Genomic DNA, 72,089 nt, shown 5'->3' on the forward strand with positions numbered 1-72,089 from the left:
GACTTTATCTGAAGTGTGTCATAGTCAATCCAGTGGTCAGTGATGCCAAAGAAACTTTGATTCTGATGGGTCCAAATGTCAGCCATAGTGCAAACAGTTGAAATATTTGCTAAGGATTCCATCAGATTCTCTTTCATATCACTGAGCTGTTTCTCCACTCATTCAATGAGAGTTTTCCTGCTCATGACCACCTTTCCTGGCTGCAGACCAGTTACAAGGTTGATGAAGCACTAAGCAGAAAAATAAATGGATGTGCCTGAAGTATATATATTGCAAATGGAAACTACGTTTAATCTTTCTTAACTGAAGCCTCTGTCAAAATGTGGCTCTGACTGGCTGAAGCTTAAAATAAAGGGACTGCCAGAAATACAAAAAAAAACAAGTTAAAGTTAACTATATAGAATTTTTGTTTTTGAAACCATGAACCTGGAGTTTTTTTTAATAGCTGAATAAAACACTTTTATATCTGAAACACCTAAAGAGTATATGGAACAGCATAAACAACTGAAATGCTGCAAGAGTAAGCTTTTATTTTAGCAAAAAAAAGGGAAGTCCTTTTCTATGTGGAACACTCCCCATTCAACCTTAAATGAACCCACTGGTCTGCATTTCCACACTGAACAGCTTTGGCTGTGCTACACAGCTTTTAATTTGGTCCATATAAAGCAATTACTGCCAATCGACAGTGAGGTCCCCCCCAGAGCAGTCCCTCCTGCGGCAACCCCCTACCCCTTCAAAGCAGCCCCATACCCAGCAGTTCCAATGTTCCATTACTTGGCTATTTCTCCCCAGCTACCATAAACACTGTTCAAACCTGCCAGTGTGCATAATGCTTTCTTACTTACTTGTATAATGATTACATATATTGAAATAAAAGAGCACAAACACTGACAACCATTTGCTAAACAAATACAGTCTGACAGTGAAAATAGACTTAGCATGACCATGTAAACATCTCTGCCCTTAAAACTCACATTCATTAAAATGGTACTAAAACTCACATTCAAATAAAATGCATCTGGCCAGTGGAGGACATCCACACAAAAAGCCACTCTAATATATATGCAGAGGATTCCACTCATTTGCACATCTCTAACATGGCACACCTCCAACAAATTACTCAGGAAGCTTTAACAGCCACTGAAACGTGGCTTTGTAACTCATAACTCAAGCTCAACCCAAAAAAAGACCAAAGTACTACCCCCCCCCCCAAATCCCTCTGTTATGAAAAAACAAATTTAAAGTCCTCTCTTTTGATAATGCAACAAGTGAAAGTGCCATGTCAGGGCTTTTGTAACACTTAGAAATGAAAAGCATTCCCCTGTGCATACCATGCAGGAATAGTAATTGTGGATGTCTGAGTTGTACACAGATATGTATGTCAAAACAAATAAAGGTGATCTCAAACACTGGTGTGTGTCATCTCACTTGTACCTGAAAAATAGAAATGTGTATGTCCTGCAGAATGCATTAACTGAGATGGACTGATTTAGCACTGCTTGTCTGCATACTTTAGAATGGGCATGTCAAATAACTGAAAAAAGCAACAGAATGTGTTTTACTTGTTTGTCTGCCAGCATTACTCTGTGTTAACCTTTCAGTTTCAGTTATATGTAGCTGTGAATATACTGTAAAATGTATAAATACACTGTGTACTCAGAAATCTAAATTGCAGTATGTATTTGTAAAACAGTCAAATGTGCAATCCAGCTAATATGCATGTTTCACAAACAGTGACACCAATGTCTGTTGTGTATGCATAATTTGTACTGAAAATGGGAAACAAATAATGCAACATGTCATAATAAAATTACTGTGTACAAAAATATGTACTAGATAGAAATGTCACAAGTGACACACAACACCACCACAATAGCTCAGTCTGATAAGAGCTAGGCTGATAGTTCAATTTTGCACACACACCACAGTTCGAATCCAAGAACCACCACTAACATGTCAGTCAGGTTCTACAGTTGTGAACTGCAATCGGAATAGAAAAAGTAATGTACTGCAACACATACATTTTCCAAACAGGACACACAGGTAAAGAAATCTGAATAGAAATACTAGTCTGATGTGTATAAATATAAAAGTTGTACAATTGCTGTGTTGATCAGCCCCAGTCCTGCAAATAGATGCAAGCTAGACATCCACACTCTGCAGTCTGGCCCAGACAAGCCTGTCAAGTGTCACGCTGTCATGGATAGTTTCCACAGTTGCCAAAAAACCTGCACACAGAGAATGTCACAGTAGATGTATGTCAAAGGCACAACACACACTCCAGGGCCTGCAACTAATATGTTCATAGGTTCATAGGTTCATAGGTTCATACTAGGCTATCTGCCCTAGGGCATTTATAAGCCTAGCCAAAATGTGTTTGGCTTTCGCCACCCATTTTAAATTTATTTTGCTATGCCCTTTTTCGAGGTTAGTATACTGTGCCTCTGTCTAATAGTGACACAGAAGTGATAACCGGGGTAAACCTATGATCTCCCATCCACTCATCAAGATTCCTCTTGAAGAGAGTCAGTGAGGGACTCTGCCTAACCTGGACTGGGATTTTATTCCAGAGTGAAGGGAGCCTCTGGGTTATGAATCTGTCCCTCCAGCATGTCCTATTTATTTCAGTGCTGAGGTTCAAGTCTCTCGAGCGCATAGCTCGATGGGATTTGGATTTTCTGAGGTGCAGCATGTCTATTAATTCCGGGTTGGACATGGCTTTATACGTCAGGCACAGATTGCCTCTGAACAGGGGGTATGCCACTCTGTAGAGCTGGAGTTTCTTTAACCAGGCAGCATATGGCATCTGTCTGAGCCCTTTGATCATCTTGGTGAGGTACTTTTGGGGTCTTTTCAGTTGCTGCAGGTGTCTGGTAAGGTACATCCCAAAATGGGCATTGTACTCAATTATGGGCCTGATGAGGGATGAGTAAAGAGGCATGATGACCTCCCCTGATCTAGATGTGAATCCCTTCATGATTAGGTGGGCTATATAAAATGTTTTTCTAACCACTTTGGCCACGTGGTTGTCAAATGAGAGATTGCTATCAACTTGGGTCCCCAGGTCACTAATTACTTCTTCTGTACTTAATGGATTACCACCTATGTGGTAATTTGTGGGCACTTTGTTTTTGCCAAAGGGGATGACTATACACTTTTTGGCATTTAGCTTGAGGCCATGGCTCTGGCACCAGTTGTCTGTTTCTATGAGGCACTTTTGGAGGATGCTTGTGTCAGCTGGAGAGTCGATTATGGCGCCCAGTTTGCAGTCATCTGTGAACTTGGTCAGCCACAGTCCTTCCGTATTGGCCTGTACCTCCGAGAAATATATACCGAACAAGAGAGGTCCCAGGACTGAGCCTTGTGGGACACCACTTGTAACTGGTTTGGAGTCTGACATGGCTCCAGCAATTCTAACCATGTGGGTTCTATCCTTGAGCCAGTTTGCAATCCATCTAGTGACATAGGGGTTTATATTTAAGCTGGTGAGCTTATCTATAATACCCAAGTGGGGTATTGTATCGAAGGCTTTTGCGAGGTCCAGGTAGGCTGTGTGGACCACCTTCCCCTTGTCAATGGACTTGGTGACTGTTTCAAAGAAATCAACCAGGTTTAAGAGGCAGGATCTGTCCTTAACAAAGCCAAACTGGGTAGGATCCATTCCAGGATCCGTTGAGGCACCACCTTTATGGAGAGGGACCACTATTGCTGTGCGCCACTCTTTGCGTACATATCCTGTAGTAAGGCTGAGATTGAACAGTAGTTTTATGTTTGGGTTTAGCTCTTCTTGGAGTTCATGTAGGATGCAGCCCGGGACACCGTCTGGTCCCATTGATGCTGTGTTTTTTGCTTTGGAGAAGGCGGCTCTTACCTGAGCATCTGAGATGTCAGGGGGGCAGCACTCTGCTGGGATAGATATTTGCCCTTTTGGTGGGGGGGGGAGTTTGCGCTGAACCTGTCAGCTAGGATGTTGGCAATGTCTGTGGGTTTGGTGTATTTTTTGTCATTTTGGACTAATTCTGAGCATATCTGGGAATTACCACCCAGGTTCCTAACATAACTAAAGAAAGCCTTCTGATTATCCTTAGTGTCCTGTGCAATTTTTCTCTCGAAGCTGGCCTTAGACAATTTTATGAGTACCCGTAGTTTTTTGCTAATACTGATCAGTGATGCCTTCCCTTTTTGGGATTTTGCTCTATCATTTAGTAGCTTCCTCCTTCTATTTTATAGTTTGTTTATGGCTGGGGTCCACCAGACAGGACGTCTGCCTTTGGAGGATTGGGTCTTGGTTTTATTCGGGATCGCATGATCCATGCATTCCTGAAGGTGTTCATAGAATGCGTTTATAAAGGATTCTACGGTCTGGGCCATATTTTCCACAGGCCCGGGGGCTTTGAAGGATTCCACCTTGGTTTTGAGGAGTGTGAAATTTGCTTTAGAGAAGTTTTTCACTGTGGTTTTCTGGGCAGGGGGTGGGGTCGGGATGTGAATATTCAGTGAGATTAGTTTATGGTCTAATCTTACCAGTGAGGGATACACTTCTGGTCTGGAGCATAGAGTACCCATGTTGGTGATGATCAGGTCCAGTATGTTTTCCCCTCTTGTGGGAGTGGTAACAAGTTGTTCCATAGCATTTGAGTTTATAAATTCTAGGAACCTTTGGGCTAGGGTGTTGGAGCTAGAGTAATGCTCCCAGTCTATGTTTGGGTAGTTGAAGTCGCCCAATATAATGGTGTTTGGAGAGACCTTCATATTTTCCAGTGTTCTCAGGAAGGCTGAGTGGGGTTCCTGGGTTTGGGAGGGTGGTCAGTAGCAAGCTATAAACTGGAAGGCAGTTTTACCCACTGTTAGTTGCAGATGGATAGTCTCTGATGCTTCGTGCTTTGCCACCAACCTGGAGGTGTGGGTATCTTTGATGAATATCGATACTCCCCCTCCTTTTGTGGATCGGTCCAAGTTTTGCGGCCGAAAAGCATGGTATGAGGTATAACCTGGTAGTGCTGAGATGCTCTCAGGAGCCCTGAACCAGGTTTCTGTTACTGCACAGATATCGATGTTCTCCATGCTAAGGAGAGTTTCGAGTGTGTGCATCTTGTGGTTTAGACTTCTGGTGTTGAGTAGCATTACTCTTAGTTTCTTATCCCTTGTGATACCTATGGAGGTGGGTTTGTCTTTTGAGCCTTGCCTAAAAAAGGCACTATGGGGGTAGCAAGAGCCTTTGCCAATATCCAAAAGCCCAGGGGTGACAGGTGCAAGTCGTCCCTAGCGAAGCATCGTGGCTTGTTGAGTATATCATCCCAAGCTGAAAGGCATTGGATCCCCTTTGAATGACACCAGTACTTAAGCCAATTGTTGAAATTGATCATCTTGTCTTTATATTGTGGCATCATTCTTGCTGAGGGTAAGATGCTACTCAAGGTCAGGGTCATACTGACCTGGGCTACATGCTCAGAGAGCTCCTCTATGTCTCTTTTCATGTAGTCCAGGGAGGTACATCTCAGGTCATGTGTAGAAACAGCAATGTAATGTGCACACAGTTCATCTGCACAGGGCCCACAGGTAAAGAAATTGGGGGTCTACTTCACCCTGTCGAAGGCCGACAATATCGAAGCTGATATTGTTGGCATCAAAATGTCAAAAGCGAAAGTCTTTACCTGTGTAAAAGGAAATCTCTGTAAGGGGAGATTTGCATTTACTGCAATGTAGTGCGATCCCAGAGGTGGTATATTTAAGTAGCGGGGTGTGGGGGGTGCAGGGGGACTTACCCCCTGCATAGAGCAACTTGTGTTGTGTTTGGGTGGGTTTTTTTGTGTGTGTTCGATGTTTGGGGGTTTCGACATTTTCGTGTTGATTATTACGCTGTCGACAGTTTGAGTTTTCGACAGTGTAATATAAATGCAATAATTTGATATAGAAACAGGTATGATGTGTATAACTAAAATAAGGATATATTGCTCTGTTGATATCTACAGCTGTTTGTGTGCCTCGTGGCCCAGGTAGAGTGTGAGTGTGGTCAGAATGTAGAGTAGTGAATAGTAGTGTACTGACAAATATACTCGATAGCAGTTGTCAATTGAATCTGTTCCCTTCCCCCACCACTCAACTGATCCAACCATCACACTGAAACCAACATGGGTATGTTCCTAAACAAACCTCTGCTGTTGGGACCATTGTTCCATTTGGTTTATCATTGTTTAAACTGTGGGCATACTAATATTCCCTGTTGAATAATCATTGTTATTGCCTGCCTGACATACCACTAACTAGCATGCTTTTGCAACTCTGAATGGCATTCCATATATGCATGGGTTCTGTTTGCTATGGCACTGCTATAAAGCACTGTTTTGGGTAAATGGGAATATCCATGCATGCTATTTTGACTAATGTAATGTGTTGTGCATGACTAACCAATATTCATTGTTAATTCCCACACCATTGCGCATATGGGAAGGCAGATCCACGCAGATCCTCCTCTCCCACCCCACCTGGCTGAGGCACCAGTTCCCAGCACATCTGGGACCCAACCCAGACCTCCCTCATCTGCTGGTACTGCACCACCCTTGGGTGGAACCGCTGTAGGGGATGGGGCTCACCCCCCCTGCAAGTGGGCTCGGTAAGGATGTTGTCACCCAGGATGAGGTCTGTGGCATGCTGCATAGTGTCCTCCAGATGGAGCTGGATGACTGCCTGTGCCAGGTGGAGGGCAGGCTGGTGCAGCTAGAGGGGCAGGCAGCCCCTCCAATGCAGCCCCCAGCACAGCCACCTTCGGGGCTGTGAAGGAGTAATGGTGACTGCCATTGGGTGGGGACTTCAGTGCCACTACTACCATCTGGGGGGCTCATGAGCCTCTGATTCCCAACCACCCTTCCCATTAGGTGTTAACCCCCCATGTGTCATACACCACACCTGTCTGCTGTCTTGCTGTCTTGTCTGTCTGAAAATGCAACCTCTCCTACCAAACCTCCCTCACCACACTTACCTATAATCCTTCCTTAACATCCCATTCTGACCTTAAAAAAGGGCATCTGTCCCAAAAAAAAAATCACGTCCAATACATAGGTCTGCATTTCACCCAGAAACATGTACCCATCACACAATCTAACCCTACCGATCATCCATATTGTATGATCCCCACACACCTTCCTGTAGGGTGTGAGGCTCCAAATTCTAAATTGCCCACATTGAAAGCAGCTGTTACTGCCAAAGAAACACAGAGCTATGGTCCTTTCCTACACCCATCCTACACTTCCCTACCTGTTTTTCCTCTTGTTTTCCCCTGCTTGCCCCAACTTCACCACTTTCCTATCTCTCTTTTTTCTTTTCTTTATTTGAAATTAGCGTGAGTTTAAGTGGCCGTAAACAGCCGTAAGCAGGCATAAGTGAAGCTAAGCTCATGTGAGTGTCACTTAGCTACACACAAACCTGCACAAACCTGCTTACAACTGCTTTAAAGTGCCTTAATTACTCTGTCTCCAACAGCCCCTGTTCTGCCCAGCAACAAAATAATCAGCCCTTACAAGTCTCAAACCCAGGACCCTGCACATTACAGTTAAAGTGATTTACCACTAAGCCATTTGAAACATAAATAAAGTTGATGCTTTCTCAAACATATCATGCAGCACTGCCAATCAACAGTAGGAAAAATGTATTTATATATGTAGATGTATATATGTATGTATATATGTATATATATATATATATATATATATATATATATATATATATATATATATATATATATATACACCACACACACACACACACACACACACACACACACACACATATATATATATATATATATATATATATATACACACACACACACACACACATCTATATATATACAAATATATAAAAAAAAATATATATATATATATATATATATATATATATATATATATATATATATATATAAAATTTATATATATATATATATATATAAAATTTATATATATATATATATATATATATATATATATATATATATATGTGTGTGTGTGTGTGTGTGTGTGTGTGTGTGTGTGTGTGTATTGCATTGGATCCACACTCTGAACCTCTCACTGCATAACATCTGACCAAAGGCACTGTTAATGGGGGTGAAGGGGCCCAAAATAAGTATCTCTTGTAATAAGTGACATCATCCCCTCCTCCACAACTGAAAAGATCTGCCTTGCAACACAATAACCAACCCTTGCAAGTCTCAAACCCAGGACCCTGCACAACATAGCCACAACAATTTAACAGTAAGCCATCTCAGCTATAAGATGTTAGGATGATATCGCTAACATATCATGCAGAACAGTCTGTCTGCCATAGGGAATGTACAATGTGGAAGCAGTAAACATTCCAATGATACATATACGCACACACACATATATACACATACATATAGATAAATAGATAGATAGATGTATATGTATATACACATATAAATATATTACTACTTATAGAAATGTATAAGAATAGTATATATATATATATATATATATATATATATATATATATATATATATATAGAGAGAGAGAGAGAGAGAGAGAGAGGGTGCACAGCATATCAAACAGCCAGTATTCCTACAGTTGCCACATTTTAAAATGGCCAGTGTGTGATTCTTTCATACAAAAGACAATTATTTCATGAAACATATACCCACAGACAATGCAAAAAACATGACACCACACACAAGTTTGCATGCATAGAAATATTTATTTGTGTACTATTTCAGTTGTATATATCATTCCTTATAGCAGTTAGATGTTTGAAATACATAATAAATGAGTAATGCAACTCTCAAACAAAACATTTTATACAGTAATCTGAAAACATAACATATGTTGCTGTCCAGGCTAAGGCCTTCAAGTAGTACAACAGTAAACAAAACACTTGCCTTGAAGATAAGAACCAATCAACACTTATTCATTACAGATGTAGTTCAGCAGCCTCCAATTACACTCTGTACTCAATCCTAGGGGGAAAAGAATGAAGTTGTCACAATGAAAGTGTATCTGTTACATAACAATGCTTAACGTAAAACATCACTATCACACTGACAAACAGAACTGTCTGTAAGACATTAAGCTCCAGCCCATCACTGCGCCCATGGTAACATGTATGAAAATGTACAGCCGTATACCTTAATGTGTCATACTACTGATATCCCTCACATGTAACAGCCTAGGTTAAAAACAATTCATACCCCTCCCTCATAAAATGTCTTACAAGGGCATATAACAGTGTTTTACATACACTGACCTCTGGACTGTACAAGGTCACACATGTTTTGTTCAGCTGTAGCCCTCATATGTATGGACCCTACCCCATAAGTTGTGTAGGAGTTCACAACATCACTGGAATTATAGCAGAAATGCCAGCACTAAATAATGATAGGCCACTACTTAAACTCTTACTGCATGACATCTGGACAAATCCTGGTATATAGGTGAAGGACAGAGGCTGGAACACAGGGCCATTATTTGCAATATTGCTGTTATACACTGTGAAAGTTGCTGGTGTTACATGATTGCTTGCAACATACCCTTAGTCAGGAATATGAAGTCAGAAACCCAAATGGATTTTGCCATGTACTGATAGCACTTAGCAGAGAGAATGCCATTGATATATCAGAGACAAGACCTGTGTGGTGACAAGACAAAACATAACAGGCAATCTTCTGGCCATCATGTGGATAGGCTCACATTTGAGAGCTATGCAGACAGACTGCATTTCATGCAAAACTAGCATGTACACACAAACCTGTAAAACAAGCAGTATTCGGTGCATATAACAGCAATACTCACACTGTCCATACGTCTGGAATCTTATTCAAACATGTAGTTGGCCTGTGTCTGCAAGTCCTGTTGTAAGAGGTATTGATACCTGCTGTCTGTTACACAATTGCCCACACACAGGAAGGATGTCTTCCATACAGGAAAGGTAAAGGGACAACTCCCCCATGATGTAGTCATTTATTGTAGTGGGTTGCCATGACATTGGTAATTGGAAGTACTACACAGCTGGCTGCATGCAATTAGCAAGTGGTGAATACCAACTGGTGCAGAGGCCATCACCTGATCATGAGAATCACCTACAAAATCCATGCTGCAACCTATTCAAACCAGCTCAATCCCTGTAGTGGAGAGAGAGAGAGAGAGAGAGAGAATACTACAAACCAAACCAAACCAAAATAAAATAAAACAAGGGACATATACATAGAAGAGATCACAATACTAAAACAGGTATGTCAAACATGTATGCATGTAATGTAATGTAGTACGTGGTCTGTAATAATGGTATAGATGATGTGGAAAGATTTATATGTGCCATCAAGACTTGTTGCTGTAATAATGTCCTGCTGAACAACTGCTATGGACATAGCATCTGGCCATGTGGGCAGTGGGCCATACCTGTCAACTGTGCAGATCTGCACAGAATGACAAGATGTAAGCCATCATAGTGTGTGTTCTGTACCTCAAGACATGTATATTATTGTGGCAAATAGCTGAAGGTGGAGGTAATGAAGTCATGACAGACACATGAGTTTCAGACCCCACCACCTTCAGGACGTCATGTTAATGTGAAATGTATCATGCACAAACTTCATAGGTTTGTAATAGGCTTACCCACAATCTGTCCCTATATATACACCCCCCTAATATTAGGCTGTGTCCACATGTGACACACTTCTGTTTTGTAGCAAGGCAAAACAGTGCAGCTGTCAAGGAAGGAGTTTTAGAGAGTATGGACCTGATGTTTAAATGCACTCCATATATATAATATATATATATATATATATATATATATATATATATATATATATACACACACACACACACACACACACACACACACACACACACACACACACACACATGTGTATGGCTACATATATACAAACACACACACATGTATATATATATATATATATATATATATATATATATATATATATATACATTTTTGCTACTGTTAAATGACTGTGCTGCATGATATGTTTGAGAAAACATCACACATATCTATACACACATATACATACAGTTGTAAGCGGGTGCAAAATGGAAAGTTATGTCTGGTGTGAAATTTATGTTGGGAACACATTGCCCTTTGTTTGTGAAGGTGAGAGTGGGATGTTGGGGAAGGATAGCAGGTATATTTAGGGAGGTAGGTTGGGTTGGAAGACAGACAAGACAGCATACATTGATGGTATATGACACATGTGGTGGATAAACACCTTGGATGGGGAGGGGTGTTTGGAAAGTAGAAGCCCATGAGCCCCCAAATGGAAAGAATACGACCAAGGTCCCCACGCATGGGCAGTCACCACTGAATCTTCATGACCCTGAAGGTGGCTGAGCTGAGAGCTGAGCAGGATGAGCATGCGGACCCTGTAATTGTGTATTGAGGGCATCAAGGTGGTGTAGCATTTCCCCCAATTTTCTGTGGAGTTCCCTATGCACCAGACCCTGGACCTGACTTCAGGTGACAAGAACCTGTCTGTGTGTGCTCCTGGGGGGGGGGGACGAGCACCATCCCCTGAGGTGGTTCCACCTGAAGGTAGTGCAGGACCAGCAGATGATGAGGTCCCGGGGTGGGTCGCATATGTGCTGTGGCCTGGTAACATGGCCAGATGAGGTGGGAGAGGTGGTTCTGCTGGGAAAAGCCTTCCCAAACATGCTATTGTATCACAGTTTTAGAACATATGTGGGTAGTAATAGTCCTCACAATCCAGGATTAGTTATAACAGCATGCATAGATATCCCCAATAACACAAAACACCAGATTTGGAGCAGTCGCATAGCAAACAGAGCACGTGCATATATGGAACCATAGTGGCCCTTGCAATGGCATGCGGGTGACTTTGTTAGCAATAGGCCACCAATGACAGTGTTTCAACATGGAACATGACTAGAAACACATTTCAATATTTGTCGTACAATATGATATATATCCCAACAGTAGGTTTGGTGTAAACATACCTATTGAGTTGTGTGTTAAGATTATTATTACAGATATGTTGGGGGGGAGACAGAGATGTCAATTAACAGCTATTATATCCTTGCAGAATGAGGTCCTCAGATCTTTTTCTCCTCTTTACATCTTTCAGGTACTATGTCTAGAGAGTGCCTTCCATTGTATTCCCCCCAGGAAAATGCTGTTATCATTAACTACCTGGTGCAGCACCACCAAACCCTCTTTGGCCATAGAGCCCATGATCTGCAGGAGAGGACTGCCCTGTGGAATGAGCTCATCCACAGGGTAAACTATGTAAGCCTGTATAACCGCAGTTATGAGCAGGTTAGACATCACTGCACTCACCTTATCTGCCACGCCCATCAGCATGCTGCTGCAGTTAGGAGGGACCAGCTAGCCATAGGAGGGGTCATGCCATGCAGCCCCCCGATACATGCTGAGGGGCTCCTCACCAGCCTTGGGGCACCTTTCCACCAGCAAAGCCAAGAACCAGCTGATATTATTGTGGAGGTGGGTGCTACCCACACAATGGACGAGGAGCGTGCAGGTAAGGCCACAGGGCACATCAGTAGACCATTGTTGCTTATCCACCTGCATCTATACAGTTTTGTCATGTATATATCAGCTAAAATATATATAGTCTGTTGCTGCAGTTTAGTAATGAACAGATCTGCTTAATCTGTAGTATTGTGGGCCATTGATGTACTAAAATGCTGCTCCCACCCTGTACCAATGCCATAGATGTGGCTACTGAAATCACATCTCTCACATAACTATGTATGTCTCTCTGATATAACTCTGGGGCAGCAGCTTGTAGCTGGTGAGTATGGTGTTTTTTGTTCAGGTTTGCCAATACACTGACCATGTTATGGCCATGGTATTTGCCAGGCACACATTTAAAACATCTATCCATAATGCATGCTGAACATGTTCACTTATTGTTGCTGTTAACTGCACTGCATCACAGTGGTCACCATGGTGGCATATCTGAAGGGTATGTAAGAGGCCTGCAATATAACTAACAACCTGTCATTGCAAGATGTGTGCACAGAGATGAACATAATGGTGGGACAAATGGCCTACAGTAGGAACATGTCTGAAACATTACTCTTATACAGTGGCTACAAGAGTGTATATACCACTATTACAATAGCAACTGTTACAGATCTACACAACGACATATCACAATACCACATTCCACAACCCTTACAACCTGTAATGTGATCCTAACATGTGCAATGAATGTGTAATATGGAATCCTATGTTAGGACACCAGATATGGAGAATACATACCTTAACAAACACTGGAAGCATATGTGTGCACACAATCCAAATAACGTATTGTGGAAGCAGCTTTTTTAGGTACTGACAGCATTCACTCTTCATGAGTATGCACCTTCCATCAAGTACAGGTCCTCAATGTCAGACCAAGAAATGGTCTGCTGTCCAAGACGTATGTTCATGACATTTGCCCACTCACCTGCAACAGAGGCAGCCATGGCTTGCACACATCTTACAAACCATGGAATGGATCCCATATCTAGCAGGTAGCACTCATGAGGGGGAGATGTAGCCTTACCTCACCATTGTATATATCATGGCAAACAGTGCAGATAGTCATGTATGTGAAGAGGAAGTATGGGAAAACATTAATGTAGAAAATAAACAGATGGCCATCCAAGACAGATGACAACACATGTTGAAACCAGTCATGGAGGCTGCCCAGAAACATGCCACAACACTTAGGGAGTTGAAGGAATGTCTAGCAAGTACTGGATGGGCAGTACCTGTGTCAACAATTGCATGGACTCTGCATTCGTGTGGCCTATGGATGAGGGTAATCAGATGGGAAAGTTGTTCCACAGGAAACATCATCCAAGCCTCTCTACAGGTAGCATATGCATAACATCAAAAGTCCCCCAAAGGCATGTGTTGCAATGTGTAATGTTGTATCAAGACCAAGTCTGAAACCTACAGACAGTATTAATAAAGATACATGTGCTGCCCAAGCAACACCTCACTCCACCTCAGGCCTACCATCTCGATCTGTACCTTGCTGGTGCCGTGTACACCTGTATGCTTGCCGTTCATCAGCAGGAACTAGGCCAGTACACATGGTGTTCTGAATTTAGGACATTGCAAAATGACACTCATGTGTGGCCCATAGTTGTCAAGCATCTGCAAAAAGGCTGAGGATGGGGAAGGTGTCATCCTGAAACATAACAGTGAACTGAAGCAGACATCCAAAGCTCGCTAAGAATGGCTGTATCTGCGCACAGTCAAACTCATGAATTGTGGCAGACATAACCCTGACTCCACAGCAATACTGAAGGCACTGTATGATCTCCAAGGGCTGTGCACATGAGTTGACCTTGCAATCTGGCAGAGTTGGGGGAAATTTGTAGGGTGGAGTGACCAAATATTGTCAAGTGCAGATGGGCCATGCTAGTATATCCCTTCCAGGAATAGTGACTGCTGTAGTAGATTTAACAGTTGATGCAACAAACCATAATGTTAAGGGTGTGCACACATATGCACCCACATATTGTATGCATCTCAATTAGCATCTGCACAACTAACACATTTGTTTGATACTGCATTTGATTGCAGAGGTCATATGTCACATATCAGGTTTGTGTAATGTTAACATATGCAGTATTGTGGCCCCATGGCATATCAGGGAAGAAGGTGTCATGTCAATATGGGTGTGTACAGTAACCACAGTAAGCTTTGAAGGTTATCAGTCTAATTGCATTTTATTGCTCATACATGCACTGCTGATGATGAGATCTACAAATCAGACATCAGGCATTCACTATTGACATCTGTCCTCATATCATCCCAAGTATGTGTCAGATAAACACATAGGGGCTGTGAGCAACAGAGCAAACATAACTGACACACATATACACATTCAGCAATGGCATGTACACCAGTGAGGTAAGGTGCACAGTACATGCCAGGGTGCTGAACAGGTGCACAGCAATACTATGTAAATGGGTGCAGTGTGTTCCAGGGGAAGGGGCATCACCTACTAACCCAACTCATGCATTATAGAGATGTATAATGTTGGTAACAGGGGTTGACTATAGCTGCAGTGCATGCTGTTGTGTGCCATATGTCATGCATGTTGACAGTTGGGTAATGAGAGGTCTGTGTGTAATATCTTTGTGCCACCTCAACTTAAGTGTGTATGTGTGTGTGTGTGTGTGTGTGTGTGTGTGTGTGTGTGTGTGTGTGTGTGTGTGTTTGTGTGTGTGTATGTGTGTGTACAGTTAAACAATAATGTACAAGTCTTAAAGTGTGTTTCTTCTTTTCCTCTCACAGGTGGCGAGGTGGGTCAGAGTCCCTCCTGCAGACAAACTGATGTTAGTGTCCATACAGATGCTGACAATGATGATAGCTATGGTGAGGCACAGGAAGGGTTGTCAGGGGTTGAAGCTGTGCCATTGGTTGACATCTCACTATTATCCACCCCATCCCCACACACAGTCACAATGCCTATACATACCCCAACACCAGTGGCCATAGATGAGGGGATGTTGGTGGGTGGTGGTATGGGAAAGGACAGTGTGGTAACTATGGCAAGTGTGTCTGGACACAGCAGCCATAGCCGGATGACCGGTGGATGTACAGGGGTGCTCATAGGAGGGCTGCTCATCGTCATGTCCCTGGCAGAAGTGCCACAGCAGGTGTCACCAGATGCATGTTTCAGGCCATCATGGAGGCACAGGTATGTATGGAATGTTATACCAGACAGGGTCTGAGGCTCCAGAGGGCTACTCATTCAACTATTATGGACAACATCTGTGATCTTGCAGGTGCCCACCATTATTTTGCATTGGTTCTGGATAGACAGTTGTGTAAGATGGTGAGAATCCTTGACTGTGCAATGTCTGTGCTTGAGCATATGGTGGGAGTAGGGCAACAGCCACATGGACGAAGGTTACCAACATCAACAGGTGGAGGTCTACGTGGACGTGCAACAAGTCAGAGCTGCTCCCATAGTAGCAGTACCAGCACTGTGGGGGGGTGCTGCTCACACCACAACATAGCAGACCACGTGCACATGGCCCTGGCTGGTCCCAAGAGGGACCTGGATACAGCAGACATATGTCATCATCAGGGGAGAGTACCATATCTGGCCTTGTACCTGGTAGTGCCTGTGGAACCCTTGGCAGCCACAGTACTCGTCTCCATGGCCAGAGATGGTGAACTGCACACCCTGCCATATATGGTCTGCAGCTGTCCAACAAACCCCTGTATAGGACAGCCACATGGAAGAACTGTGTGCATGCACACACACACACACACACACACACACACACACACACACACACACACACACACACACACACACACACACACACACACACATATTACCAACACAGCTAGGGCAACCCCATACCTACACACACCACATCTGCACAGCTCAATTAATAAGGAAACCTCCTAACATACACACATGATATCAACCAAATGGCTTTGTCTAGGTCTCTGGCAAACCCACAACAAACCCTGTGCATATGATACCTGTGCCACATCCCTGTCATCCATAACATCGATGCAGGGACAGGCTAATATGGTTCTGATGCACATGGTGAATGTACTAAGGTGTACCAATGTAATGCTGTGTAACATGTTTTCAGCAGTAAAGTTTAATGCTTACATGTCAGGATGTGTAGCTGTCCAGCCATGATGCATTATAGCTGTTATTAACACTGACTGATTGTGGTTTCCATAATGTATTCAGTTTGTGTTGTAGGTGTCAGCAGGATGTTGGTCAGCTGTTGTTTCCTACAAGGGGTATGGCACTGTGGGGACATCTTGACTGTGCCATATCCTGGGTACAGCTGAACACGAGTAACAGGTCTGTATAACAGTTACTGCATGTGCCACATAGCCGATAGGTCCGAGGGGTGCATACAGGTGAGTGTATGGTGGTTGATGTCAGCAGCCCTTCTACAGTGGACAATGGTAAGTGTACTGGGTGTTACACACCACATGTTTGTGTATAATACACACACACAGAGGCTTTGGTGTCAGTGCAATACACAGAGAATACTATACACATGGATGTATGTACTTTTCCAGTGAACCCATTTTAGCCTATGTAATTCCACCAAGACAAAATAGGCACATCATCACATCAGTAAATAATCAGTCTGCTAGTTTACTGTCATTGACGATGGTACTGTCAGGGTATATGTCCCCTTCCCAAATGTAGTTCAATCCTCGACTTGGAAAACATAGATGTGCTGGTGTGGGTAGCACAGCCCTATGCTTTGGAGGGTGTGGGGTGGGGTTGAACCGCAGATAGTGTGATTGACAACTACTGAACCTGTTAACATAAACTGTACAGTATTACAGCCGACTAAGCAGGGGGATACACACAACAATAACTCCAATGATGGTGGCTGTGTCCACAAGCTCCACACCCAACTATATATACAAACCTCAGTATCACTGTACAGCTATACAGTGGGGAAGAAGGCATTTGCACATCTACTACTTGTTTTGATGGAATGAATTTCCACAAGATGATACCTTTGAAATATTAGCATTTGCCAGTCAGTTCTTAGACAGATGACCTCCTGGGAAGTAGATCCCTTCACATACACACACACTCTTACTTGGCAACACTGAGAGTAGAACTCCTACCTAGGTACTTATTGCTACTAATGTGTGTGGCCTTAATTGCACACACCACACAGCTTTTAGGATGAGGTATGTCCCAGGTTTCTTGTTAAGTGAAGAACATCACCAGGTCTTGTACAGTATGGTAATGGGGGATGTACTAGCTGTTTATGAACAATACATAGTGTGACATACTGTCATATACACATTGACAAACATAACAGTCATAGACACATCTGAGAAATCTGGGTTTATAAGTGCTAACTACCTTGTCAGTGAGTCCATTCTGTTACAGATAATTTGCACACAGCACATGCATCATTTGGCTGGATATTGTAATCAGTTACCTGTATGGTCGATGGTGACAGTGGTCCCCATACAGTGGACCTTGGGACATGGACTGGGGGTACCATGGTGTAAAGACAGTATTCCCAGCACCCACACCCCACATTGGATATTTTACTCACTGAAACCCATGATAATACTCTGACATACCCACAATCACACATTGACCAGGACTGCAATACAACCCCTTGTCTATCTCAAGAGAGCTACGACAGGGATATGCATTTATTGCACATGCCACTGTGATAGTAGGGTGCTGGTTTGTCATGGCTCTCCTACTGTCAGCAACATCAGTATCCCTTACATTGTGTGGCAAGGTGTATTGTATTTGGAGAATGTGGCCTCAGAATGCTGTATCCTACAAATATACACACTTGCACACATACACACACACACTTGTCAGGACTCAGAGGGTAACCCATGCCTATCTACCCATTTGTACAACAGTGTTGTGCTGGTACTGCAAGCTTCAGGTAGCCCATAGGGAGAAGAGTGTAACAAGATACATGTAATGTCCATTACAGCAGCAGCCATTTCTAACTATGGCAATGGGGGTGTAGTGGGTGAGAAGGCCCTCAGGGTATTATCAATTACAGGTTTACAAATACACACATACTGTTATTCTCAGTAATCCACACTGACACATTTGTCAGTACTGGTGTTCATAGGTGCAGGTGTTCCTAGGTGTGTACCAGGATATTGTCCATGGAGAGGTGAAAAGAGTAGGGGATGTAGGTACAGTGGTATCATGCCACCTACCATTTGTCAGCAGGCCATCTATCAACTGATGCCATGTGAATGATCCTCAGGGTAAGAGTTAAATGCAACATCCAATCATTTGATTGCCTCTTGCAGAGGGCCAGTGAGGTACTCCAAGTGACATGTATGCAACATATATTACATAACATGGTCAGTGTCTGTCTTGGAGACTTGTACCCAAGTATGTTCTGCTGACTGTTGTAGTGTAGTTGAGGTATTCATGGCATATGGTGCATATAGGGTGGGGTTTCCTAGCTGTGACATTCATAAGACAGCTGGGCAGATATGTCAGCGTCAGTCAAACATAGATTGCCTGTAAGCAGCCAAGATGGATGCCTGACATCTGTGCAGAGGACAGACAGACATCAGCTAGCCAACTGGTTATACATTAGGATGAATGCTTTGACAGATAGATGTCTGACACAGATAGGTATGACATTACTACATGACAGCAGCCCTCAATGACATGCTCTATACACACAGTAGTCTACAGTTAATATCCACATGTCAGATCAATATCCAGTAGCAAATACTTAATGACACACAGCTCACACACAAAAAACACGATAGTCAGGACTCAGAGTCCATCTCTGCATGCAAGGGTGTTTGGTTCCAGTACTACAATTTGCAATCTACTCTTACTCGGGAAAGCACTATTAACAGTTGTAATGTAATGATATACTACATGCCACTGTGACTGCATATAACCTGGGATACTACCCATGTATGACACACATTCAAATGGAAAAGATTGTTGTATAAGCCATGTATAGTCAGGTGTCCCAGACAGTAGACTCACACCCCTTGCTACTGTAATAACAGCACACAGAAACATGTCATGTACATGGAATTAAATACACATTAAAGATGTCATTACCTTGCTATTTTATCAGAATGGAATGAGATCACTGGTTAGCAGGTGTAAGCATTGCTTAAATGTAAAAAGGTTCATAGGTAGGTACTAGGCTATCAGCCCAGGGGCCTAAGTAATCCTAGCCAACAAAGTTCCATGGCTTATGCCAACCCAAGAAAGTTAATTTCCTGTGTCCCTGTCAAGCAGAGCCACAGAAGTGATCCCCGGAGTGTATTTCCTATTTCCCATCCACTCATCAAGATTTTTCTTGAAGAGTGTTAATGAGGAACTTTGCTTGACATAGATGGGTAGCTTGTTCCAGAGTATGGGAAGTCTCTGGGACAGAAATCTATCCCTCCAGCATGTCCTGTTTATTATGGTGACAAAGTGTAGGTCCCTAGAGCATGTAGCTCAGAGGGATTGGGATTTTTTTAGGTGTAGCATGTCCAACAGCTCTGGGTTTAACATAGCTTTATATGTTAGGCAGAGATCACCCCGGAGTAGGCAATGTGCTACAAAGTAAAGCTGGAGTTTTTTGAGACGGTCAGTGTAGGGCATCTGTTTGAGGCCAGTAATCCTCTTTGTGAGGTACTTCTGTGGTCTTTCCAGCTGCTGCAGATGTCTTGTGAGGTACATTCTAAAAGGGGCATTGTACTCTATAATGGGTCTAATGAGTGTCGAGTAGAGGGGAACAATGACCTCTTTTTTCCTGGATAAGAACCCTTTTGTGATGAGGTGTGCCATGTAGAAGGATTTCCTGACTACTGTGGTAATATGATTCTCAAAGGAGAGACTGCTATCAACCTGGGTCCCAAGGTCTGTTATCACACATTCGGCATTAAGAAGACTGCCGCTTATGTGGTAGTTCATGGGTACAGAGTTCTTACCAAAGGGGATAACAATGCACTTTTTGGCATTGAGCTTGAGGCCATGGTTCTGACACCAGGCATCTGTCTCAGTGAGACCCTTCTGTAGGATGTTCACATCATTTGGGGACTCTACTATAGCTCCTAGTTTGCAGTCATCTGCGAACTTTGTTAGCCAAATGCCTTCTGTGTTAGCCTGTACTTCAGAGAAGTACATACCAAACAGGAGAGGCCCCAGGACTGAACCCTGTGGTACTCCACTTGTGTCTGGTTTGAAGTCAGATTTGGAGTCTGCAACTTTTACAGTGTGGGTTCTGTCAGTGAGCCAGTTGGCAACCCATCTTGTGACATAGGGATTTATACCTAATTTAGTGAGTTTAGCTATAATTACAGAATGGGGGATGGTGTTGAAAGCCTTGGCGAAGGTCAAGATAGGCTGTGTGAACCACCTTACCCTTATCTATGACTTTGGTGGCTGCCTCAAAGAAGTCAACCAGGTTCAGGAGGCATGATCTGCCTTTCATAAACCCGAACTGGGTGGAGTCCAGAGTGTGGAGGTTGCCAATGTCTTTGTTTATGAATTCCATGATGATACATTCCATGGCCTTGCAGACCAGGCTCGTCAGGCTAATAGGGTGATAGTTCCCAGGATCAGTGGTGGCTCCCCCTTTGTGGAGTGGGACAACTGTTGCTGTGCACCATTCAGTGGGCACAAAGCCTGACGTGAGGCTATGATTGAACATGGTGCTTAGGTGGGGAGCCAGTTCGTTCTGAAGTTCATGTAAAACACAGCCTGGGATGTTGTCCAATCCCATGGATGCTGTGATTTTGGCTTTAGAGAGTGTTGCTTTTACCTGTGTAGCTGTAATGACAGAGACTCTTCCTGTATAGATATGGGCCCTTTAGGGGGTGAGGGGGGGGGGTAAAGTTAGCACTGAACCTATCTGCCAGGATGTTGGCAATATCAGTTGGTTCTGTAATTTTTGTGCCATTGTGCTGTAACTCAGAGCAGATCTGGGTGTTGCCATTGAGATTCTTGACATAGCTATAGAATGCTTTGTATTTGTCCTTAGAATCAGTGGTGATCTTGTTTTCATAGCTAGCTTTGGAGGATCTTATAAGGGATCTCAGCTTCTTACTGAGGTTAACCAGGAAGCTCCTCCACTCATTGGATTTTACTCTCTTTTGCAACAGTTTCTTCCTTCTTTTGTAGAGTTGGTTTATGGCAGAGGATCTCCAGATTGGCTTCCTTTTTTGGAGGATAGCTTCTTGGTTCTGTTTGGGATAGCATGATCCATGCACTCGTTAAGTGCTTATAGAGTGCATTGGTGTAGGATTCAGCAGTCGTAACTGTATTGTCCGTCTGCATGGGTGTCATGAAGTTCACCACTTCTATCTTAAGAAGCATGAAGTTGGCTTTGGAGAATTTTTTTACCATGGTTTCCTTAATGGGGGGTGGGGGCGGGATGTGAATATCTAGGGTGATTAGATTATGGTCAGATCTGAACAACAAGGAGTTGACTTCAGGTGTGGAACACCAGTCACACATGTTGGTAATGACTAGGTTTAGGATATTGTTGCCCCTGGTGGGGGTGTGGATAAGTTGATCCAGGGCATTGGAATTTATGAATTCCATAAAGTGCTGAGCAAAGGAGTTGGTACATGAGTAGTTTTCCCAGTCAATGGTGGGGTAGTTGAAATCGCCCAATATTAGGGTGTTTGACTGAACCCTAATATTTTCCAGTATATCAAGAAAAGAGGATTGGGAATCCAGGAGCATAGTGGGGGATCTATAGCAATCTACAATTTGGATTGCAGGTTTTGCCCAGAGTTAGTTGCACTTGGATAACCTCGGATGCATTATGCTGAGCAACTAGCCTGGACTTGTGGATATCCTTAATGAATATGGACACACCTCTGTCTTTGGTGTTCCGGTCCAGGTTAGATGGCTGAAAGGTGTGGTATGAGGTATAGCCTGGGAATGTAGGGGTGATCTCTGGAGCCTTGAACCAGGTCTCAGTCACTGTACAGATATCAATGTTCTCCATTTTAAGGAGGGCCTCGAGTGAGTGCATTTTGAGATTTATACTTCTAGCATTAAGTAGAATTACCCTCAGTTTTTGCCTGTTCCTGTTACAGTGATGAATTTGTCATTCGAACCTTGCCTAAAAAAGGCACTATAGGGGTGGCAAGAGCTTTTGCCAGTACCCGGAATCCCAGGGGTGACAGGTGCAGGCCATCTCTGGCAAAGCATCGTGGTCTGTCAACCATGTTGTCCCAGGCAGACAGATACTGGATCCCCTTAGAATGACACCAGAAGCTTAGCCATTTGTTGAAGTCAATCATTTTGTCCTTGTACTGCAGTATCATTCTGGGTGATGGCAGGATGCTACTCAGGGCTAGGGTCATACCTGCCTAGGCTACAAGATCAGAGAGCTCTTCCATGTCTCTTTTCATGTAGTCCAGGGAGGTATGTCTCAGGTCATTCACACCAACATGGACAATCACAGAGTCATATTTGTACTTGTTGTGGAGTGACCTGAGTATGTGGGTTATGTGGCGGATCCTGGCACCCGACAGGCAGCTGACAGTCGCCTTCTAGTTGTTTAGCCTGGTGAGTGGGACATCAGTGTGCCTGACTATAGAGTCACCTATAACTAGTGTGTTGGGTACGTTGTTTTGTCTTATGGGCTGTGGTTGAGTAGAACACTGAGTCTGTGGGCTATGTGTCATTTGGGTTATGTTGGTGGGGGGAGGTTGCTTGCATTTCTGCTTTGGAGGTCTCTGTTGCTTGAGCAGATTATTATTGAGAAGCTCCATGAATGTTTTTGTGTTTCTATGTGTAGATGTTGGTGGTGTAGGTTTAGTGGGACTATGTGATGAGTGTGGTGTGGTGCAAGTGTTTACCTTTTCCACTTGACTGTCAAGTTCAGTCTTGGTTGGAGAGAGCTTTACCTCCAGTTTGGCTAGATAAGTGCATCTTTCACAGGTTGTAGTGTTGGGTGGTAGGAGGAGAGGGTTGTCTGTGTACATGAGGCAATTGCTACATTGTCCCAAGATGCCCAGATTCATCAGATAGACTGGAGAGAACACTGGGAGCTGACCCTTGGACATGCCTGAATAAAAAACTGTTTTCCTCTAGACAAGTGAATAAAGTGAGTACAAGAGCTGTTTTTCTCTAAGCAAGTGAGGAAAGTAAGTACAAAAACTGTTTTCCTCTAGGTAATGAGGAAGGTTGAGTGATGTAGTAATTTGTAGTTTATTTAGTGCTTACAACAAGTTCTGAACAAGTGCTGAGCACGAATAAGCAAATTCAAGTGCTAAAACTAAGAATCTGTATCTAGTTCTTGTTGTAGATAGCCTACCTAGTGCTTACCACTCCCACTGATAAGCTAGAAGGCTTCCCTCCAACACAGAAAGGCTTGGGGGCACAGAAACTTGCAAACAGTCCTGGATACAGCAAAGCTGTATCCGGACTAAACTATTTATTTTTATTTATTATTTTTATTTTTTTATTTTCCATTTGTTGACCGGGCTAGTCCAGCTGGATAATTTTCATTTTCAGTGGAGGCCCGGGGAGAAAAGCTCCACAATTAAAACAAGGTTAAACATTTAAGCAACAATGCATACATTTTAGTCTAGTAGAAAATACAGCTAAAAAAAACAGATAAAAAACAAATAGTCTAAGCTATATATTCATATTTTTTTTTTTTTTTTTTAGAACAGTACAGTAATTTAGTCATTTGAAATAGCAGGGAAAGATAGTGATTTTTACGTAGGGAGTTATGGCTGAAGAGCAAAGAAGTCATTTAGTCTGGATTGGTACAGGAGCAGAGCCAGAAGTTGTTAAGATGTAATAGAAGTTGTTTTTTGAAAAGGTGAAAGGAGTCTAGTGAGGTAATGTGTGGAGGGAGGTTATTCCATATTTTCCCTATGGAGTTTGAAAATAGACAGTTACCTGCTGAATTTGTAATTCTAGTTGTGGTGACTTGTAGCTTTTCGGCAGATCGCAACTGTTTCAAGTTTTTGTAGGGAGTAAGGAGGTTACTGAGAGCTGGTGTTTTTGTTGGTTGATAAAGAATGTTATGTGTAATTAAGAGTTGTTGATAGATAAGCTTGTTAGGTAGTTCTAACCATTGTAATTGTTTTAAGTTATTACAGTGGTGAGTTCTGTACTGGGATGCTGTGGCAAAACGGGCTATATTATGATAGGATGTAGTTAGTTTTTTCAGGTTAGCTTTAGAGAGATTGGTGTAAATAGAGGAAGCGTACAGTAGGGTGGAGATAAGATGTGATTGAGCTAAGGTGGTCCGTGCTTCTGGTGTAAGGAAGGGTTTTATTCTGTACAGTGAACCTATCTTTTTATTTACTGCTTTTATAGTGTTATTGATATGACAGTCATAGTTAAGATTATTATCAATAGTAACACCAAGCAGTTTGGCAGTAGAGTCTGGGGAGATAAGAGAATTGTCAGCTGCAGTAATAGTAAAATTTAGTTGAAAAGATTTGTGGGTAGGTGAGAATAGTAATAGTTTTGTTTTCTTGGAGTTGAGAAGGAGACATCTTTTTGAGAACCATTGTTCAACGGTTGAAAAGGTAGATTGTGTGAGTGACTGGAGTTCAGATTGGGTGGAAGCTGTACAGATGATGGTAGAATCATCTGCATATTGTATGCAGGTCGTGTTATGGATAGATGATTGAAGATCATTAATAAAGATAGAGAATAAGAGTGGACCTAATATTGATCCTTGAGGTACTCCTAAGGAGATAGGTAGTAGAGCAGATAGAGAATTTTTCCAGAGTACTGCTTGTTGTCGGTTTTCAAGGTAAGATGAGAACCAGGTTAAGGAGGAGAAATCCAAGGCAAGTGAGTTTAGTATGTGTAGAAGAAGTTTATGGTTGACCATGTCGAAGGCTTTTGACAGGTCTAGGAAAAGAGAAGCAGTTAGTTTGTTATTATTACGGTTACAGTTTATGGTATTAGTAAAGGAAAGTAGTGCAGTGGTAGTACTATGTGAGGGTCTAAATCCATGTTGAGTGTTTGCTAGTAGGTTATTTTGAAGGAGATGGTTAAGTAGTTGTTTGTGTATACAATTTTCCATGATTTTAGCTAGTGGAGATAATAGTGCTATTGGGCAGTAGTTAGAGAGGTCAGTGGATTTGCCTCCTTTATGTAAGGGTATGATGTGTGATGTCTTCCAAATTGCTGGAAAATCACTTTCTTTTATGGATCTGTTTATTAGGATCGAAACAGGGTAGGCTATAGCTTTTGCTGCTACCTGAAGGAATCCAGCAGGAAGCTTATCTGCTGAGGGGGTAGTGGGTTTAAGTTTTTGTAAGAGAGATTGTATGTAGGAGGTGGGTATGGGTTGAAGTTGAAGGGAAGGAATGACTTTGTTGGTGTTACTTAAGATCAGCTGGGAAGCATCAGGGGATAAATGGCTTGCTAGTGTTTGTATGGAAGTAGTAAAGAAGCTACTGAAGTTATTGGCTATTAAAGAGGGATTATCAGGGTCTAGATTCTGTGGGTTAGGTGTTACTATTTTACCTGGGGTAAGTAGATGATTGATAGTAGACCAGAACCTTTTTGGTTCTTTTTTTGTGGATTGCTGAAGTTCAACATAGTAGTTCTTTTTGTCTGAAATAATAGCATTTTTGGTTTTGTTTCTCAGCTCTCTAAAGGTTTGATAGTCTGTTGAGTTTCTAGAGGAGCGCCATTTCTTCCAAGATTTATTTTTAAGCCTGATCTTTTGTTTAGTATTAGAGGTAAGCCAGGGTGCTGTTCTGGTCTTTACTCTAATGGTATGACTTGGGGCATGGTGGTTTAAGATTGTAAGGAATGCTGAGTTGAAATGTTCTACGGCTTTGTTGAGAGAGAGGTGCTTTAGAGGGGTCTAGTTGTATTGTGAGAGTTCTGTTTGAAATCTTTGGGGATTAAATTGTTTCTTTGAATAAAGTGTTCTATGTGAGGGAGGTAAGTTTTGATGAGTTTTAGCTCTAATGACATATGTGAGGGAGTGATCACTAAGGTCATCAGGAAGGATGCCAGTTTTGTAGCTTTGTGAGGGGGAGTTTGTAAGAACCCAGTCTAACGTGGTTTCTTTTTTGCTTGTTTTATTTATTCTAGTGGCACTATCAATTAGTTGTTTGAAACCAAAAAGGTTTAAATGGGAAGTAGGGTTAGCATTGTTACAAGATTTCCAGTCAATGTTAAAGTCTCCAAGGAGTAGTGTTTCTTGAGGGAGGTAATTTGAGAGTTGTTCAAGAAGTTGTTCTAATGTGGGGATATTATTTCCTGGAGGCAGATAAGCACAAATGATGTTTATTGATTTAGTAGTGTTAATTTGAACTCTAGAGCAGATTATTTCAACATTATTGTTTTGGGTAAGAGCAAGGTCAAGGAGAGTAAGCTTTAGGTTAGATTTATATAGGATAGCTACTCCACCTCCTTTCTTGGAGGTGCGATCAAGTCTAACAATGTTATATCCAGGTGGGGTAATTTCAATATCTTTAATAGATGGTTTTAGCCAGGTTTCTGATAAGCATAGAATGTCAAAGTTGTGTACTTCTAGTAGGGCATGTATTTGACTAACTTTATTACAGATACTGCGTATATTTAGGTGGGCCAAGGATAGTATGTTTGTAGTTGTAGTTGATGGAGGAAGGAGAGCTGTTATATGGTGACTGTGTGTTTCAGTAGTTGTAGGTTGAGGGCCTGGATTGGGGTGTATGTCACCATCCTGAAGTAGATGGAGTAGTAGACCATAGTTTTTGGTTATGTGTTTTAGAGATGTGTCAAATAATTTCTTTGATTTAGTTTTTAGTAGTTTACAATGTAATAGTCTATGGTATTTGGGAAGTAGGTATATGGTTTGTGAGGATGTAGGTAAATAGGATGAAGGTAGGTATGTTGTAGGTGTACTAGTATGTTTTGAGGGAAGTGAGAGAGAAACAGTTAAGGAGTGTTCATAGGAGGTTAATAAGTAGGTAGTAATGAGAAGGAATAATAGTAAGAAGGTGATAGGTAGTTTAAGTTGTGAGTGGAGGATAGTTGTAGACATGATAAGATAGTTGTATGTGAAGTAGGGTTTCCTGATATGTTGTAGTGGGGTGTGTTGTGGGAGTAGGGGGTAGAGTGGAAGGGGCTGTAATGGTATAGGACTTTAGTGAGATAGTGGTGGGGTTGGTTAAAGTGGTAAGTAGGTGTGACTAAGTGAAGGAAGTTACACAATGTGTGAGACTGTGAATAGGATAGGATAGCAGTAGTAGGAGGTGTGGCTAGTAGAAATATAAATGTAGGACCCCTGGGGGTGGGTGGGATATGGGGGTAGGGTGGGGAGCGGAGCGGGGCACACAAAGTAGACCAGAGGAGAGTGGAAAAAGTATCAGGGAAGGAAGGGGGAATCAAGGCAAGAGAAAGTAGCCTCGGGGGAGAGGATGAGACAGAGAGGTAAAGGAGGAAAAGGATTAGTATAAGGAAGAGAGAATAAAAGTGTAAGGTAGAAGTCAGTACTAATATCCCAAATAGGGATGAGAAAAGTATAACATCTAGTGGACAAAAGTAGTAGTGCAGTAAGCAAACAAGGGAGCTACTAGGCGTGGAGCTGTACTAGAAGGGGGAGAGAGGATAGCCTATGTGGTCATCCGAGGAGACTGTGAGGGGAAATGAAGGATTAAGGTGGGGTAGCTGCTGGCTGCTTAGCTAGTGGCAGTCTGAAAGTTTAGCAGGAACATTTAGTTAAAACGTAATATAGCATGACTAGGTAGACATACTCTCTTTTTTCTGGTGGTAGAGGGTGGTAGAAGAAGACAATGTCCTGATCGAGTCCAAGGGTATTCTGTGGGGAACACCCTAATAGTGAAAATAGAGGGATACAACCCAGGCAAAGACACAGGGTCGTGGAGGGGATAGCTATTAGAGGAGGGAAAGAGGACAAAAAGATAATGTTAGAGTACAATATTGACATACAGGGTTACAATTCAGAGTCAAAATGCAATAAAAGACAGGTTATGCAACTGGTAAGCAAAGCAACGTTACACATAGTTGATATAACTCTTTAGGATGTACATATTAATGGTGAAGAGTACATTTCAAATAAATAACTGTATAGCTAATAATATATAGAGCCTAATGTTACAGCAAATCACCACACTCACAAGAGTAATGCAGTGAACGCATTCACGTTAACATAAACAATTCAATTGAAACACTTTCCAGTCTCTTTAGGAGGTGTAGATGGTGTAAATAGCAAGTCATAACACGGAACGCTATCGCGTATACAGAAATATGATATATGAAAGCAGTAAGTGTGAGGACTAGGATAGGAGCAGTCCCACTGTAAGGCAAACCTAATAACTAAACACATACACTTCTAAGTTAGCAACAAATACAAGAGCAGTCACTTTAAAAGCTAGCCAAACTATCTAAAATTATTCACGTTTGCACAACCCGTAAGTACTCATAGGTTGGAACAGCACAGCATACAAAACCAGCATTCGCGTGAGATGTAAAGGGTTCCTATACCAGCTTAAGTTACAGGGAAGGTGAAAAACAAGCGCAAATGCAGGCTTTTAAACCAGAAAGTTGAAAGAGATGGAAAAACTGCCCAAATGGACAATAAACTATTTTATTTTTATTTATTTATTTTACATTTGTTGACCGGGATGGTCCAACTTGATATATGTCCATTTTCAGCAGAGGCCCAGGGAGAAAAGCTCCAAGTGAAAAACATTAAACATTAAAAAACATTAGACATTAAAAACAGAGTTACAAATATAGCTCAGAGAAAAAAATAATAATAGCATGATAGTATTTTTACAGTGGCTACAATAAGCAAATAAGTACATAAAAGGGTGTTCAAACTGAGCATGTTAGGAGAAAAGTAAGTTTTAGTAAAGATTTGTAAGCATGATAAATGAGAGCACTAGGAGCAAATTGCAAGCTAGTCAGGGTTAGTACAGGGGCAGAGCCAGTGAGTTAAGAGGTGAGTTTTGAGTTGGGATTTGAAACTGGGAAGGGAGGAGATAGCAGTGAGGTTGGAAGGAAGGGAGTTCCAGGCTTTTCCTATTGAGTTAGAGAACAAGGAGTCGCCTGCCAAGTTGTTGGATTTACAGGTTGATATAAGAAGTTTGTTAGCAGAACATAGGCTTTTGAAGTTGCAATAAGGACTAATAAGGGTAGTGAGTATAGGGGTGTTGGTAGGTTTGTAGAGGATTTTATAGGCTAAGGAGAGCTGGTGAAATAAGATCAGATTTTGCAACTCAAGCCATCCCAGTTGTTTTAAGTTTAAGCAGTGGTGCGTTCTAAAGGTGGATCCAGAGGCAAATCTGGCAGTACTGTTGTAGGCAACAGCCAGTTTGGAGAGGTTAGTTTTGGTCAAATATGTATAGATGGGGGAGGCGTAAAGGAGGGTAGAAATCAGATGGGAATGGGCAATGGAAGTTCTGGCAAGTGGTGTAAGAAATGGTTTAATTCTAAACAGGGAGTCAATTTTTTTCTGTTAACTAATTTTATTGTGTTGTTAATGTGAGAATCAAAGCATAGGTTGTTGTCTATCTCTACTCCGAGGAGCCTGGTGAAAGGGTCTGGAGATATGTTGGTGCCATTACTAGACAAGATAGAGAAGTTGAGTGGAGAGGATTTTCGGGTGGGGAGAAAAGTAACAGTTTGTTTTTCTTGGGGTTTAAGATTAAGCATCTTTTTAAGAACCATTTTTCAACATTTTGGAAAGTCTGTTGGGTGATAGAGTGCAGTTCAGAGGGGGATGAGGCAGAACAAATCAAAGTAGAATCATCAGCATATTGTATACAGGTAGCAGAGGACATACTGGTATGTAGATCATTAATGAAAATAGAAAACAGAAGGGGGCTAAGTACTGAGCCTTGGGCGACTCCAAGGGCAATGGGTAGGAGGTTGGATAAGTTGTTTAGCCAGCGCACTGCCTGTTGTCTGTTATGAAGATATGACTTGAACCACTTTATCGTACCAGAGTCGAGAGCAAAAGTTTTAAGTATGTTTAACAGTATAAGGTGATTGACCATATCAAAGGCTTTGGATAGGTCAATAAACTGAGCAGAGGTAAGTATGTTATTGTTCCGGTTTTTGTTGATGCAGTCAGTAAAGGAAAGGAGGGCTGAAGTGGTGCTGTGGAAAGGCCTGAAGCCATGTTGACAGTCAGCTAGTAGTTTGTGATTTAACAGGTGTTTAAGAAGTTGTTTTTGGATGCATTTCTCTGTGATTTTAGCTGGGGAGAGAGTAAGGCTATTGGACGGTAGTTTGAGAGTTCTGTAGAGATCCCACCTTTTTGCAGGGGAATGATACGTGAAATTTTACAGAGTGAAGGAATGTAGCCTTCAACAATGGTTCAGTTAATCAGAATGGAAATGAGATAGGCTAATGGATTGGCTGCAATTTTTAGATACTGAGTTGGTAGAAGGTCAGCAGAAGGAGAGGAGGTTTTAAGTTTGTGGAGAATCGAACATATAAGTGAAGTGGGTACAGGCTGCAGTTGAAAAGTGGGAATAGAAGTGTTAGAAGAGGAGGACTGAGAGGAGATATTTGGGGCTAGTTGGTTAGCTAGAGACTGGACAGTTTCAGAAAAGAAGGTATTGAAGGCATCAGCAGTTTGTTTTGGGTTGTTTTGGGAAGTGCCTAACGGGCATGGGATGTCATTGTGGCCAGGCTTTAAGAGAGTATTTATACCTGCCCAGAACTTTTGTGGATTTTGTTGGTTAGCTTGTTGTAAATAGCAGTAGTAGTTTCTTTTATCTAGAAGTACAGCTTTTTTAGTGGAGTTTCTTATTTGTCTAAAGTTACGTTGGTCAGAGGGATCTTTAGTGCTACGAAATTTGGTCCAGAGTTTATTTTTCAGGAGAATTTTATGCCTTGTATCTTTTGAGAGCCAAGGGGCAGGTTTTGAATTAATTCTAATAGATCTTAAGGGAGCATGTGAGTCTAGGATAGAAAGGAACCTGGAGTTGAAATAAGCTACAGCATCATCCAGTGGCAGTAGTTTAAGAGGAGACCAGTTGCAAGCATTTAATTCTGTAAGGAAGCTTTCAGGGTGAAAGTTTTTATTTGATCTGACCATTTTGTGTTTAGTTAGGTTAGGGGTAGTAGTTTTATGTCTGATTAGATAAGTAAAAGCTATATATATAACTATAATTTCTGGGGCAGAAACCACTCTTGTGGTAGATAGGCTGCCTAGTGCTTACCACCCCCACTGATAAGCTAGAAGGCCTCCCTCCAACGCAGAAAAGCTTTGGGGGCTCAGAAGCTTACAAATAGTTCTGGATACAGCAAATCTGTATCTGGACTAGACTAGTATCAGGAAAGGTGGGAAACAAGCACAAGCATGGGCTTTTAAACCAGAAAGCTGAAAGAGACGGAAAAACTGCCCAAACAGGTAGTAAACTCAGCCTCAATAACTGGATGGTTCATTTGTACCATACTACTAAACTTTTTAAAACCACATTGTTTTAAATCTGCACTACTATTGTCACACATTAGTTTCAGCATTAGATTTCTTGCAAATATCCTCAGGTCAATAATGGAATCAGATATATTTGCTGCATGTGCAGGAATAAATGACATACCCATACCCAACACCCCAGTCTCAATTTCAGTCAATTGTCTCTTTGAGATGTTTAAAACTAGCGATTGTGTGGTTCCCACATCTTCTTGATAGTTGGATATTTGCAAGAACTGTAATGCTGAAACTAAAGTATGAGAACAGTAGTGCAGATTTAAAACAATGTGGTTTTAAAAAGTTTAGTAATATGATACTAATGAACCATCCAATTCTTGAGGCTTTTTGTAAAGTTTGTGAACAAGATTTATATAGTTTGTTTGATACTAAACCAACTGGCAAAAAATTCTTTAATATGACTAGGAATAAGAGGTGCTTAATACAATATGGAATGATACTCCTATAGTAATATGCCCAACAGATAATGGAGGCATGACAGCTGTCGTGGATAGAAGTTTTTTATTTTGATTCTATCAATAATATGTTGAGGGATGAAATGGTATATGAAAAGGTTGACATTAAACGTATAGAAAATCTGATAAGAGAATGCGCTATATGGTGAATGACTATATGCTGAGTCTTCACATTAAGATGGAACTAGCATAATATCTCACGGATGAATCCCCTGTCATACCTATGTTTCAAGGACAGCCCAAGGTGCATAAGGATTCCAGGATACCCCCTTTTAGGCTGTTAGTAGCTCAGAAAGAATGGGTTACTGAGACTTTCTCTGTCTTTATTGAAAGGCATGTTAGGCCTATTCTGGATAAGTTCAACACTGTACTGAGGGACACCAAACACTTTTTACAGGACCTATATGGATTTATGGAAAGTTATGACAGAACATGTGATTCTATGCTAGTCACCTTAGATGTAGTATCTTTGTTTACAACTATACACAATATTGAAGGGGTTAAATATCTACATAGGTACCTGGTTCATCAGAGTGAGTATGAACATAGGCTTGTGGAATTAATATGTGATTTTATGGATGTGGTACTCAATAACACTATATTTGTGTTTGATAACTGCTATTATAAAGAAAAACATGGCGTAGCAATGGGGACATGCTTTGGAAACAGTTATGCTAATGCCGTAATGGACCAATGGGAAATGGAGGAGGTATTTGGAATGGAATTGTATTTGCAGAATGTGCTTTTTTACCGTTGTTTTGTTGATGACGTCTTCCTGTTATGGGGAGGGACCTCAGAAGATTTAGAATGATTTGTATTGAAATTGCATGAATCTAATGCTTTTCTGAGATTTACATATAAATGGTCATGTAAGTCTATGGAGTTTCTTGATGTACTAATAAGTCAGTGTTCACATCATACACTGACTACCAGTTTGTTTAGGAAGGAGTGTTATAGGAACTCAATACTTCATAGGAAGAGCATGCACCCTAGAAGGGTGTTTAATAACATAATAAAAGGTCAAGGTATGAGACTTTCTCAGCTACATAATGTTGATCTAGACTACAGGGGTGGTTGTGAGATGCTTAGAGAGTCACTGAGACACAGAGGTTATAGGGATAGTGAGGTGGATCCCATTTTGTCAGATGTTGATTCTATGAGAGATGGGCGAGCTAAGCCATATATCTCTTCCTTTCAAGATTCAGCTACAGCAATAAGAGGGACTGAAAAGTTCAATGATTCTATGGGTAAGGTCAAATCAATTTGTTACTCACGCTATGTATTATCATGTGTGTATTGCAAGTAATTACTTATTTGATTATTAATCTTATCTTGTAATTGCTATTTCCTCTTATATGTGTTTTACGTATACTAATTCAATTTTGTATACAATCTACTAACTCAATTTTGTATTTAATCTTTTCATCTTTGTTTTCATCCTTTTATCCTTCTATCCTTTTATGTTTTTTGTTTAAACTTGTAATAACCATTGGAGCTTTTCTCCCCGGGCCTCCACTGAAAATGGACATACATCCAGCTGGACTAGCCCGGTCAACAAATGTAAAATAAAATAAAATAAAATAAATAATGTTGATTCTGTTAAAAAAGTATTTCAGAATAATTGGCATCTTTTGGTGATGGATGATAAGATTAGTAGACTGGTGGGGGATGCTCCCATGTTTGGATTTAGGAACTGTAAGTCGCTCAAGATGATGCTATGCTATCTAGATAAAGGGAAGATGGTATGTGCTAAACAATATGGAACCTACCCCTGTGGTTCATGTAACTTCTGTGGTATGATAGATAGTGACGCTATGTTTATGCACCCAGATTTTAACAGGAGATATAAATTTAGTGTAAGGGCAACCTGCACTACAAAGCATCTGGTATATTTAGCACACTGTGAGTGCTATAAAAAATTCTATGTTGGGTAGACAGATCGAACCCTTAAAGAGCGCATGAGGTTCATTGGTTCATAGGTTCATAGGTTGGTACTAGGCTATCGGCCCTAGGGCCTATACAAGCCTAGCCATAACAATTCCCTGGCTATTTCTTCCCACACTATTTGCTTCCCTGGTCCCTTGTCTAGCAGGGCGACTGACATGATCCCCGGGGTGAATTTCCTTTCTCCCATGCAGTCATCAAGGTTCCTTTTGAAAAGGGCCAAAGAGGTGCTCTGCTTGACATGTATATGCAGTCTATTCCAGAGTCTGGGGAGTCTCTGGGTCAGGAACCTATCCCTCCAGCATGTTTTGTTTATTGTGATGACAAGATTTAGATCCCCGGTGAGCGTGGCTCTGAGGGATTGGGATTTCTTTAAGTGTAGCATGTCCAACAGCTCTGGGTTTGACATGGCCTTGTATGTTAAGCAGAGATCGCCTCGGAGTAGACAATATGTGACAGAGTATAGCTGGAGTCTTTTAAGGCGGTCAACATAGGGCAAGTGCTTTAGGCCTGTGATTCTTTTAGTGAGGTATTTCTGTGGCCTTTCCAGTTGTTGCAGATGTCTTGAGAGGTGCATACCAAATGGGGCGTTGTATTCTATAATAGGTCTAATGAGGGATGAGTACAGTGGGACAATGACCTCCTTTTTTCTGGATGAAAAGCCCTTAGTGATGAGGTGTGCCACATAGAAGGATTTCCTGACTGTTGTGACAATGTGGTTATTGAAGGTGAGACCACTGAGGAATATTCCTATAGTATAAGAACAGGAAATAGCACAATTGCACTTGCTAGATATGTGGCAGCTAATGATCAAAGTCATCATTTTAAGTTTAAAGTTATACAAACATTACAAACATTACAAGTGAGTGCTAGGATGGGGAACACTGAGAATAGGACTAGTGAGGTGGAACTTAGATGGATCCTTAAGCTGAGAGCTGATAAATGATCAGGTCTAAATAGTACGGTCTCTATTAGACTGATACTTGATAAGAGGGGTCTACCTAGATAGGATATGTTTGCCAGTTGGTATAGTTCAACCTATAAGGTACTATGATTTGTTTTAATATTTTATGGTTTTATAAATGTTGCTTGCATATTGAAAGGGAGATTTTCCTTTAATATATGATGTTATCTGGACGGTAATTGACATATGTAAATGGGTACTGCTATGGGATATGCTACTGGTGAATTCAAACTGCTTTAATTAATCATATGACTTTATAAGGTGTATGTCTGTGTGTATTACTATCATTATAGGTTCATAGGTTCATAGGTTCATACTAGGCTATCTGCCCTAGGGCATTTAAAAGCCTAGTCAGAGTGTGTGTGGCTTTCACCACCCCTTAGGATGAGAATACTATACCCATTAGTTTGCTGTGCTTCTGTCCAGCAGTGATACAGAGATGATTCCCGGGGTAAACCTACAATCTCCCATCCACTCGTCAAGATTTCTCTTGAACAGAGTCAGTGAGGGGCTCTGCCTCACATGGACTGGGATTCTGTTCCATAGTGTAGGGAGTCTCTGGGTGATGAATCTGTCCCTCCAGCACGTCCTATTTATATCCGTGTTGAGGTTTAAGTCTCTTGCTCTCGTGGCTCTGGTGGATTTGGATTTTTGAGGTGGAGCATGTCCATTAATTCCGGGTTGGACATGGCCTTGTATGTCAGGCACAGATCACCTCTGAGCAGATGGTATGCGACTGAATAGAGCTGGAGTTTCTTCAGTCGGGCATCATATGACATATGTTTGAGCCCCTTTATCCTTTTGGTGAGGAACTTTTGGGGTCTTTCCAACTGCTGCAGGTGTCGGGTAAGGTACATTCGAATGGGGCGTTGTACTCAATCATTGGTCTGATAAGTGAAGAGTACAGGGGTACAATGACCTCTCCTGATCTAGATGTGAATCCCTTCATGATCAGGTGGGCAATGTAGAAGGTCTTCCTAACCACTTTGGCAATGTGAGTGTCAAAAGAGAGGTTACTGTCAACTTGGGTCCCCAGGTCCCTGATAACTTCTTCCGTGTTTAATGGATTACCACCTATGTGGTAATTAGGGGTTACCTTGTTTTTCCCAAAGGGTATGACTATACATTTTTTGGCATTTAGCTTAAGGCCATGGCTCTGGCTCCAGTTATCCATTTCTATGAGACCTTTCTGGAGGATGTCTGTGTCTGATAGAGTGTCAATTATGGTGCCCAGTTTGCAGTCATCTGTAAATTTTGTCAGCCACAATCCCCCTATGTTTGCCTGCACTTCAGAAAAATAAATGCCGAACAAGAGGGGGCCCAGGACTGAGCCCTGTGGGACACCGCTCGTGACCGGTTTAGAGTCTGACATGGCACCAGCAACTCTAACCCTGTGTGTTCTGTCCTTGAGCCAGTTTGCAACCCATCTTGTGACATATGGGTTTACATCTAAGCTGTTGAGCTTTTCTATGATGCCCGAGTGGGGTATTGTGTCAAACGCTTTTGCTAGGTCAAGTTAGGCTGTGTGAACTGCCTTACCCTCATCAATGGCCTTAGTGACTGTTTCGAAAAAGTCGACCAAGTTCAAGAGGCAGGATCTGCCCTTGACAAAGCCAAATTGGGTAGGATCCAGTGTCTGTAGGTCCCCAATGTCTTTATTTATGAGTTCCATTATGATCCTCTCCATAGCTTTGCAGACAAGGCTCGTCAAGCTTATGGGGCGGTAATTTCCAGGGTCCGTAGAAGCACCGCCTTTGTGGAGTGGGGCCACAGTTGCCATACGCCATTCTTTGGGTACGTATCCTGTAGTAAGGCTAAGATTAAACAGCAGCCTTATGTGTGGGTTTAGTTCCTCATTGAGTTCAAGTAGCACACAGCCAGGGACACCGTCTGGTCCCATTGATGCTGTGTTTTTGCTTTAGAGAGAGCAGCTCTCACCTGGGCATCTGAGATGTTTGGGAGGCTAGACTCTGGTGGGATAGATATTTCTCCTTTGGGGGGGGGGAGAAATTTGCACTGAACCTGTCTGCCAGTATGTTGGCAATGTCTGTGGGTTCAGTGATTTTTTATCATTTTGGACTAATTCTGAGCATATCTGGGAGTTTCCACCCAGGTTTCTAACATAGCTAAAGAAGGCTTTATGATTGTCTTTTGTGTCATTAGCGATTTTTCTCTCAAAGTTGGCCTTGGATGATTTTATGAGTGATCGTAGTTTTTTGCTAGTATTGATCAGAGATGCCTTCCCATTTAGGGATTTTGCTCTGTCATGTAGTAGCTTTCTCCTCTTGTTGTAGAGTTTGTTTATGGCTGGAGTCCACCAGACCGGGCGCCTGCCTTTGATGGAAAGGGTCTTGATTTTATTAGGGATTGCTTGATCCATACATTCCTGGAGGTGCTCGTAGAAGGCATTTGTAAGGGTTTCAGCAGTGTGGGTTGTGGTTTCCACTGGCTCGGGGGCCTTGCAGGATACCACTCCAGTCTTAAGAAGTGTGAAGTTTGCTTTTGAGAAGTTCTTCACTGTGGTCTTTTTTGCTTGGGGTGGGGGAGGGATGTGGATCTCCAGTGAGATTAATTTATGGTCTGATCTCACCAACGAGGGATATACTTCCGGTGTGGAGCATTTTGTCCCCATGTTTGTGATGATCAGGTCTAGTATATTTTCTCCTCTTGTGGGAATGGTGACTAGTTGTTCCATAGCATTTGAGTTTATGAACTCAAGGAACCTTTGGGCTAGGGTGTTGGGGCTTGAGTAATGTTCCCAGTCTATGTTTGGGTAGTTGAAGTCACCCAATATGATGGTGTTTGGAGAGACATTCATACTCTCCAGTGTCTTCAGGAAGGCTGTGTGGGTTTCCTGAGTTTGAGAAGGTGGTCTGTAGCATGTTACAAACTGTAGGGCAGTTTTACCTATGGTTAATTGCACCTGGATGGTCTCCGATGCTTCGTGCGTTGCCACTAACCTGGAGGTGTGGGTATCCTTTCTGAATATGGATACTCCCCCTCCTTTTGTGGTTCGGTCCGGATTTTGGGGCCGGAATGCATGATATGAGGTATAACCTGATAGTGCTGGGGTGCTCTCAGGAGCCTTGAACCAGGTTTCAGTCACAGCACAGACATCAATGTTCTCCATACTGAGGAGGGCTTCGAGGGAATGCATCTTGAGGTTTAGACTTCTGGCATTGAGCAGTATTACCCTTAGTTTTTCTCCATTTTTGTTTTCTAGGGCGGTAGGTTTATCATTTGAGCCTTGCCTAAAAAAGGCACTATGGGGTGGCAAGAGCCTTTGCCAATATCCGGAAGCCCAGGGGTGACAGGTGCAAGCCGTCCCTTGCGAAGCAGCGTGGCTTGTCAAGCATGTCATCCCAGGCAGACAGACATTGGATCCCCTTAGAATGACACTAGTAATTAAGCCAATTATTAAAGCTGATCATTTTGTCTCTGTATTGTGGCATCATTCTTGGTGAGGGTAGGATACTGCTCAGGGTCAGGGTCATACCGGCCTGGGCTATATAATCTGAGAGCTCCTCTATGTCTCTTTTCACGTAGTCCAGGGAGGTACGTCTCTGGTCGTTCACACCGGCATGGACAATGACTGAGTCATACTTGTACTTGCTGTGGAGTGACCTGAGTGCTTGTGTTATGTGGCGGATTCTAGCGCCTGACAGGCAGCTTACTGTGATCTTTTCCTTGTTCAGTCTGGTGAGTGGGACGTCAGTGTGTCTGACTATGGAGTCACCTATAACAAGTGTGTCTGGCATTGTGTTTGGCCTTAAGGGCTGTGACTGTTTAGCACACTGACTTTGAGAACTATGTGTTGCATGTCTTATGTCTTGAGGTGGCAGTTGCTTGGGTGTCTGCTTTGGAGGCCTCTGTAGTTTTGGTAGATTTTTGATCAGTGCCTCCGAGTATGTCTCTGTGTGTTTTTGTGTTTGTTTTGCAGTTGTGATAGTTCTATGTGAAACTGGGCTTGTGGTGTGCGTGGTTTCCTTCTCCTCCTGTCTGGTCTTGCCAGTCCTGAGTTGAGAGAGCTCAGCCTCCAGTTTGGCTATATAGTTGCATCTCTCACATGTATTTGTGTTTTGTGGGAGAAGGAGTGGGTTGTCTGTGTACATGAGGCAATTGTAACATTGCCTCAAGATGCCCAGATTCACCAGCTGAACAGGAGAGGACGCTAGCAACTGACCCTTCGACATGCTAGAAAAAGTGAAAAAGTTTGCTGTGTAACTGAGTCAGAAGGGACCTATAGGGAAATGGGTACTCAAGGGGATTCTAGGCTAATGTAGCACTTTGTTTAGTATACAAGTACTTTACCTATATAAAAATGCTTTAGGAGCAAGTGCTGAGCTTTTGAGATAGAGAATAGACTGTTTAGATTGCAAGTAGAGAAGTTCTAAGGGAAAAATTGAAGAGCAGACTTTACGGAGCCAGAAATACTTTAACCTTGTTTAACCGGCACTGCCCGATGGTGCTCTATGGGCAACTCCGCACTAAATCACGCAAAAGCACGCTAAAGCGGGCTTTACAGCAGGGGGTTGAAAAGAGCTAGGAATTGACCCAAAATGGCCAATAGACTACAAGTTTCTGGCTGGAACCACTGCCCTAGGGACAAATAGGCTGCTCAGTGCTCCCCACTCCCACTGGTGAACAAAGAAGTTTCCCTTTATCCAAATAAGGATATGGAATAGCACAGGAACCAAGCCAAAGCCCAGAGATCAGCAAAATCTGAAGACTGGACTATTCTAGTTCAGTAAGGCGGGAAAACAAGATTTTTTTTTTTTTTTTTGCAGAAAACAGAGGAAAAACAGACAGTAAATGCTATAAATGCTTTTAAACGGCTAGCGCACTTGAGTGTTTTAGCCTACAGGTAAAATTAAGCAACAAATAACTTTTTAAAAGTGCAAAACAGTTAATCAACACAAAAACAGTTTAAATAGAATGCAGAGCTGTATAAACAGGCGAAAATGCAGTCGCTAAGCAGTAAATAATCAAAAAGCCAGAAAAAAATACTTAAATCAGGAAAAAGTCACTCTTTTTCTCTCTGCTGCTTGTAGAACTCTGCAGGACACCACGAGGAGCTGTGCTGAGTTGAATACAAGCAAAAAAGCGCGCTAAAGCGGGCTTTATTACAGGGATCTGAAAAGAGCTAGGAATTGACCCAAAATGGCCAATAGACTACAAGTTTCTGGCTGGAACCACTCCTCTAGGGACAAACAGGCCGCTCAGTGCTCCCCACTCCCACTGGTGAACAAAGACGCTTCCTTTTATGGTCCAATGAAGCCAATGTCTACTTGGTGGAAGCACTTACTGACTTGCAAGTATTTTGTTAAAGTGTTTGAACTGTCTAATAGTCTTGCTGGACTTTTATGTGTGCCGTGCTTCCTGCTGCCATATTGTGTTTTGTTTAACAGAAATGTTGTGTGGGAAGTCACATCTGATACTGACATGTATGCCATCAGTTACTGACAAACATCATAAGATCATCATAGTGCAGTGCCACACACATCACAGTAATGAGCCTGTGGAATACAGCAGAGATATGACCAATAAATGTGGACAGTCTGACACACTCTGGTCAGTCCAGAGGTATACACAGAACTCCTAAGTGCAAGATGTGTGGACCAAGCCTGACAAAGTGGATGTTTACAGTCATGTAAATGGGGATATCACGAAAATACTGGATAGATAAGCTCACACAGTTTATGCATTCACACACTCCTGTCTGTCCTGGCACATATTAACTGTAGGAGCAGAGGTCACAAGTCCACATACTACCCACTAGTTAGTGATATACATCTGTACAGCATCCCCCTACTTTGTCAGAAATTCACAACAGTTATGGTGGCCCAGCAATAGTACATCTGACAAATATCTGGACATAACATCACACTAGTTAAATACACTGAGCTGCTAGGCATGTCACAAAGCATTGTGCAAACTACAGACAGATTGCCACAACACTGGCCTATATTTCTTATGGGGGAATACACATGTACTTGCAAATATAGCAAGCTCTACATGCATGTAGCAGCATGGAGTTACAGACACCAGTATGAAAGTGCACTCCCACAACCAATCTGAACACAGCCACAGTCACATATGGTAAGCATAATTAATATTACAGTATATGGACTGTGTGAACAACACCATCCTCATATGTGCCACTCACACACTAACCCTACATACACTGGGCCAATACACAGTGTAGTCTGATGCCTGACTGTGGTATGGGACATGTGTCGGTCTGGCCCTACACACATGTACGCTGGTAGGGTACCATACACTGGAGCAGCATGCAACATCAGATAGAAGAAGACCAAGAACAATGACATCTACCACAATCTGTACACAGGCCAAGTTACATATTCAAAATACACACTCTGTCAACAATCACCATAAGTACACAAACCTCACTACTCTACACATTACAACAGAATGTCCAGGTTTTGTCCTCAAATATAAGGCCTACTATACATAACATGTCTAGCAGTCTGATATCTCACTGGCTTGTTATCAGGTATGATGTCAGTAAATAATGATGTACTGAGCATATGCATCTCTTACTGCATGACATATGTACATAGGTTGATAGACTAGGGGATGGAGGCACAAACACAGAGCCAATATTATCATGTTGCTGTGATGCACTCATACATTTACTGGTGTAACAGGGTCTGTTGTGACATATGTCTTCTGAGGGATATGAAGTCAGTAACTCACATGGATGTCACCATATACTGACTGCAATCATCAGAGTATGCTACTGCATTTCTAAAGATAGGAAATGCATGAGTAACACAACACATGTAAGACTCCAAACTCTGGCCCGTCTGCAGATAGCCCTACAGGTGACAGTTTCCTCAACCACATAACACTGTCATGCCAGATTTTAAATCATGTAGAACAGCCATATCCACACAGACCCGTTAAACCAGCATTACTTCAAATGTAGAAGAGCAATACTTACATTCTGTCCCCATGTCTGGAACATCCCCCTCCTGTTTGTTGGCCTGTCTCCACAGTGTATGCTGTAAGAGATATTTCCAACTACCCTCTGTGATACTGTTTCCCAAACACCCGCATGACATCCTGCTCACAGTGAAGGAAAAGGGCCAACACCCACTTGAAATGCTTAGTTATAGGAGTGTGTTTTCATGCAATTGGCTATAGGAATGATACCACAGCTGTTCCACATGCAATTAGCAAGTGGGGGGCTGCAATTCGTGCACAGGCAATCAGCTGATCATGAGCATCACTTACAAACCTGAAGCTGCTGCCTAAGCAAAGCAGATGTACTTATCCACCAGAGAGGGAGTGAGAGAGAGAAAGAGAGACAAAGTAAGAAAGGAAGGGAGTAGGAGAGTAAGAGCCAAGCATGTTTGTGTATGATCCATGGGTGGAGAGTGGTATCTGGACATTATGACGGTTGCCTATATTGTGTACTAATCCATACTGTCACATGGTAATTGCACATGGCTGTACACATTTATGGCTGAGGATTGTCTACGGCAATCTCTACAGTGTTTGGAAAATGTTGGCCTTGTAATGTCGACAATGGGACATGTAGCTCCTCAATATAATGATGTAGTGAAACCCATACTGCAATGGATCCTGTCATTACACAATCACCCCAGCACCCACACAGGACAATGATGACACACACACAAACTTACCAGTACTGAGTTTCAAACCCCAACCTGACTATGTATTACTATTACATTGTTATGCAATTATTGCACATGCCACGAAGCTTACATGTTGGAGAGTTGTCCAAAGGTATCTTTGAAGGTGAGTGACATCAGCACCAGTGATAAACGAGGGATAAGGGAAGTGTAGTACATGTGACTGTCCACAAAAACAGGTGTCAAGGAAGACACACCCACACACTCTCAGGGAATCACACACATTATCACAGTTGGCAGGGTCAGGATTAAAACTCCTACCTAACTAGTTTGCTACACTACAGTATTATGCAGTTATCACACATGCCACAGAGCTTATATGTCTGATATATGGCCAAAGGGTTATTTCAAGGTGAGTGACATCAGCAGGAATGCTACAGTAAGGCAATGGGAGGTGTAGTGAGTGTGAATGGCTTCAAAATCATTAATCTCCACACACACAAACACACACACACACACACACACACACACACACACACACACACACACACACACACACACAATTGCCAGTAATGAGATGCATGGGTTCATTGCTTCACAGGTGTGTAGAAGTTAACTGTACCTGAAGACTGTACAAGGCTAGGCAAAGGGAATACCTTGGCATCAGGCCACATGACAATGGTCTCCAGTGTGGCTCAGGGGTGTAGTCCCAGGATTGGGTGAGTATTGTTTTCATCATCCACTCATCTGGGTTACATGTTGGAGAGCTGTCCAAAGGTATCTTTATCTGGCTGATATATGGCCAAAGGGTTATTTCAAGGTGACTGACATCAGGAGGCATGCTACAGTAAGGCAATGGGAGGTGTAGTGACTATAAATAGCTTCAAAATCATTAATCTCCACACAAACAAACACACACACACACACACACACACACACACACACACATACACACTTGCAAGTACTGAGATGCATGGGTTCATTGCTTCACAGGTGTGTAGTAGTTAACTGTGCCTGAAGACTGTACAAGGCTAGGCAAAGGGAATACCTTGGCATCAGGCCACATGACAATGGTCTCCAGTGTGGCTCAGGGGTGTAGTCCCTGGATTGGCCCACACAGGTGGGTATTGTATTCACCATCCACTCATCTGAGTTACTGTTGTGGGTGGCCAGTGCTGTGCAATGCTTGCCATGTATGTGATCTATATTCCATAACATGGACAGCGTCTGGGTTGTGCACATGTCCCACACGCATGTTCTGTGATATGTGGAAGTGTACTTGAGGTCCCTGGGGCATGTTGTATGGACAGATTGTTGTCTTCTGATGTGCCATTCCTATCCTAATTTGGTGATACCTGGCTATGGAACTGAGATCATGCTTGCACCTACATTGACAGCATGATACAGGTATTTATTGGAGTTAGTAGCATCTGTCCATACAGGGCATGTGTATAAAGCATGGTATTTCCTTTGTGGGTTACATTTGCAGACTCTATCGTTGTTGCAGGCATCCAGTGGGGAACATAGCAAAAGGACCACTGTAAGCATTTATTTGCCTATTGTAGAGATGGAACAGGGTGCCATGCCCTTTTACTTGCTGGATAACACACACTCAGTCAGGAGATGTTACACATCACAGTACACTCTGATGTCAGTGGCAGTGTTGTGGTCACCAGGCATGTAGTCCACTGCAATCACACTGTGATTACTATCTATGGGCAATATGCAGGGAGCTATCAATATAGTAGTTTTTGCCTAGCCAAGTGTGTTTGTGTATGACACATGGGTGAAGTGTGTTTTCTGAGTAATACAAGGGTTGCCTATATTGTTCACTGATCCATAATGTCACATGTAGGGCTATGAATTGTCTACACCAGCCTCTCTGCTGTTTGACATCTGTTGTCCTTGTAAGGTGGACATTGTGATATATAGCAGGTCCTCAATATACTAATTTCGCAAAACCTGGCCCACAATGCATCCTGTCATTACACAATCACAGCAACCTCCACACAGGATACTGACAGACACACACTTCTCAGAACTGAGATTCAAACCCCTACCTAGCTATGTAGTACTACTACAGTGTACCGCATTTATCACATGTGCCACAGAACTTATTGGATGGACATTCTCACAAGGTACTTGTAAGGTGAGGAAAATCACCAGCCCTTGTAAATACTGACATTGGGTGATGTAGTGGGTGAGAGATCCCCAAAAAAAGTTTACCCTAATCACACATTTACATTTGCCAGGGGTGAGATTCAAACCTCTATCAAACAATTTTTACGGACCATTATGTTACACATTTACCACATGCACCACTGACTGACATGGTTTAGGTTTTGCAACAGGTACTTGTAAGGTGGATGATATCTGCAGGACTGCTAATGCCAGGCTCTGAGATCTGTACTGGCTGTAAATGGGGCCAAAATCTTTGAGGAACACACATATGTACACATACAAACACTTGCCACACATGAGATTCAAACCTATAGCTGTGTAGTTACTGCTACTATATTGTTCTGCATTTATGGCATGCACCACGGAGCTCATAGGGCTAGCCCTTCTACAAAGGTGTATTTCAAGGTAAATTATATCAGCAGGCTTGCTACAGAAGGGCAATGAGAGGTGTAGTGACTGTGAATGGCCTCAAAGTCATTAATCTCTGTATATACACACACACACACACACACACACACACACACACACACACACACACACACACACACACACACACACACAGACACACGCACGCACAGTTGCCATGTCTGGGATTAGAACTCCTACCTAACTAGTATGTTACACTACAGCACTATGCAGTCATCACACGTGCTACACAGTTAGCTTTTATCCAAAGGTGTATTTCAAGGTGAATGATATCACCAGGCTTGCTAAAGTAGGGAAATGAGAAGTGTAGTGACTGTGAATGGCCACAATAGCATTGATTCCTACATAGGCAAACACACACAGAGTTTCACAGTTACCATGCCAGGGACTAGAACTCCTACCTAACTAGTACATCACACTAGAACATTGCACAGTTATTGCATGTGCCATGGAGCTTACAGGGCTGAACCTTCTCCAAAAAGGTATTTCATGGTGACTGACAACAGCAGGCTTGCTAAAGTAGGGCAACGGGAGGTGTAGTGACTGTGAATGGCCTCAAATCATTCATCTTTACACACACACAGAGTTTCACAGTTGGCATGTCTGGGATTAGAACTCCTACCTAACTAGTATGTTACACTACAGCACTATGCACTCATCACACGCGCTACAGAGCTAGCTTTTATCCAAAGGTGTATTTCAAGGGGAATGATATCACCAGGCTTGCTAAAGTAGGGAAATGGGAAGTGTAGTGACTGTGAATGGCCTCAATAGCATTGATTCCTACACACGCAAACACACACAGAGTTTCACAGTTACCATGTCAGAGACTAGAACTCTTACCTAACTAGTACATCACACTATAACATTACACAGTTATTGCATGTGCCATGGAGCTTACAGGGCTGAACCTTCTCCAAAAAGGTATTTCATGGTGACTGACATCAGCAGGCTTGCTAAAGTAGGGCAGTGGGAGGTGTAGTGGCTGTGAATGGCCTCAAATTATTCATCTTTACACACACACACACACACACAGTTTCACAGTTGGCATGTCTGGGATTAGAACTCCTACCTAACTAGTATGTTATACTATAGCATTACACAGTTATCACATGCGCCAAGGAGCTTATAGGGCTAGCCCTTGTCCAAAGGTGTATTTCAAGGTGAATGACATCAGCAGGCTTGCTAAATTAGGGTAATGGGAGGTGTAATGATTGTGAATGGCCTCAAAAGCATTAATACCTACACACACAAACACACTTTCACAGTTACCATGTCTGGGATTAGAACTCATACCTAACTAGTATTTCACACGATAGCATTACACGGTTATTGCATGCACCATGGAGCTTTAAGGCCTAAACTTTGTCCAAAGAGGTATTTCAAGGTGACTGACATCAGCAGGATTGTTAAAATAGGGCAATGGAAGGTGCAGTGACTGTGAATGACCTCAAAATCATTTATTCCTACACACGCAAACATGCACACAGTTTTCATATCTGGGAGTAGAACTCCTACCTAACTAGTACATCACACTATAGCATTACACAGTTATCGCACATGCCACAGAGCTTACAGGGCTGAACCTACTCCAAGGAGATATTTCAAGGTGGCTGACATCAGCAAGCTTGCTAAAGTAGGGCAATGAGAGGAGTAGTAACTGTGAATGGCCTCAAAATCATTATTTTCTACACACACACACAGCTTCACAGTTGCCATGTCTGGGATTAAAACCCCTACCTAACTAGTACATCACACTATAGCTGCGCAGTTATTGCACGCACCAGATAGCTTATAGGGCTCATCCTTGTCCAAACAGGTATTTCAATATGACAGACATCAGCAGGCTTGCTAAAGGAGGGTAATACAAGGTTTAGTTACATTGAATGGCCTCAAAATCATTGATTTCTACACACGCAAACACACACAGTTTCATAGTTGCCATGTCTGGGATTAGAACTCCTACCTAACTAGCTCATCACACTATTGCATTACATAGTTATCGCACATGCCACAGAGCTTATAGGGGTGAGCCTTCTCCAAGGAGGTATTTCAAGGTGACTGTCATCAGCAGGAATGGCCTCAAAATCATTGATTTCTACATACACAAACACTCTTATAGTTGCCATGCCTGGGATTAGAACTCCTACCTAACTAGTATGTCACGCTATAGCATTACTCAGTTATTGCATGCACCACAGAACATATAGGGATGAATTTTCTAAAAAGGGGTATTTCAAGGTGACTGATATCAGCAGGCTTGCTAAAGTAGGGCAATGGGGAGTGCGGTGTGTGTGGATGGGCTATAAACTATTCCTCTAGAAACACACACACACAACACTCAGTCACACACAACTTTACATTTGACAGGACTGGGTATATGACTGCTAGATGAATACTGATTTGTACTGTCATGTTACACAGTTATCGCAAGCACCACAGACACTATAGTGCTGAGGGCTACCAGAAGCAAATGTCTACAGTGATAGACATTGGCACATCATGTGATATTGGTCAATTGAATGTGTGGTGGGTGGGACAGGCCTCAAGATGGGAAGCTCTTTATCACTGTCTGTCTCTCTCTCCCCCACATCTCTGTTTGTGTATGTTTGACCTATTATAGTGCGTTGTCCTTGGATATATGTGTGTATTCCTATCCAATGTGTGTGTGCAAAGCATGAATGGTGTGCAATGTGGTCTTTGTGTACAGAAATCTGCGACTGACAGATATGTATAGTCCACATGCCATTGCTAATTATGGCAAAATGCTGATTTTGGATTAAAAGCTTATTTCTAGCTTTTTTTCTTATTTTCGGGCCAATCCCATTTGCGCACCGCTGTCCTATGCTTAAACAGATTAAAAAGAAAAGCAATTTTTTTATCATTTTGAAACTATTTTTCATGCCTATGGTCATATATTTGGGCATTGGCATGCCTAACCCTTATAATACATGTTTTTTACAAGCTATCATGCCTCTGTTTTGTAGTTTGCAGAAATATATTCAGCTACTGGCTAAATACATTGAATACATTTCTGCAGTCTACACTATTCCTACACGTATGCCTGCCAGCTTTCTGGATCTCTAATTCACCTCATTTGCATGGTTTTCACCAGCAAATGAGGTAATTAGCATACAGGGGCTCTGTCCATGCAGGAATAGTGCAGGAGCGCTCGTACACATCCTGGGAGCTCGTTCCTGGATCGCACATCGGCCATATTACCTGCAGCAGCGCTTGCTCTATTCCTGCACACTGTGCAGAGCTGGCTTAATCCTGGGGATTGTGTAGTCATTGTGAATAGTTAAATAAAATGACATTTTGGTTGACTTTGTTGTGTTAACAGTCTTGTTAGACCTATATGACATTTTCTGTAAGCATTTTTGCATCCTCAGCATTAGTTTTAGCAGATTAGCCTAATGTACTTTGTTGAAAATTTGAAGGGTTTTAACTTGTTATGGATCTTGTGTTCTTGGCTGTGCATACTTTGGTTAAGTATTAAATTGTAACTCTCTGACTATAAAGACTAGTCTGTGGGACTTTGTAAACTATAAAATGCTATTCATCATTATTGTAACACTATGTATACAACTTTAATACACGTATTCATGTGCAGTAAGCATGTATTCCTCGCACACAAGCACTGTGTGAGTAAATCTGAATATGTGAATTGATAAACTCTACTTATGTAAAAGTAACTCAGCAGTAACTAGTTATTTTAGTTAGTAACTAGTAATAGTAATATATTACTTTTTTAGAAAAGTAATAACTAATAGTAATATATTATGTTCACTTAAAAGTAGCTAGTAATAGTAATGTTTTACTTTTATAAGTAACTAGCACAACACTGCCTTCATTCTTAGAATCTTGGCTGTGAGGTCATCATCATTACTGGTGCCTTGGTAGTCACTCATGTCATTTATTGTCATGCACCCAATACAGTAAACTATGCAAATAACATTCAATGAACTAATTTTCCATGTGTATGTTCAGAGACTAAAACACTATAGCAAAGTGAAGCCTGGACATCACCTTGCAATACTCACTGATCCCACACAAGTACTGCAAACTTTTGAATTTTTTGAATGAAGGGATCCCAAGTTCTTTCCATTTACTGATAGTATACATCCTTGATAGAATTCCTATACAACTTTTAGGTGTGATTCATGCATTCCATGGGTTGAGGTAAAATACGTCTAGTTTAGGCTCTACTCCTGGAAGAAAGGCAAAGTCCCCTTAACATTCAAAATATACCTGCTGTAGACTGTACAGAAATTCAAGTGCTGCCTGGAAAATGCAGTGAAGCCTTGATTCATTAACATGACTAGGACAGGGTGAAAAGGAATGCTGCTCCAGGCACTAGCTGTTATGGTTGTGATTGGCACTGTAGAACAGGTACTGATTGGTCGCTGCAAATCAGTGGTGCAATCACTTTTGTTGGTTTGCTTTCAACTGATCTTGAGTGTAGCTACATAAATGATTTTATTTTACAGAGTGCATGTGGGAGTATGCATGCATGACTGAGTGTGTGTGTGTTCCTCAACTTCAGAGTTTTCTTGTTGGTCATGAATGGACTGAGGGGGTGCCAATTATTGAAGTGCCCAAAGAGGCATCAACTGATGTAGCTACAGTGTTGCCCTGACTCCTTGATTTAGTTATTTATTTAACATTTGTTGGCTGGGAAAGTCCAACTAGGACAGAGCCTATTTTCAGTGGGTCTACTTTAGTTCAGTGAATGATCAGATGATCGAACGCTGTAAGTTCGAACACAAAGTGTCGAACCGGGAAAATAGCGAATGGCCGGAACAGCAAATTTTTTCCCAGGGAAAGAAATCGCTGGGCTGGCCATCTGGGTTGTGCCATTTCCTCCACTGTAGTGTGATCTCAGAGTTGGTATATTTAAGTAGGGTGTGTGTGGGGGGCACAGCCCCCCACTTCATTTAGTGTTTAGTGGGGGGGGGGGGTTTGGGAACAGCGATTTTTTTTTCCCTGGGAAAAAAATCATTGTTCTGGTTATTCGCTGTTTTGAGTATTCAAGATTTAGGGGTTAATATAACAATGTTCGATCATCTGATCATTCATTGTTATAATATAGATCCTTTTCAGCAGAGGCCCAGGGAGAAATGCTCCAGATGCATGTCTTTGGATTGTGGGAGGAAATTAGAGTACCCAGATGAAACCCACATGAACATGGTGAGAACATGCAAACTCCGCACAGAAGGCACCCCAGCTGAGAATTGAACCGGAGAACCTCTTGCTGTGAGGTAACAACATTAGCCGCTGCACCATTTGATTAAAAAGAGAAACACTTGTTTGTGTAGGCCTCATGTTACTAATGCGCGTGCTTGATCTGGCAAGGTACAAGAATTAAACTAAACAAAGTAGGACCTCCTTGCCAGCCTTGCTTTTTTTTTTGGTTATTTAAGGAATTTGGTTGTAAATGGTATATGAAAAGTATTATAACTTAAACCCCATAAGCCATGCCATGCAGCCTACTCACACTAAATCTATAACCCACTATTGCAGAGTGTTCTCAAAGTTTCTGACCCCCCCCTTTCCACCTCTGCTCCATTAATTCCTATTGGGCCACATCTTCATTATCTTCCTCTACTTCTCCTTCCATCCTCCACCTTCATAGTAACTGAAATTCATAGGATTTGAGTTTAAAGGCAATTTTAACTTTGTAATTATAAACACCTTACCAATACCTACCATCAGGTTGTACTCTGTTTCCCAAGAAGGGTTAGGCCAGTTAGTCCTACATTAAATTTGGGGGTAACCATGCAGTCATCCAGGTTCTATCTGAAGGATGTTAATGTATCACACTGCTTAACGTGCAGGAGCACCTTACTCCAGACAAGAGGGAGGCTCTGTGCCACAACTCTAGCTCTCCACTGTGTTCTATTTATCTGCTGGTGAAGATTCAGATTCTTTCTCTGGTATTTACCAAGTTATTAGCCATGTACAGATATAAGAAATCAAAAACTACTGGTCTCTAAAGGCATGGTAGGTGATGCACAAATTGTCTTTTTAAACTCTGTAACATACTGAACAAAGTGATACAGTTTATTGCCTCTTTTGATATCCCAGGGCTTTTTAAGCCTAAAATCTTATTAGAAACTGGCAGAGCTTCTCTACTTGCTTGATATATCAAGTGAAGTACATTCTAAAGAGGACATTGTACACTATAATTGGTTTCAATAGCGGAGAATATAAGAGAACACTGACATCTTTAAACCTGGATTATATAAACTAAGCTATTAGTTGGCCTAACTAGAAGGATTTTATGACTGCAGCAGCCATGTGGTGATCAAAGAAGTGGGAACTTTAAAGCCAAGCAGCCAGGTCTTTGACCACATTTTTGTACAGTGTGGAATATCAGCAGTACTATACATTGAAAGTAGGGGGTTATTTTCCAAATGAAATGGTACTACATTTTTTCACATTTAATTTGAACCCATTTGCAGTCACCAGGTACTAGGGTTATTTCTTTCTGAGGTATACAGGTGTCAGAAGGGGATCTTGACAATAACACATAGTTTGCCATTGTCTGTAAACTTAGTTAACTAGAGGTCCTGGTTTTTGGTTTAGAGATCAGCGAAGTAAATGGTAAAAAGGAGGTATCCCAGTACAGAGCCCTGGGGGTTCTGATGGTTAGCTTCATACTTTTAGATGAAGTAACTGCCACTTTAACTATGTACATTCTCTCTTTTAGCTGGTATCCTAGCCATTAGAACACATAAGGACCTATATTTGAAGCATTTAGGTTACTTATAATGCCCACTTGGTGTACAGTGTTAAATTATTTTGCTAAGTCAAGATACAGTCTCTGAGTAGCTTCCTTTGATTAAGCCATGCTGCTGAGGTTCAGCTGTAATGAGATGGTAGCTCCACAGAGTTAGGTGACTAGCCACTGCTCTGCTGTATTCACCTGTGCAATCCAAGGAATCTGTTGGATTCTGATAACCATAAGTGCAATTTTATACTGTAGTTTGCACATTTAAACTGTATGTTTGCTATATTGCTGATTTTTCAAAACTGTTCTTGCTGATTTGTTGCACTTTTTGTCTGTTGTAAAGTAGACTAGATTCAGGCCTGCTGAATCTGGTTCTGTTTGTTAAATTGAGCCCTAAACCAGGATATAGTTTGTTAGAGAGTCCCCCCCCCCCCTTGCACCCTTGTGGCAGGAAAGTGCCATTAGGACTCATCTGATTGAAGGCTGCTGGCACAGGGCTCAGTTTTGTGCTTTTTATTGCTTAAATTGTTTAATTCAGTTTGCTTACTGTTGCTACATAAGCCTCGTCCTTGTGCGGGTTTACTCTTGTTTTAACAGCTCCACAGAGTTAGGTGACCAGCCACTTCTCTGTTTTATTAATTTGTTTACGGGTAGTGTGCTTCCATGCACCATCACTCACTACCATGCAGTGTGGGTACCCACTGGTGGTTACAGATGCAAAAAACTTCAGTAAATATATTTTCCCTTAGTAGCTGCCTGTGATCCAGCAGAGAAGTCCTTACATCATGCTTAGCTGCTCAGAGAGCACCTCAGCTGCACTTTTCCACCTTAAACAGTCCCAAAACTACCAAGTCTACAACAGTCTCATACCATTTACAGAACCACCACTAGTATAGACCCTTTATAGAGCACCCCATTAGCATAGACCTTGTTTAGAGCACCCAGTTATACCATACCCCTCCATTTTCTCTCCCCACTGTGAAAAGATTTAACCTAGCATTATGGAAGGTCATTTTCCCTCCATTTCTCTTACCATCCTGATTGACATGGGTATCCTGAGGCAGTGTAGCAACTGTGTCATACACACTGACAACCCTCTACTCCTAAATCACCCAAGTATAATTTGTGAGAGATGCATCTAAAGTAAGAATCTGGAAACCTTGCTTTCTCACGCACAAAACAGTGACAGTTCACTGAAAAGTTCACATACTACACCTACTATGCAAACCATACATTCAGCACATAAACCATCATACATAGAGGTACTCACCAGAAACCTACCTAAACACCAAGCACTCAATATACATAAAAACACAAGCACCAGTTTCTCACCAAATAAGCCCCTAAGGCAAAGCTCATCTAAACCAAATTTTTTAGTTATGGGTAACTCCATTGTAAAATACACAGATGTCCAACTCGTGCTGGACAAGGAAAGGTTATGGTCAGCTATCTATTAGGTGCCAGGATCCATCAGATTACACATGCACTCAAGTCTCTCAACAATTACCGTTATGACTCCATCATAGTTCATGTTGGTGTGAATGACTTAAAACATATCTGACTGGACTATATGAAGACAGACATGATTGAACTCTATGAATATGTGTCCCAATAAGGTATGTCCCTAACCTTGAACAGCATTCTACTGTCATCTAGGATAATACCACAATATAAACAAAAAACGATTGACTTCAACAATTGGCTTAGTTTCTGCTGTCATTCTAAGGGGATGCAGTTCCTGTCAGCCTGGGATGACATGGTTGATAGAAAACACTGCCTTCCCATAGATGGTCTTCACCTGTCACCTCTAGGCTTTTGGTAACTGGCTAAGGCACTTGCCTCCCCCATAGTACCTTTCTTAGGCAAGGTCTCAAGAAGAAAATTTCCAACATGAAAATATCACTCACAAATAAATTAAAGGTTATGCTGTTAAATGCTAGGAGTTTAAATTAGAAACTGCACTCTCTGGAAGCACTCTTCTCCCAGGAAGATGTTGATGTCTATGCAGTCACAGAAACTTGGTTCAGGGCCGCAGAGAGTACCCAGGCCTTGCAAGGTTACAATGCCTTCCACACTTTCAGACTGCAAAATGCACGTGTGAGAACCAAAGGAGGAGGAGTATCTGTCTTCATCAAAGATAGACTGGTTAGACAGGAAAAATCCATGGAGTTACTCCAAGTTCAACTAACTCTGGGTAAGTCCCACCTTCAATTCATCATTAGCTATAGACCCACGTCAATGATCTAAGGTACCCATGCTGCATTATAACAAAGGTTCCTGGACTTTATTAATGCTGATGCCCTGGAACAAATAGTATGCAGCCCCCACAATGGGCTCAAATATTCTCAACCTGGTCCTCACCAAAATGGATGACCATTGCACCCCCACAAGTACATGAACCTCACTGGTTAAATCTGATCACAAATCAGTCACATTTCAAGTAGCTATAACACCTGAACCCCTCTTAGGTGAAATCAGGCTAAATTATTTCACGAAATCTAATTATACTCTCCTAACGGATGGCATAAATAATTTCCAAGTTCTTGCTCCCACAGATGGCATTGATAACTACACTAAGGTATACACAAATTTCCTGCACAAACACATACAAATGTATTGACACAGTTGTACCTAATAGGATCAAAACAAGATCCTCAAGAAAAAAGCAAGTCTCCCTAGTGCACATCTACCATTAGTATTTTATACAACAAGTGGAAGAAGTTGCTGTCTAAGAATAAAAAGAGAGGTCCCAGCACTGGAAGAACACCCCCCTCTACTTAAACAAACAAATAGGACAACTTGTAAAATCCTCTAAAGGCAACTTCGAAAAAAAATTAGCAACCAAAGGATAATTATAAGCCATTCTTCAGCTATATCCATAACCTAAATGGTAGGTCCCAGACGTGCTGAACTAGCTGTGTATCCTGTGAAAATAGCTAACCTATTAGCTAACAGGTTTGGCAAAAATTTCACCCTCCTGTCTCCTCCAAACACTCCACAAAGGGTATATCTCACATAGTCGAAGTCTTATAACTTTGAACCCTTACTGTTCAAACTATTATGTTCGAAGTTACAAAACTTCAACAATGGATAAAAAAAAAAAAACGGAAAAAAAAACTGTTTTAAGCAGGGGGACAAGCCCTCCTGCACACCACACCCCCCCTGCTATTTAAATATACCAACTCCAGGATCGCACCCCATTGAACAAAATGGAAACCTCTGCTTATGGAGATTTCCATTCAAACGCTCAAACTTTTACAGATTCAAACTTATGGTCTCGACCATATGAGGTTCGAACTTGTAAAAGTTCAACTACATGATAGGAGCCCTCCACAGAGCATTCCCTCTACATCTCCCCCCTTGCATCTCCAAAGAACAAGTCATTAATGCTCTCTCCAAGGTCAAAAACACAGCCTCTATGGGACCAGATGGCACTCAGGTTGGGTTTTAAATGGTCTAAAACATGAGTTAGCAACTCCATTAGGTACTCTCTTCAACCACAGCCTGAGTACTGGTTTTGTACCTGCTGAATGGAAAACAGCAACCATCATCCGCCTTCATAAAGGGGGTACAGCAACAGACCCTGGGAACTACAGACCATAAACTTAACCAGCCTTATCTGTAAGGTCATGGAATGAATCATCATAAACCTTATAAATAAAGAAACAGGTGATCTCCAAACCCTTCATCCAACAGTTTGGTTTTGTCAAAGACAAGTCATGCCTGTTAAATTTGGTGGACATCTTTGAAAATATCACCAAAGCCATAGACAAAGGCAAATCTGTGCATATAGCCTACCTTGAATTAGCCAAAGCCTTCAACAGAGTCCCACATTTGGATATTATTGATAAACTCTCCCATTTGAAAATCAACCCTTATGTCATCAAGTGAGCTGCTAATTAGCTCACTGACAAAACACACTCATTCAATGTTGGGGACTTTACCTCAACTTCAACCAGCAGTCCTGTCACCAGTGAGATTCCACGGAGTCAGTGCTGGGCCTCCTATTGTTTGCAATATACTTCTTAGAAGTTTAGGTCAAAGCAGAGGGACTGTGGCTGACTACATTTGTTGATGATGGTAAATTAGGTGCAATCACTGAATCCCCAATCAATGTCAATATACTTCATTAGGGATTTACATAGACCAGTGATTGGTGTCAAAGCCATGCACTCAAACTCAATGCAAAAAATGTATTATCATTCCCTTCAGTAAAAATTATATTCCTGCAGAGTATCATATAAATAATAATACCCTAAGTAACAATCCAGTAGTGAGAGACTTGGGAGCGCAAGTTGATTGTAGCCTAAATTTTGACCACCATGTATCTATTGTGTTAAGGAAGGCATTCTATGTCACACACCTCATTAGCAAAGGTATTGCCTCAAGAGTGAAAGAGGTTATAACACCCCTGTACTTGACCCTCATCAGGCCAATAATTGAGTACAATGCTACCTTTGGAATGTACCTTACTAGACACCTGCAGCAACTTGAGAGACCTCAGAGATTTCTAGCCAAGAAAATTCAGGGTCTTCAGCACATGTCATACACTGACAGACTGAAGTCACTGTCATTGTACTCAGTAATGTACAGACTACTTAGAGGAAACTTGTGCCTGGCCTACAGAGCAATGTCAGATCCAAACCTAATAGAAATGCTGCACATGCACAAATCAAATGGGACAAGGGTCACCCGCTCCAGAGACCTTAACCTGGTCTGTGACATAAATTGAACCTGCTGGAGAGGTAGATATGTATCTCAGAGTTTGCCACTCCTTTGGAATAGGCTACCAGTTCACATCAAGCAAAGCCCTTCTATGACCCTGTTTAAGAGTAGCCAGGATGACTGGATGAGAAAACCTAAATTCCTGCTGATGATTTCACCTGTGACCCTCCTACATATGGACAGTCATTGCTAACTAAGATCTCCCATTTAGGCAAGATCCTTTATATTGGGTTTCTTTAGTATTATATTAGGTACACATGGGTAGGTTTATAAAGACCTTCGGGTCAATAGCCCAGTAACCACCTATGAACCTATAATTAATAAAATCAGTTATGATATGTTCTTAGCTTTGCAGATCAGACTCATACAGCTCTTGGTTCTATAGTTGCTATGGTACATTGTGCATCCATCCTTGTGGAGGAGCACCACCACTACAGTGTGCCATAATTCGGGAAAAATGTCCTGTGGTTAAGCTTAGGTTAAACAATCTGAGTTCAGTTAGGTCATATTCGGCATTATACATTAAACAGGGAGATATGTTTCCAGGTCTCACAAACCCACAAAGGAAGTTTTTTTTTTTTTATAGCATCTAGATAACATTTTTTATGGTACTAATAAGATGTATAAGCAATTTAGGGATATGAGGAGTTTGGATAAATGCTTTACAGGTGAAGTTTGCACTAATCTTGTTTGCTAGTATATTAATGATGTGTGCTGGGTTAGAGTAAGCTGTCCCATTTTTGATAAACTCTGAGCATTGTTGGGTATTGTTCCTTAGTTTCCTAATGTAGCTAAAGAAGGACTTAAAGTTATCCTCAGCTTCAGAAGCTTGCCTATGTTTTTGGGTTGCTTTACTTTTCCTGATAGTATTTTTCAGTTCCCTGGTAATATTTTACGCAGTCCTTATTACATTATGAGGACTTTTGGACCAGCTGTATAATTTAAGGATTTTTTTCTTTTATTGTAAATTTTATTTATGTTGGTAGACCACCAGGGTGGTTTGTTTTTGAATTTGCCATTGAATATTGTTCTTGTTGTGACTGCTAATTCTATGTATTTGTCTAAGCTGACATAGGACTCCTGGGTCTATATTATAAAGTCGAAGTTTTAGGTAATCAAATACCTAAAGCTTGACACCTAAACAGTGAAAGCTGAAAACATCAAACTGCCACTTCCATAAATTCTTTCATAGGGAAAGAATTTGCTTGGCCGGAGGAAAAACAATTTTCAAACCCTAATCGAGTGGAGGGCTTCGCCACCCACACCCCCCTAACTAAATATACCAACTCCGAGATCACTCTACAGTGGAGAAAAAGGCAGATTCCCGATAACGGCCAAGCAAATTCTTTCCCTACGAAAGAAGTCACAGCAGTGGCTGTTCGATATTTACAGCTTTAGGTATTTGATTACCTAAAGTTTTGATCACCTAATATAGACCCGGACTACTTTGTGACACTAGCTGCTGTGTCTACATCCAAGCCAGTTCTGTCATAGCTTTTGAGATTTTGTCATATAATTGTTATGAGGTTTGCCCAGTTAAGTCCTTTAAGTATTCAGAGATGATACTTCAGGGAATTGAAGATTTTGAAGGCAAATGTCACAAGTGGGAGGTTGGCATAATTGTTAAGGTGTTTACCTTACAAATGCAACATACAGGGTTTGATAGGGGGTAACTGGCTAGGCTTCAAATGTTCACAAAGGTGGCTAGCCTAGTACTAACTTACAAATCTATTGCTCAGCTTAACTGAGGAAGGAGAAAGTAAGGAAATTGTACATGCAGAGAAAATATTTATAAGGAGCAGATCTAGAATAGTACCTTCTCTGGTGTATTTATAAACTGTCTATTCCAGGCATATTTTTAATTAAGTCCAAGAACTTTTGAGCATGCCCTACATTAGAGTATAGGAGCTCCAATTAATTGCAGGGTAGTTAAAATCACCCAAAAATAATAGTCTTCTTGTTAATATGAAGATCTTTGAATACTTTTCAGTAACCTAACATGATCATCTATGGACATGGATGATGTCCTGTAGCAGGCTATAAATTAATAGTTAAGTTTTATTTTTCTTGATCTGAAGTTCTGTGAGTTCTGTTTGTGGGTGTCTGAGAAAACTCTCACTGGAGGTAATGTGTTTCTTGACAATGCCACCAAAGTTACAATCAAGCCTGAAGGCATGGTCACAAAAAAAAAGGTATGTAGTGAGTGCATTAGTTGCATTCAAACTAACTGTCAATAATTATTTAAACATGGATATATTCCAGATGTACAAGAGAGTCAAGATCAGGAAATTTGTTTTTGAGACTTCTGGCACTGAGAAGATCCACCTTAATATGGTCCATCCTGGGGTCTGATAAATTAGCTTCATTGAAATTTAGCATACTTAGTGCAGGCACCTGTTGTTTGCCTAAAAAATATTATACCATTTACTGAAGAAAACCAGTATCTGTACATAATAATTTCACAGTATGTGACTTAATTTCTTATGTTATTCTACTTACTTTATGAAATAACCATAATTTGTGAGTTTCTTTTGCTTTGTATCTACCAGAATGAACTGGTTTTACCCTATGTAAGATATGAAAAAATAAATATAGTTTTCTAGATCACCAGTTTTTGCATTTATAGCTTTTTTCTTTAGGTCTACTTCTGACATTCTGTCATATTCCACACAAAGCATAACTGCTAGATTTTTGAATAGACACTTTAACTGGACTACATGCATTTGCAGTTGTTTAATTATTAACTTCTCTGAAAACCAGGTTCTCTGGGTCTCTTACCTTTCAGCAGACATCATGTTAAATTATTTTAGTTTATCCCTGCATGTCCTGTCTTTACTCTTGAAAGGGGACAAAATCAGCCATGCATTACATAAACAAGCATTTTATAAGTTCTTCAATTTATATGTACAGTTGTTTTCAATTATTTGCAATGCAACACCTTTTCCTGTGTATTGAAACATTAATGATTGTTGAGATATTAGGCAGATATATTTCCAGTGGTAGGCCATGCTCCTTTAAGAAGTGTTTTGAGAAGAATGCAAAGATGAGAGAGACATATGGCCAGATTCAGGAAGCCCTACACAGAGTGTTGGAATAGTGCAGGAGCTGCTGCATGCAATACGGTCACTGAGCGATCCAGCATCAAGCTCCCAGGATGTGCACGAGTGCTTCTACACTATTCCGGCACGAACACCACTGCTATATGCTAATTACCTCATTTGCTGGTGAAAACCATGCAAATGAGGTGAGTTAGCGATCCAGGAAGCTAGTAGTTGAATACATTTCTGCAAATTAAAAAACAGAGAAATGACATTTCGAAAGAAAGCATGTATTATAGTTAGTAGGCATGCCAATGGCCAAATATATGGCCATTGGCATGAAAAATAATTTACTTTTCTTTCTTTTTTTTTTTTTTTCGGCCGACCCCGGACATTTAAGCATAGGTCAGCAGCACGTAAATGGGATCATGCCAAAAATAAAATAAAAAAAATTCTGAAAAAGCAATTTTCAGCGTTTGCCATTATAGTCAATGGCATGCAGAATGAAAACAATACCAGGGAACAATGGTTGCTAAGGGGAAAGGCTCAGTGTGAGTACAGTAACTATGGAGTAAGGTAGTGAGGCATGCAAATAAGGGGAATTTTACTCAATCACAAATTTCTTCTAAGTGTCAGACTGCACCTAACCATGTAGGTGCTCTAAAATGGCTGTATAAGCATGAAAAGTAAAGGACATCAAAAGGGGGTGTATCATGCTTGCTGTAAGCGCATTGGAATACTATTGCCCGGGTTTGCGCTTAGCTAAGCACAGCTAAGCAAGGGGGTGTGTCTGAGGCTGTAATGTCTTACACCATGAAATGAAGACTTGCATGGGTCCAGGAAGGGACATTTCTGATAAAATGTGTTTACCTTAGCTAAACGGGTGTGTGCAGTGCACACTGGGACTTAAACAAACCAAAAAGAAAACCTCCGGAAATGGCAGCACTGTGTATATGTAAGCAAGGGGGTGTATCCAAGGCTGTATAGCCTTATTTACCTTGCCTAAACAGGTGTGTGCAGCACTACTGGGATTTATACCACAAAAATAAAAAAAAAAAGCAAATGGCAAATGGAACAATAAAAAAAGGAAATAGCAGAACAGATGCACTCAAATACAAGTAATAGAACTGGCAGGTGGGAAGCATCATACTCAGCCAATCACACAGGCAGCATCTGCAGCACACCACTATAAACTATGCAAACACCTTTTAGTCTGTTTTTTCCCACAAACTCTACACCACCAGTGCACACAGACGAGGAAGTTTTACCTAACAAAACTAACAAAATGTTAGGGGCTGCTGTCGCTTTCATACATCAGTATGTGCAAGAGGCTGAGGGTGGTGAAGAGGACAAAGCTGGCAACTGCTCCAGACTTATGAGGAAGAAGAGAAGAGTGCTCAGACCCAGGATAACCTACCAGGGGCTATGTGATCTGGAGATAGTAGAGCGCTACAGGGTGGACAGGGACATACTGCAACAAATTGTGCAGCTGTGCAGGCCTCGCCTTACATCCAGAACAAACAGAAGGGAACCCATCCCAGTGGATACCAAGGTATGTGTAGCTCTAAGAATACTAGTTACAGGTACTTTCCAAAGAACAACTGGGGATATCTCTGTACAGGATCTGCCACCAGTTCTGGGATGCCATGCGAACACATGCTGAGGAGCACATTAAATTCCCCAGCACCCGTGAGGAGCTGGCTGGCAATATGCATCTCTTCCACTGTGCAGCAGACTACCCGGTGGTACTGGCATGCACATCCACATCAAAGCACCACCTGGTGACCCGGGTAGGGTCTACATAAACCGCAAGGGGTTCCACTCCATCAACTTCCAGGTCATGTGTGATGCCCAGGGCATTATCATGAATGTGTGTGCTGGCTTGCTCTGGAAGCTATCACGACTCCCACATCTGTCATTCCTCACAGCTGTATCAGTGGTTTGTAGCACTGGAGCCGTGGATGATGACACCCATCAGAAATGCACACAAACCCACACAAGAATGCCATAATAAGGCACACGCACAATCCAGGATCATTATAGACCATGTGTTTGGGATGCTGAAATCATGGCTCCACTACCTTGACGTATCTGATGGAGCCTTGCAATACTTTCTAGCCACATGTGCACACATGGTCATAGTATATGCCATGCTACACAACATGATCCTGCAAAAACAGCTGCAGCAGGAACAAAATGGGGAAGGGCCACACAGCCCCCCATCACTGACTAGGCCTCCACAGGCACAGAGTGACTTAGAGGAGGAACATCCTGAGCCTGCATGTGTAGGCAGATGGAGGCATGCCCAGTATGCCCTAGCCTTGGCAAAGAGGCAATGCATAGCACATACACTGACACTGTAGGGCCCTAAGGACTGATATCTCTCTCTCTGACTCGCACATACAGTCAAATGGATGCCAAACATCACACCACCTATACCTGACCATGTATAGGCAGTGTATTGTGTGCATCCAACATAGTCAGCCCTCAAGCACCACCCTCACAACAGCTGCAGGTACAAGATAAGCCAGTCTCTGTAACAAATTAAAATAATTGGGTGGACATTTCTTATAGCATATCTATGGCATTGATCAAGCATGTAAGAGAATGTGGTGGCTAACTGGGATAGCAGCAGACAACTGACAGCTTTGTGGAACAGCAGGATGTGTATCCCCAGTATTGCCCTACCCACACCATGCAGTACCACCTTAGTCAACAAATACCACTGCAGTATATGTGGTGAGCCAAATAACTGGGGGGGGGGTCATACATCACATGCATGGATATCAAAATAGGGGCCCCATACCCACCACCACCGACCCCACACAGCAGATCAGCTGTACACAACAGAAATGCCTGGCAAAGGCCCCCACATGGTGATACCCATGAAATCCCCACCCACAGACTTTTACACAGTGATATCACAGCAGGTCTGGCAGTGGCAGTATGGCTTTGAAGGTAAGACGTCTGAAACTACAAATGTTTATGCCAGAACAATCTGACATGTGGTTGATACTGTTATGCCCGTAGTCTGAAAGATAGGGCACACTACCATGCTACGTGGGACCAAAATGTTAAGCAAATATCAGCACAGTCTGTGCAGTTATGTAACATGTACAGTCGTGTCACCCTCCCCCATAGTCCCATAGAAATGCAGTAACATGTTCCTAGACTTAAGCAGCATCTAGCTGTCACCCAGACTGATGCTGCAACAGTAACAGAAAGCAATTGTCAGTAGCACCCACAGTCAACTTTCTGGTGCCACCCAAGGGGTGTCCACTGCTGGCAGCCTGGGAACATATGATCATCAGAATGCACTGCCCTGCTACAGATGGCCTGCATCTGTCACACCTGGCCTACAAGCCTCTGGCAAATGCCTATGCCCCACCCACAGTGCCCTTTAGGGAGTGTCATGGGGCCACAACACCAACATAACATAGTCCACAAAATGCCAAGAAAGGCCATGCTGACAACTGCTAGGAGCAAACCTGACAACCTCAGGGAGCCAGAAATCATGACAAAGCCATGAATAATGGGGTGATGGGAGCTGGCATAATGGTTAAGGTGCAAACCTCACAAAGAGGAGGTACACAGTTTGAATCTCACTAAGGGGAAATTGGATAGATTTAAAATGGTCCACAATGGCAGCCAGCCTTGTACTTACTTATGAACCTAATATGTTGTACAAGGTTTCCCACAAAACATAGTACTGACAGTGAGATCTCAGTATCTGGTGTTTAGTAATGTTTTTCACGCGCTCAAAGCACTCCTCAGTATGGAGAACGTTGACATCTGTGCAGTAACTGAAACCTGGTTCAAGGCTCCAGAGAGCACCCCAGCACTACCGGGCTGCAACTCATACCACACGTTTTGGCCATAGAACATGGACTGAAACACAAAAGGAGGGGGTGTATCCATATTCATCAAGGATACCTACACCTCCAGGTTAGTGGCGCATCATGATACCTCTGAGGTCATCCATGTGCAACTAACATCGGGCAAATCTGCAATGCAAATTGTGGCCTGCTACAGATCACCCTCCATGACCCAGGACCACCACTCCACCTTTCTGGAGACACTGAAAAACATGAAGGTCCTACTGAACATCCTGATATTGGGAGATTTCAATTACCCTACCATTCACTGGGAAAACTACTTGCATACAAACTCCCAGGCCCAGCACTACCTGGAATTCATTAACTCAAATGCCCTGGATCAGCTGGTAAACTCCCCTACTAGAGGTGAAAACATATTGGACCTGGTCATCACCAACATGGGTGACAGGTGCTCTACACTGGAGGTCAACCCATCACTGGTTAGATCAGACCATAGACTAATCACTCTGGATGTCCACACCCCACCACCACTCCCAACTAAGAAAACCACAGTAAAAAACTTCTCTAAAGCAAACTTCACCTTACATAAGACAGAGGTGGTAAGTTTCACAGCCCCCACACAAAAGGATAATGCTGCCCAAGATGCAGAAACCTTTACAAATGCACTCTATGAGCACCTACAAGGATGCATGGATCATGCCATCCCTAGCAAAACCAAGACTCACTCCTCTAAGAGAAGGAAACCAGTTTGGTGGACCCCTGCCATAAACAGACTATACAATAGAAGGAGGAAACTAGTTCAGAAAAAAAGCAAATCCAAAGAAGGAAAGACATCCCTGATCAGTATCAGTAAGAAACTAAGGTCCCTCATGAAATCATCCAAGGCTAACTTTGATAGAAAAATAGCCAATGATTCAAAAGATAACCACAAAGCCTTCTTTAGCTATGTTAATAATCTAAGTGGCAACTAGCAGATATGCACTGAACTAGTGCAAAATAGCACAAAATATACTGAACCTACTGATATTGCCAACATCCTGGCAGATAGATTCAGTGCAAACTTCACCCCCTCTCACTTTCAAAAGGGCCCACAACAATACCGGAAAAGTGTAGTGTCCCAAAAATTACAGACGCATAGGTAAAAACAGCCCTTTCAAAAGCCAGAAACACAGCATCAATGGGACCAGATGGTGTCCCAGGAAGTGTCTTGCATGAACTACAGAACGAACTAACACCCCACCTAAGCACACTGTTCAACCTCAGCCTCTCCACAGGCTATGTGCTCGTAGAATGGTGCACAGCAACGGTTATTCCTCTCCACAAAGAAGGGGCCACAACTGACCCTGGTAAGTTTCGACCCATAACCCTGACTAGCCTGGTCTGCAAGGCTATGGAGCGCATCATCATGGAACTCATTAACAAAGACATTGGGATCCTCCAAACACTTGACCCAACCAGTTCAGCTTTGTTAAGGGCAGATCATGCCTACTAAACCTGGTTGACTTCTTCGAGACAGTCAACAAGGCCATAGACAAGGGAAAGGTGGTTCAGACAGCCTACCTTGACCTTGCCAAGGCTTTTGACACCATTCCCCACTCGGGTATTACAGAAAAACTCACCAGCCTGAACATAAACCCCTATGTCACGAGATTGGTTGCAAACTGGCTTACAGACAGAACTCACACATTAAGAATAGCGGGCTCCGGGTCCGACTCTAAATCAGTCACAAGTGGTGTCCCACAAGGCTCAGTCCTGGGACCCCTACTTTTTGGCATATACTTCTCAGAAGTACAGGCAAACACCGGGAGGACTATGGCTAACCAAGTTTGCCGATGACTCCAAACTGGGAGCCAAAATTGTCTCTCCGGCTGACACAGACATCCTCCAAAAGGGCCTTACTGAGATGAACACCTGGTGTCAAAGTCATGGCCTCAAGCTAAATGTCAAAAAATGCATAGTCATGCCATTTGGGAAAAACAAAACACCCATGAATTACCACATAGGTGGCAGCCCCCTTAATACAGAAGAGATCTGAGGACTCAGGTAGATAGTAATCTCTCCTTTGACAATCATATTGCCAAAGTAGTTAGGAAATCCTTCTATGTGGCCCATCTAATTACTAAAAGGTTCACATTTAGAAATAAAGAGGTTATAGTGCCCCTCTACTCGTAAATCATTAGACCCATCATAGAGTACAATGCCCCATTTGGGATGTACCTCACAAGACACTTCCAACAGCTGGAAAGACTACAAAAGTACCTCACCAAGAGGATTACTGGCCTCAAACATATGTTCTATGCAGCCCGACTGAAAAAACTCCGGCTGTACTCAGTGGCATATCACTTACTCAGAGGTGATCTCTGCCTGACTTACAAAGCCAAATCCAACTCAGAATTTATGGACATGCTCCACCTAAAGAAATCCAAGTCACTGCGAGCCACGCAGTCTAGTGAGCTAAACCTCGCCACAACAATAAATAGAACATGCTGGAGGGATATATTCCTGTCACAGAGACTCCCCATGCTTTGAAACGAAATTCCAAACTACATTAGTCAGAGCCCCTCACTAACACTCTTCAAGAGAAACCTTGACGAGTGGATGGGTAACAGAAAATACACCCCTGGGATCACTTCATTGGCTCTGCTTGATAGAGGATCAGTTAATTAATCAATGGGGTGGCAAAAGCCGGCACACTCTGGCTAGGCTTATAAATGCCCTCAGGCAGATAGCCTAGTACCTACCTATGAACCTATGAACCTATGATGAAGGTCCAAAGAGAGGGACACCTGTGAAATGCTGCTCTAATAATGTTATAAAGTTGATGGAATGATTTGTAGTAGCATGGAATGTCTGATGGGTACAAAGTCTGAAACTGCAATGTCAACTGTAATATCTGACTTCAACCCTGAGTGATTTGCAAAACACTTTTACTGGAAAACCACACTTGTTTGGGTAACCAACAAGATATTTGAGTCATGGATGTGGACATTCTGTGATACTCTGTACAGTTGACTGGCAGGGCTAGGAGTTTAAACATGGAAATACACCCACTCCAGGCAGGCCTAACCCAGGAAGATGGTGACATGTCTACACCCACAAAACCCTGGGCCACAGCCATGAGGAGTAACACACCCCTCCCTGATCACTCATCCTATGCAACATCCTGACCCCAACATGTGGCCATCCAAGCAAAATGAGGTGGGCCATACACATATGTGTGACAAACACACACCTCCAGGCTGGTCAAACAGTTTGACACACACAAGGCCCTCCAAGTGCAGTCAACCATTGAGAAGAGCCCAATGCAAAGTACTGGTAGCTATAGCCAAACTTATCTGCCCAGGACACACACACACACACACACATATCCTATCCCCTACAAATATATCTGGAGTCTGCCTGTCACCCTGATACTGTCTGATTTATATTACCCAACTGTGGACTGGTAATCAGACCAGGCCAGAACATAAATGCACAGAAATTCCACCATTGTAATATATCACCAAGATGCTGGATCATTTCCACAGCACCAGCAGTCAACCCCTCAACAGGTTGGATAGTGCAAAAATGCATAGCATTTTGCACATAAACCTTGTGTGTGCATCATCCATTCTGTATTCTTCTGGTAAATCACTGTGATGATGTCACCATGTACTGAAACAGTACATAACAGTGTCAAATGGCATATATGACAGATGTCTTCTAAAACCAGCCCTGTATCCCTTGCAACCCATACATTACTGAAAGAAATTGTCACAATCATTGTATGGCCCATTGTCCCCACATTTTGATAGGTTATCTCCTGATATCCTGCACCAACAGGTTGACAGGTATGGCTGTAGCACAAAACAAACAAGACTGGAGTACAACAAAGCCTGGAATGGAGTCCCACTCGTACTATAGAAGGACACACTGGGCATGCTCATACACTTAGAGAAATGTCAGTAGGATCGAGGAATGAGCAGACCTTCCCCACCCAGTGCACTTTCCATTGCCCCACCTTAGCAGTCCTGAAGATGTCTTTGACCATAGAAGTCACTTTTGTTAGGCCCAGCCCCATAAGCTCTGTGGCACATGCAATACCTACATAACAAGATAGCACAAATAACTAGTTAGGTAGGAGTTACAATCTCAGTCCTAGTAAATGTAAAAGTGTGTGTGTGTGTGTGTGTGTGTGTGTGTGTGTGTGTGTGTGTGTGTGTGTGTGTGTGTGTGTGTGTGTGTGTGTGTGTGTGTGTGTGTGTGTGTTCGTGTTCATAACTAAAAGCTTTTGGGTCCATTCAAACCCAGTACACTTCCCCTTTCCCCACTTTAGCAGTCCTGCAGATATCAGTCATCTTATAAGTGCCTTCTGTCAAGCTTCAGCCCCATAAGCTTTTTGGGGCATGCAATAACTGCATAACATGATAATGCAAATAACTAGTTAGATAGGAGTTCTAATCTCAGTTCTGGCAGATGTAAAAGTGTGTGTGTGTGTTTTTGTGTGTGTGTGTGTGTGTGTGTGTGTGTGTGTGTGTGTGTGTGTGTGTGTGTGTGTGTGTGTGTGTGTGTGTGTGTGTGTGTGTGTGTGTGTGTGTGTGTGTGTGTGTGTGTGTGTGTGTGTGTATTCACATCTAAAATCTTTTGGGTCCATTCAAACCCAGTACACCTCCCCTTTCCCCACTTTAGCAGTCCTGCAGATATCAGTCATCTTCTGTCAGGCTTCAGCCTCATAAACATAACATGATAGTACAAATAACTAGTTAGGTAACAGTTATAATATGAGTCCTGGCAAATGTAGAAGTGTGTGTGACAGGTGTGTGTGCAAGACTGAGGGAGTTGTGTGTTTCTTTATAGGTGAAACAGTTTTATGCCATTCCTACCCACAACACTTCACAGTGCCCCACCTTATCAGTCCAGATTATGTCAGTCCCTTATCACCAACCTAGGCCAGCTGTCAGCCCTTTAAGCTCAGTATTGCATGTGATAAATGTTCAACACTATAGTACAAATGACTAGTTTGGCAGGGGTTCAACTCTTCCAGCAAATGTGTGTGTGGGCATGTATGTTTGTAAATAGAAGTATTTTGATATGTTTCCCACCCATTGCCCTACTTTATCAGTCCTGCCAATGTCATTCCCCATATCACCTTTGGCCACCTCTCAGCTCAATAAGCTCTGTAGCTCATGTGGTAACTGCATAACACTATAATACAAATCACTAGTTAGGTAAGGGTTCTACTCTTACATCTGGTAAGTGTATGTGTGTCTGTTTGTAGGGCAAAGTATTTTTTTCTCAATTTTTTTTTATTTTTCAAATACAGTTAAATAAATTCCATAGTATTTGTATATAACATCTTAAATAACTATGCACACTATTTACATCAGCCTGACACTATAATAGAGCTCAATATATACAATTACTTTATAGGTATAGCAATCCAGTTATCAGAGTTTATCTGTTCAGTTATTGTAAAGTGGCAATCATTGATAAGACTTTTTTCCATGGATTGTTAATAAATGGCTTAGGATGAATCCTTAATTCTTTAATTTTAATTTCCAACAATGCTGTGGTCTTCAGTAGGCTGTAGAAGTCTTCCAAAGTCGGTATTGTGTTTGTATTCAATCTTCTTGTTATACACTTCCTTGAGATTGCAAGTATTGTCCATACTAGATACATATTTGACTCATTCAAATGAGGACCTTCATACACATTTAATAATACTAGAGCTTTAGATAAGTTAAACGATTCATTAAATAAAACTTGTAAAAAGTTCTTAATACCATTCCAAATTGGCTTAATTTTAACACAGTCAAAAAAAAATGTGATTCCAGTCTGAATTGTGCATTTGATCATACCTCCAACATATTCCCTTTGTGGAAAAATTAATCTTAGCAATTCTATCTGGAGTTAAGAATGCTCTGCGCAAGCATTTCCAATTAAAAACTTTCCAACATTGTGTAAAGGATGTATGTTTTATTGATAATAAAATATTTGATTTAATTTCTTCAGTTAGCTGTAAAGAGTGTCCTTTTGTTATATAATTCCAATATGTGGATTTGGGTGTTGTTTTATAATTTATTAATATCTTGTAAAAATTTGAAATACTATTTCCCATATTATAATCATTATATATGTTTCATATAGGTATTTCGTAAGTTTAGATATTTCTTTATATGAAGAATTACTAATTATTCTGCATAAATCTTGCAAATACATCAGAATGCTTTGCATAGTTAGCCAATCTTGTTGTGGAATTTTGTATGTTGTTTTTATTGTTTGTATATCCAGAACTTTTAGTTCTTTGATACATCGAAACCAACAAACAAAAAATCTTTTCTGTTCCCAGAATTAATTATTTCCCTGTATGTTTTATGTGGATAGCTCTTTGTAACTATGAATGTGTTAAAAGATAAAACCAGATTTTTAAATCTAAATTTTCATTAATAATTTTCCTAAATGAGTCAGTGTAATAATTAATCATACAAGTTTTAGTGGGCTTAGTTATGTTATATTGCATACTAATACATATGTGCCATGACGAATTGTTTTTATGTGTTATTTGAAATTTTTTTGTAAATCAAATTAATTTATTGATATTACAGTTAGTAATTCTTTCCAATTTGCGGAATAATTTGGACTTATCCAGTCTGAGATTGTTTCAGATATTGATGCTTTTATATATGTTTCTATGTCAAGAAAGTTTAATCTTCCCTGTTACCATAAGTCTGATATGATGTATTAAAGCTACCCATTATCTTTTGGGAAACCATAAAAATTTTATTATGCATGAGTTTATTTATTTGAGTATATTCCTTTCTGGTAACAGTTGTATTGCCAAAGCTATATATAGAATATTAGGTAGTAAAACCATTTTTATTAACTGTAGTCTATCTTCAAATGTTAATATTATTTTGTTCCACTTTTCCACAGAGATTTTAATTGTATTGCTGATACTACTGCAGTTTTTTTAGACTAATTCATTATTATCCTTGCATAACTCAATTCCTAGATATTTTAAGGTAGATTCTTGTTTCCATATAATGTGATTCCCCTTCATCTGCAATTCTTTTTTTATTTAATTTTTTTTTATTTTGATTTATTGAAATGGAGTCCTGTAAAATGTGTCAATTAAAATATCTAATTCTTCTAATGTCTCTCTTGTTTTGGATAATGTTAATAATATGTCATCAGCAAAGAACATTACTTTAGAATTGTATTGCTCATAAACATCTACTCCTTTGATTTTTGTATTGTTATGTACTGAATCTGCCAATATTTCAATAGCCAAAGCAAATAGAATCGGTGACATGGGACATCCTTCTTTAGAACCCTTTGTTATACGTATAGATTCAGAGGTGACAGGACCTAGATTAGCATACGCTAAATTATTTGTATATATATTCTTTAGTAGATGAACAAAGGAAGGAGGAAATTAAAATAACACCAGAATTTTGAATAAATAGTCCCAATTTAGGGAATAAAAGGCGTTCTCTACATCTGAGCCAATTATGATTTTTCTTTATTAACATAATCTATAAAAGAAAATATCCTTTTAATATTGTCATGTATGTGTCTATGATATATAAATCTAATTTGATCATTATTTACTGTTATGGATAGTGGTGTTTTCATTCTGTTAGTCAATATTGTCATAAATATCTTATAGTCATTAGTTAATAATGATATAGATCTGTATGAGGTACAGATGTTTGAGGATTTGTTTTCCTTTAAGATTTGTGTGGTTAAGGAATATCTCCAAGAGGGTGGTATTAAAGCTTGAGACTGAATTTCTAATATAGTTTTATGGAAGAGGGATAGTATCTTTGAAAGAAAAAGTTTATATATTTCCATAATTATGCCATCTATACCTGGAGCTATATTATTTTTACCACCTTTTATTGTATCTGTAATTTCTTTGTAGGATATGGGTACTTGCAGATCTAGTTTTAATTTTCTGTTTTTTTTTTTTTTTTTTTGTATATTAGAACATTTTTCATCTAGATTTAATTGATCGATATGTATATTTTCTTTTTGGAAATGTTCCATATAGTGATTTCTATAGGCATCAAGAATGTCACCTATATCCGAGACATTTTCCCCTTTCTTTTCATGGAAGATACTTTTAATGTTATTAGCTTTTGATTGTATTTTGATTCTTGTAGCTAAATTATGTAGATATCTGGGAGAAGTGGCCAAGGTATTAATTTTTAGTTTTTCTAAAGCTAAACTAGTTTTATGTGTTAGAATTTCATTGTATTTATTGTTTAATACT

Source organism: Protopterus annectens, chromosome 2.part1, assembly GCF_019279795.1.
Source record: "Protopterus annectens isolate FY-2018-M chromosome 2.part1, PAN1.0, whole genome shotgun sequence".
In the NCBI taxonomy this organism is placed as follows: Eukaryota; Metazoa; Chordata; order Ceratodontiformes; family Protopteridae; genus Protopterus; species Protopterus annectens.